Source organism: Podarcis muralis, unplaced genomic scaffold, assembly GCF_964188315.1.
Source record: "Podarcis muralis unplaced genomic scaffold, rPodMur119.hap1.1 HAP1_SCAFFOLD_80, whole genome shotgun sequence".
Lineage (NCBI taxonomy): Eukaryota > Metazoa > Chordata > Lepidosauria > Squamata > Lacertidae > Podarcis > Podarcis muralis.
Genome location: NW_027554709.1, coordinates 1 through 68,000, shown reverse-complemented (window position 1 = coordinate 68,000; position 68,000 = coordinate 1). Strand labels below are relative to the sequence as shown.

Below are 68,000 nucleotides of genomic sequence, written 5' to 3'. Positions count from 1 at the left end.
AAGGACAAGTAGCCTGCAGGACTGGGAAGCAGATTACACCAATTGTTGGAGGAGAACAACAGCATCTCTTACTATTACTCAGCATAGCAATATAGAGCTTCCAGGAACAGAGGCACTCTACCTCTGAAGCCCACAGCTAGAGGAGAAGCAGCAGGAGTGGGCTTGTGAGTTTGGACTAGACGGGCTTTTCCTCTGATCCAGCAAAGCCACTTCCGCCTACAAAGGAGGTGGAGTTGCGGGCGACTGAGGGAATCCCCGGCCGCGTCAGCCCCTGGACAGCCAATCAGCTGGCTCAGGGGGCGTGACCAGCCCTATTTATCGCTGAAGTGGCTGGGGATCTCCCTCTTTTGCCGGACTTGGTTTCTCGCCTGGGGGGGGGGGTAGCCAGTTGATGTGCATCAGCAGGACTCCCCCTACTGGTGGTTAACCCTTCCCGGACCTCAAGCGGACGGGCTGAAGCCGGATAGTCGGTTAGGACCAATGCCTAAGCCAATACCGCTCATCACCTGTAACCAATAAAGTTGTGGCCATATTTAGCCCATTAACCTGAAATAATTGTGTCATGTGTCTTTATTTCCACTTGGGGGGGGGGGCGGGAACTCGCCACACAACAGGGCTCTTTTTGTTTTTTTATGCACCCACAGACCCCAAACGGCTCTCCACAGGAACACAGTGGTGCATCTCATGTATGTGTGTGTGTGTGGGGGGGGGATTCCAACACTCCCCCCACCCCCAGCAAAGCAAAGATAAGGGAAGCATTTCCAGCATTTAAAAGAGCCCTCAGCATAATGCTTTTAGGACAGCAGCCCTGCCTGGAGAGGGAAGGGGGCTGCTAGGAAGGTCGTCAAAGCATCAAGGCATAGATGAGCCAAAGAATGCAATGAAAACTCTCTTAGAGCCAGAGTGACTGACAGGAAGACTGACAGAAGCCCTGTCTGTTGCAGTTGATGGCTGAAGAGTTGAGAAAGGGAGACGGGGTAGAGAGAGGGGGGGTGTATAGTGGCTAGAATTCTGGACTAGGAGGACCTGGGAGATCCGAGTGCAAATCCCCACTCAGTCATGAAGTGCACTGTTTGATGTTGGGTCCAGTCTCTCTCATCCTAGCCTGCCTAACAGGTTTGTTGTGAGGGGGAAAACGGGGGGAAAGGCAAGCCATCAATGCCACCTTGAACTGCTTGGATGAAAAGTGGGCTATGAATGTAATAAAAAGCATCCCCAAATAATGATCCTGGAAGGTACCCTGGGGATCATCTAGTCCAGCCCCCTGCAATGCAGGAATATGCAGCTGTACCTTATGGGAATCGGACCTGCAACCTTGGTGCTATCTGCAGCTCCCTCTAACCAGCTGAGCTGCAATGAGATTTGAGGGAGAATGGGAAGGCGGGTGGGAAGAGAAGTTAAGCTGTTCAGGAAAGGGTTGAATTCCATGGGGATGCTGGCCGTGTGGGGGACCCCAAGCCCTCGCCCCAGAAGATTACAAAAAAGAAGCAGAAGAAATCCTACTTACAGATTCACGATGCTGGCCATCTCTTCATCTGAAATCCCCTCCTGTTTAAACTCAACTGCTTTAAAATGCTCACACAACACTAACTCTGAACCTTGCCTCTAACCCTATTGCTACTCCTCTCTGTCTAAAATATACAGGAAAATATGTGCACAAAATATACAAATGAAAATGAAATGATAAAGTGAAAGCATTTGCTGAAATACAGTAGAGAACTGACGCCTCCCGAGTTGAGGGAGGCCTTGCTTTGCATGCAGGAGATCCCAGGTTCAGTCCAGGATCTCCACCAGACAGGGCTGGGACTGTCCCCTGTTTGAAAACCCTGCAGCGCTGCTGCCAGTCAGTGTAGGCAGTGCTAGGCTAGATTGACTCTGTCAAGTGCAACTTCCTATGAATGCTCCTCTTATACGATTTCTCGAAACACAAGCAAGCTACCTTATCAACGAGTTGTGAGAGTTCATTCATGACTTTTAACAAACAGCAGAAACCCTTTTATTATTTCTATGTGAGTACAGAAATCCTGAATATGAAAGGAAGGAAACTTCCTGCCTCTGCAATAAAGGCAGCTGCACTGCTAGGTGAGCTGTCCCGATGCCAACTGAAACAGACCCTCCAAAGATTCAAAGGTGAAAAGGGAATTTTGAGCATCTGAGCACAACTGGGCCGTCTTCTGCGTTAACGTGAAGTGCAGGAAGTGATTGCCTTGAGCAGGGGTAGGCAACCGAAGGCCCGGGGGCCGGATGCGGCCCAATCGTCTTCTCAATCCGGCCCACGGACAGTCCGGGAATCAATGTGTTTTTCCATGAGCAGAATGTGTCCTTTCATTTAAAATGCATCTCTGGGTTCTTGGTGGGGCATAGGAATTTGTTCATTCTCTCTCTCCAAAATATAGTCCGGCCCCCCACATGCTGTGAGGGACGGTGGACCAGCCCACGGCTGAAAAAGGTTGCTGACCCCTGGCCTTGAGCCTCCTCAGGACTGGCGCAGGGGCCGTGCATTTCAGGGTGCCAGCCAAGGCCCCTGCCCCAGTACTGATTGCTGATTCTACTGAGTCCATCAGTATATTGTTGTGAAGTGACCTGGCATTTTTAATGAAGTGCAATATAGGCTTGTCTTACATCTTTAACAACAACAGCAACAACACAGTAAATTGCACAGAAGAATTCCATGTTGCCTGTGGGAGCGGCTGGGTAGACCTCTTTGCAGCTGCATGATCCATGCATTTGATCTATAAGCAACTGGTCAATCTTCATAATTGGCTCTGGCTTCGTGTAGGAGATCGAACGCATCCTTCTATTTCTCAGCCCTGTATTCCACCCCCACCCCCCTCCTCCTATACTCGGACGGTGCCGACTACTCATCTCTACAGAGTGAAATGTTTATGAGTCCTGCAGATCTAGTCTCAGACGTCAAACCTCTACCCCAAAGACGGGGGAGCCTGTGACCTTCTAGAGCATACATTTCTTTGGACTGCTATATGCTGAAGTGAACAAATGTTTTGTCTGAAACCCTTGAGAGCTTCTGTGGGCCGCCCTAGAGAACACTGGGCTAGAGGGATCATGGGGATGACTTGTTCCACAACAGCAGATGGCATGCAGAAATTTAAACTGTAGCAAAGGGAGGTAAACTGTCTAGCTAGCTAGCTAGCTAGCTATGTCTTGCTGAAAGTGCATGCACTCCTCTTAGCCAAAGCCCCAATAACTGCAAGCGTCGAGCCACACAAACACGCCTGATCTCGACACTGTCTTGGGGGAAACTCCCGATGCTGGAAAATTCATGTGCTCAATTTCTGCACATTGAGACAGGAGCCAAAGAAAGCAGTTAGCTTCAAGCACACGCAGAGTAGGGGGGCTCATAAAAAAGGTTTCTTTGGGAGGGGGTGGGTTGAGGTTTGCTCCGATGTGAAAGCTAAAGAGCAGGCCTTCACAGAGAAAGGAGCAGAGTAAGGCGGAAACTACTGGGACCCGTGCTTTCCAGGCACGCTGACGGGAGGGATGAGTCCAGCATTGCATTGTTGGGTCGTATTTCCAGTGACAACTATTTATGACAGAGGTTTACAGAAAATTGATCTAAAACCTCTGCTTGTAAGAGGCTATGGGCATTTGAAGAAGCCCATCATAATCTTTACATGAAATGTATCTTTAGAACACCGGTGGCGTCATGTCCCCATTTGTTGCCTTAGTTTCTCCATCAATGCACCACCCACAATTTGCCATCATATTGGCATCAGGTGTTTTCCAGGCCAGTGAATGTCAGCAACCCCTTCTTCTAAAGCTGCTTCCCCAGTTTCATCCAAAATAGAAAGAAATGCCATTTGGTAGCCCATTGAGAAGCTTTGGGAAGTAATGAAATACATTTCTGAAAGTTATTTATGGATGCACAAGGTCACCACATCTTTGCTTAAGGTGAATGGAAAGGAACATTTCCCCAGGCGGCACACCACTGTCCCCGAATCTCGTCCGCTGCTTGGTCATTTCAACAGATGGTGTGTCTTAGTAAGATTTTGTACATTTCAGAAAGCTTTCCCTTGCCTACAAATGAAGTGCATGATTTTTCAAAAACTTATTAATGCCCCGTGCTTTTACTTCTGGTGTGGTAAAAAATTGCAGAATCTGGCTATCATTTAAAGCAGTGTAAGATGCTGGTTTACGTTTCCCCTCACATTTGGTGACTAGGTAGGGATATGCAGTTTTGTGTTTTGTTTTTTGAAGAGTTCCTAAGGAGTCCTGCTGCTTCCGAGTTTTATTTTGGGGGTTGCTGTTGTTTTTGTTTACAAAAAGGTAATCCAGTGGTAACCTTTTTCTAGGTACAATTCTGTACATTCTGGTACTACCTGTTCACTCCAAATCCCTTTGTTTCTTTTAGCAATGTGTCCTTGTGTATTTGCTACCTGCTTACAGAATTTCCCCTTAGGGGCGCTTTGAACATGTCCCGTAATACATGTGGATAAAAGGAATCGCCTTCCTTAATTTGAAAAGCCATTTTATTTCTTCCATGATTTTCCTCTGTTGTTAATTTATTTTGTAAAAGCAAGTGGGGTTTAGTCACCAGAGAGGTGGATTCTGTGGTTTTGCTCAATAGGTCATGGTCATTTCAAGAGGCATAGGGCCTGAGATGGTTCCAGCTCTAATTTACGTGTAAGATTAGGAGTCCAAGAATGTGGAATCAGTACTGCAGAAGGTCAGTTCTGACATACTTCCCCCCTAAATAGTGGGTGAAGTCCTTTTGGAAAGGACTCAAAGGTTTCAAAGTGTCAAGTTTTGCTGTACTGAAGGACTGTCCATATCTAATCTATTAGAACATTGAACCCTCCTCCCCACTCCAGGAATTTTGCTATCCAGTTGCTCATCTCATTTCCATGGAGGACATTCCAAGAAAGAAAAGTGGGTTTGAATTTGGATAATAAAACTTTCCAGTCGAGTAGTGAAGGTTTTTTACTGAATTTTAGTGAAGGTAAGCAACTTAAAATGACCACAGACCCAGTAAAACTCATTACAAAGAGAAGAGAAACAACATTTAAAAGCAGATACAAATAATGAGGCATTATTCTTTTCTCCAGAAGCCAGCAAAATTTCATTTTTCCTGTTTTCTTTTAAGCATGCTTTTTATTCAAGTTTTTAACAAACAGCAAGGTGGTAAGCTGCTGACTATAGGCAGACCATCATTTCTCAAGGGCCATTCCAAATGTGTACAATTGATGGCTCCAAAGTAAGCTGCACCCTGTGAGTCCAGAGGGCAACTGGTGCCATTGTCCCTCTTAGCATTTCCTAAGAAAGGGCACCAAGATTTCACCAAGCTGTCTGCCTTGATGAGACTTGCAGTGAGGATCCCTTTGATAAGCCATCGGCAATGCATAAAGGAGGGCAGGTGGTTTGGTGAGCAGGGAAAGTCTTTCAAAGATTTGGACAGCGATGTGCCTTTGCTTCAGGCAAAGGGTGGTGGTGGATGGATCATAGCTACCTAACTCAGCACTGTCTGTACTGATTGGCAGTGGCTCTACAAGGTTCCAGGCAGGTGATGTTTTCAGTTTCACCTGGAGAGGCTGGAGACTGTTCTGGGACCTGCGTCACCAGCGAGCTCTGGTCCTCCCTTAAGGAGTTAGGCGGCTCAATGGTCTGACTCTGTGGAAGGCACCCTGCTATTCCCCTTTAAATTAGCCATTTCGACAGAAAACATGAGAACTGGAATTTTGCTCTTGAATGGATTTTTGGATCGCCTGCATGCCAAGCACATACTTCTCCCACTGGGCCAGCACCCTTCCTCAGTGACTGAGCTCTCATTGCACACAGCCATCCAGCAAGCAAAAAAATGGTCTTGTTAGAAGGGCAGAGTGGGGAGCAAGAGATTCAGGGGCCGGTTTTAGACCCACAGTGCTCGGGTTTATTCTGTTGCCTGCTTGACATTGTGCCTCCTTTCCCCCTACCTTTTATTCCTATGAAAGTTTCACAATGTCGCTGCTTGGGATTCTGGATAATCTATGGTGTGTTTTTTTTCCATTTTTTTTTATTAATTTCCAATTTTTTTATTAATTTCCCCCCAAAAAATTAAGACAAACAAACAAACATACATCCTAATTGTAATTAAACCAATCTTGATAACATTGTTAAGTGACTTCCTCAAATCCCCCTGGTTGAATTTCATTGTATTTCATTTTAACAGTTTTCCAAAATCAATCTTCTTTAAAAAAAAATTAACTTGATCACTTCACATCTTTCATTCTTTCTAATCTAGCTTGAAACATCTTAATTCCAATCCTTACATATTTAAATCCTAAGCCTATCTCATATTTGCAAGCTTTTCCAGTTAGGTTATCTTGACATATTCAGCTAAATAATCTTTGAATTTTGTCCATTCTTCCTGGTACTCCTCCTCCTTCTGGTCGCGGACTCTTCCCGTCAGGTGGGCTAGCCCCGGGATTCTGGAGAATCTATGTGACTAGATGCTTGTAATGTATGCCAGGCAATCTGGCAGAAGTGGGTAGGGTTGCCATCCGCCGGGATTTGGCCGTTGGAAACAAGTGTCCATGCGGGAAACGCTTGAATGTCCAGGAAAATCCAAAGGTATAGCAATTCTACACGTGGGGAGTAGGGACGCAAGCGCAAATCAGAATAAAGCAAAGGCTGGGAAAGTTCAAACAGAAACACACACACACTATTCCTCAAGATTTGTGTTTAAGACACAGGATCATAGAATTGTGGAGTTGGAAGGGACACCGAGGACCATCTAGTTCCGTTATTCCCAATCAGGGGTCCGTGGCCCCATCCCTTGCCTCCCTCCAACTAATTTTCTCTCATTTTTGCGTGGCAATAGCATACATTTTATGGGCGGTCTTGTTGTTTTTAGTATACCTAAAATCCTTTGCTTATTACCCCACATTTTGAACCCGCAGCCCTGAGATTAAGAGTGTCACGCTCTACCAACTGAGCCACCCCACTGTAATTATCCCACACCTCCCCTCTTGACGAAGCTGCCTGCAAAGCTGATCTGCCGAGGAAATGTCCTTCTGCAGGCATGGTTTCAATCCAAACAGCAAATACTAGTGGTCAACTCCAAAAGTGCAGTCAACAAACCCTGCTTGCCAAAGAACAATTGAACACACCCTTGAAGCTCCTTTGCAGCCATGTCTTTACCTTGACACCACGTATGATGCTAGATGTGGGGCCTGCGGGCCTGTCAAGAGTCCCCACCTCTGCTCTATCTAGCCAGGCTGATGTTTTCAAATGGGGGTTAAAGCTGTGAAGCTGTTTGGATGCATGACTGGACTTGACTGTGGGCATTTCATTGTGCTGTGTCCCAGAGCCTTAAGGATGGGGTGGCCTAGGAACCTAAGCCACCAGGTATATAAAAGTGAAGTCCAGGGACTTCCGGGATGGTGCCATCGGCAATGGCGGAATCCCTCTGAACTGGAGGGACAAGCTCCGCGTGAAACGGGTCCTTTCTGCTACGGCGAAGTGGGGACCCCTTAAAAAATCACAGGCGGATGAAGCCTGTGACCATGGGACTCGGCGGGCACCCTTAGCGCCCCCCCATCCGCAAAGGAACCCACTAACGGGCTCTGATGCGAAGAGGGGGAAGCGGCGCGGTGCTGTGAGTCAACTGCTCTTTCCGTGGAGCGAAGCCGCATAGCCGTTGCCGGAGAGCGCTGCCTTCTTTTTGGGACAATTTGGCTTCTAAAAATAATCACCGTGAGTACCTAAACCTTGAAAAATTGGACTTTAAATAAGGATTTGGGAACAGAAAGGAATCGGACTTTAAAATTTATTACAATTTGGTACTGAAACGGGAAGGTCTAAACAGGAAGTCAGCCTTCCGTTTCCCTGTAGACTGAACAAAGCAAAGACAAAGTAAACTAGAGCTTTGAAAATCACCATTAAAGGAGTGGATTTCATCATCTAAAATAGTTGAACCCCCCCTTTGGCAGCAGGAGGAGAAGGGGGAGCTTTCTTTGGACTGTTTAAACCTGCAGAAGTAAGTTTAAAGTAAAGTAATTTTCCACCGTCCTGACCCTGGAGTGGGGTGTCAGGACTGACGTTTGAAGCTCATTGACCAGAGACAGAAGTCTTTTGACAGATAGCTAAAAGAAGAGGAACATTGCGATTCCACTGTTTCCTTTCGCATTTTAAAATAGCAACTATTGACAAAGTATCTAAAAAAGAAAGAAAGAAAGAAAGTAACTTTGGGGTTGGATTTGCAATAGAAGTTTTCCCCCTAGAGGGAGACTGTGAAATTGTAACTAATTCTAGGGAGTTTCCAGCCGCTACAGTATAACCCGTGGGAATTGACTGGTGACCTTGAAGGACAATGCATTCAGAAGTGTTGTTGTGTGTGTTTTACAAAACAAATGCTCTATTGGAAGAATTACATGATAGAATTAATTTGATGACTGACTTGGTTGGAAATCTTAAGCAGACAGCGGGAAATTTTGGACAAGCAGTAGGAAAAGGTATGGAGCCTACCCAGGAATCAAACCAGGAGTGTGCCCTGACAGAACAGATGAAAGAAGAGGATGCTGCTGAATTTTGGGAGTCAGAAATGGAGCCAGAGATGGAGGAAGTTGCGGCCCTGCAGGAACATGAGCCTTTGGATCTGGCAACTGATCTTTGAAAAAATCAGACTTGGAAAGATAAAGTTTGGACTGGTTTGGAAATGGGGGGTTGGATTGACCCCCCTGAGCAGGGATGTATGGACTTTCCGAGTCTGGCAATGGGCCGTGAGAGGTTTGGAGATATGGGGGCTCTAAATTTTGGAGGGATTTTGAAACATGCTTTTAAGTACTACATGGAGCTCAGTCTGGACTGTGGAAAAGGGACTGATTGGTTGAAAAGGGGCAAAAGCATTATTAAGTTGGAGTTCACACGAGTGAAAGGAGAATATGAAGAAAAATCGTGGAAGGGACATGGAAGAGACTTAAGGGCCTCGGATATAAGATTACCAGGTTAATGTGCTAGTTTAATGGGATAAAATGGACTGACAAACCCGGGACCAGGAGGAAGGGACGCTGGATGAAGATGGGATTGTTTTATTTTTTCTTCTTTATTTTGTTACTAGGACTGTCTTACATAACTGATGAATGTTAGAAGGATGTTTGAAATGAAATTGCCTGGCTTTAGTATAAATGCTTAAAGGATTAGGAAAGAATATAATGGTTATGAGAAGTTAGTAAAAATAAGATTTAGGTTTTGGATTATAAGGTTTTTTATAAGATAATGAGGAAAATAGATTAAGGTAATGCAATGAAAGATTAGCATAAATAAAGTGGGGAAGGATTTGCTGAATTAACAAATTGAATTGGAATACAGGAAAGGGAGGGGTGAGGAAGTCCGGGAAATAAGCAAATGAAAGTTAAGTAAAGGAAGATGGAATTGTTTTTAACTATTTTTATTTTTTTATTTTTTGTATTTTTCTTTTTTATTATTTTTTGTATTTTGTAATATTTTGAAAATTTCAATAAATATCTATTGGGGGGGGAGTGAGGTCCACTCCAGCCAAGAGCGAAAGAAAAGGCTGCTTGTGGAAAAGGAGCCAAAACCACCCTGCTCTCCAACAATGTCCCCCAAAGAGGATACGGATCGTCTCGGGAATGCTGGTGTCCAGGCACTCAATTCTCTCCTGCAGCTCGTCCTGCGTGCCCGGGGTCTGGAAGAGGTCCTCCTTGTTGCAAGGATAAGGATCAAGCAGAAGCAGCAATGGAGAATAAGAAGGTGAAGTTTATTGCCAGGCAATAAGGACCCAGTTGGAATCTCTTCCAAAGAACTGGGACCCCGATTGACAGAAACACAGGGGTCTTTATACCTGAGCAAATCACAGCAAATCATAGATCATAAGACAATCATGAAGGACTCATACTTGGTCAGCAAAAATATCAGCCAATCAGCAAGCAGTTGTCACGCTCCTAGCTACTGGTATAGCACTGGTCAAGCGCTGGGTTCCAGTTCCGCTTTCCAATGTTCCCAGTGACGCTCAGTCTAACCTTTCCCCTAGTTATGACAGGACAGGGAGCTTGGAAATTTTGTGGTTTTGCTCTTCCTGTTCTGTGGATTAATTTAGCCTGTATCTGAGGGGAATTTTGTACCAGAATCTCTGATTCATGTCTTTGTCCGGGGTGCACAGATGTTTCTAGGGGAAAGGTCGGTTCCTAACTTGCTGTTTCAAGCAGTTTGCAGCACAGCTTCCCTTTTGATTCAAGTGGATTTATAAAGTACTGTAATCCTTGATTTGTGTAAGCATATATGAATATATATTGATTATTGATAACTGGTTATATGGATAATATAGGGGTAGCCCTTCCTTCCTTGCCTCATTCCCCCCTTTTCAAGCTCAGAGAGAAGATTCATCTGACTCCTGAGCTTGAACACCACTCAGGACATCAGAGTAAACCGTTGCTTCCTGCAATGGGGCCTGTTCCTGCACTGGGACCTGTTCCCCAGGCATTGGGACCTGCTCCCTATGCATTCGCTCATAACCATCGTCTTCCTCTGGCTCATCTGGCACTGGGGGCAAAGCTCTGTATATTGCCATAATGTGAGGGTCAGTGAGATGCTTAACATTGCGGGCTATCATTCCCCTAAGCAAAGACAGACAACAAGGGATTACCGAAAGAAACAACAGAAAAACAACTCCTCCTATGGCTAAGGCGGTCAGAATGCCATGCACCCACCCCTCCCCTGGTATCCACGACCATACCTTTTCCCAGGGATTCTGGGTGGGTGTGTTGTCAGCTACCAGAGACTGCAGTTTTTGCAATTGGTCCTCAATTGTCTTGTTGAGGTCGTGGAATTTAACCTGGCACCGACCTTTTGGGACAATTTTACAAAAACCGCCTGCTCGTGCAAGGAGGTAGTCCAAAACCAATCTATGGGTCATTGTCAGTTGGTTCAAATCCTCAACCTCTGACTGCAAGGAGCGCAAGACATGGGTGGTGGCATTGATAGTTTTCTCCAGCCTGCATGTAAGAGCAAACAGTGCCTTTCTATTTTGCTCAGCAACTACTCCTGGGTAAATCCCCATTGAGAGGAATCCTATAAATCCACCCCCAACGCTCCCTACAGAATTTGCCAGATAAATTTCATCTTCACAGTGGTCGCCCAGGGCCGCCCTTTTCCGTCTGCTTGCAAGATGAGGTACCTTGTGATTGACCTCCACTGCAACCGGAAAGGTAAATGCCCCCACTCCAACACACTGGAAATTTCCTGGGTGGAAATTTGTTGCCAATCCATCATATAGAAACCAGAGGTTAGGATCTTTAATCATCCAACCAGAACAAATGGACCCTTGTCCGGTGAAATTAACCGAATATTGAGGAAAGTATGGGTACAGATCTGAAGGGGTAGTATTGCCCTGGTAGGAGGCATTGTGGGAGCCCCAAAGCCAAAATTTATCCGAGCATTGGGTATAATTTCCCAGCCATCCTTTGTCCATGTGGTACTTAACTTGGGGCCAATACTTCCATTTGGAATTCCATACTCCAGTGGCATGACAACAAAAACATAGACCTTTTGTGGTTCTGGTGTATCTGAGATATCTGTAGGGGATGTCATTCATTTCAATAGGTGGGGCTGCAAAGAGACCACTCTGATTGTAAAGTAGGCCTGCCAGCACGACATCAGGATCCTTGATTAAACCAGGTATAAGGGACATGTCTGCTACCTTCCTTGGGTGTTCATAATATAGGGTAGCATTTTCCCCATATATCTGGAACATGTGTTCAGCATGGTTTATAAAAACATTACCTACTACCATTGGGCCTCTCTGGAGCCACAAGCACATCAAAATCAACAGAAGCTTCATTTTCATTTTCCCCATGTATACCTTCAAGGTTGAATCTTATTAGTTCTGGCTCTAGGTCAATGTTAATACAATGATCCTTCTTATATACACAAAATACAATGATTAGGACCAGAAGGAGTGAAATTGCAACAATTATATAAGGTAGCAGGTACCAGAACATACCCTTTAGTGAGATATAGCCTCCCGCTCGGCCGCACCCAGTGGACTTATTAGTGGTCCCCAGGTTCTGGTCGAACTGGTGAGGTCAACTCACACTGTATACACTCTGCAACTGCTACCTTGAAGGGACCTGTGGGTGGTGGAGGAAAAACAGCTACAGTGACCAGTATGGCACCGGGAAATGCTCCTTGGGGAGGTGGGCAGGAGAAGCTACGTATGGCTCTCCTTGGTTCCCCTGGCATGTACTTTCCCTTGTATGTGAACTATTGTCGTGGACCTGGTTGTGCCCAATCTGGTATGTAGAACTCCCAAAGAAAGAAAGGAAGGTCATTGGAAACAGGAGTGCCCTGAAGCGAGGGAAACAGAGGGAGAAGGTGAATTCAGGGAACAGAGGGAGCGTGGACGTGGATGGGGATCGCAGAGAGGAAGGATGCAAGCTGGAAGATATGTGAGGAACAGAGGAAGTAGCAGAGATTTTGTTGGATTAGCGCAATTGGAGGAATATGAGAATGAGAATGCATAGGACAGACCGGGCTCAACTCTTTCTTTAGGCTCCCAAGAGCCCATGGTCTCGGTTAAACTGGGGAGCCGCTTAGTAAATTTCATGATTGACACTGGAGCGCAATTTTCGGTGCTCACGAAGCCGTTAAAAGCAAAAAGCAACCAAGCAGTGACAATTGTGGGGGCCACAGGCAACAGGGTCCTTACACCGTTTTTGCAACCTCAAGAATGCCAGATTGGGGGAAAAACCCTTACACATCAATTTCTGTATGTCCCTGAATGCCCAATCCCCTTGCTGGGACGTGACTTTCTGTCAAAGGTTCAAGCACAGATCACCTTCACACCAAAAGGGGCAGAAATGAAATTACCCCAGGCTGCATCAGGAATTGTCACAGTAGAGGTGCCTAGGGAACAGGCATGGAAAATGATGGGGGCTCTATCAAAAACAGACTCCCAAAAGGACATTTCACAGATTCCTAAAAATCTGAGAGCCCCACCTGGAGTATGGGCAGAGGACAACCCACCAGGCATGGCAAAGAATATAGCCCCATTCATAATAAACCTAAAGCCAGGGGCAAAGCCAATAGCAACCAGACAATACCCAAGTAATGGACTCAATTTACTCCAGCCGTCCAGATTTGCAGGATGAACCGTTAAAAAACCCAGATATAGAATATTTTACGGACGGGAGCAGCTTTGTGAAGGAGGGGCAAAGGAGGGCTGGATATTCTGTGGTTACTCTAACTGATGTCATTGAAGCACAGCCTCTGCCAATTTCTTCCTCAGCGCAGAAAGCGGAACTTGTGGCTTTAACCAGAGCTCTTCAGCTAGCAGCAGGCTGTAGCGTGAATATCTACACAGACTCAAAGTTTGCTTTTTTAACTCTACATGCCCACGGAGCTTTGTGGAAAGAGAGGGGGCTCATAGGGGCAGAAGGGAAAGCACTGAAATATGGCCCGGAATTGGAAACGCTTTTGGAAGCTGTGTGGGCTCCGAGAAAGGTTGCGGTCATACATTGCCGAGGCCACAGCAAGGGAACCACAAAAGCAGCAAAGGGAAATCAATTGGCGGATCTGGCTGCAAAACGGGCAGCTTTATTGCCACCACCACCTGCCTCTATAACAGCATCTCTTCTTCCTACAGCAGTTGATTTAGAGCAAATAAAGCCCATCTACACGGAGGCAGAACAGGAATGGGCACAGCAGGAAGGGGGATACAGAATGCCACCACAGGATGGATGGTTTATCCTCCCAGACCAGCGAGTATTTGTTCCAGAAGCCTTAGGCAGGAACATAGTGAAGCAATATCATGAGTCCACTCACTATGGGGCCACAGCATTGCGGGAAAGCCTGAATAGGCAATTCTACATAACAAGGATTTCCCAGCTGGCAGAAGCAGTATCACGTGCATGCCTTCTGTGCGCAAAAAACAACCCCAAGCAAGGCCCAGTTCCTCCACCAGGAATACAGCAAACAGGCTTAATGCCAATGGAAAATTTAATAGTGGATTTTACGGAAATGCCAAAGGCAAAGGGTTACAAGGCTCTCTTGGTCTTCACATGTTCTCTTACAGGTTGGCCTGAGGTCTATCCTACTAGGACAGAAAAAGCCCAGGAGGTTATAAAACGCCTCTTAACGGAAATCATTCCAAGGTTTGGTCTACCGAGGTGTATAGGCAGTGACAATGGTCCAGCTTTCATTGCATCAATAGTGGATGGTGTATGCAAAGCCTTGCAAATACAATGGAAGCTACATGCGGCCTATAGACCTCAAAGCTCAGGGAAAACAGAAACGATGAATCGGACTCTTAAAGCGCAGTTAGCAAAATTGTGCCAGGAAACTCATTGTAAATGGGTAGACATGTTGCCTATTGCTTTGTTTAGAATCAGATGTTCACCAACAAAGAGACTGAAACTTTCTCCGTTTGAACTTTTGTATGGGAGACCACCTCCAATAGCAGTGGGGAGAACAGCAGACTTGACTCAAGTGGGGGGGCAAATAACAGCAGAACAAATCCAGGCTCTTTCTCGTATTTTTCTTGATTTAAACAGGTGGTGTCTCCAACGCATTCCCATCTGCCTATCCGAACCAGTACATCCTTTTCGGCCAGGAGACCGAGTTTGGGTTCGAGACTGGAAAGACGAACCGCTGACGGCTCGGTGGAAAGGTCCCTACACGGTTCTGCTGGCCACACCAACTGCGGTGAAAGTTGCGGAAGTAACCCCGTGGATTCATCATTCTCGTCTGAAGCGGTCTGAGGGTCATTGGAACTGTGAGCTGAACCCATCTAACCCTCTGAAGTTGAAGCTCACCAGGAACCCCTGCACCTAGCCCCACCGGAAGCGGGCAGGAGCACGGGCAACGGGACTACAGGTCTGCTCTCACTGCACCCCTGTTCCTCACATATCTTCCAGCTTGCATCCTTCCTCTCTGCGATCCCCATCCACGTCCACGCTCCCTCTGTTCCCTGAATTCACCTTCTCCCTCTGTTTCCCTCGCTTCAGGGCACTCCTGTTTCCAATGACCTTCCTTTCTGCAAATTGCACACTGATTCCTTCCCAATGGCAATCCCCTTCCTCTTCCTCTTCCTCGTGCCCTACTGGAACCTCTCCCTTGGGCACCTGCGTCAAATGCTGAGCCTTGGCTGATGGCTGCAGCCAAAAACACTGCCTTTTGTTTCATTTCCCGAACTCTGTCCTTCTTAACCTCATTTTCTCTGTTCAAATAAACCCTTTGAGCGATTGCTAGGAGCTGATCCATCTGCAATGTTTCAAAAGCGTCTAACTTTTGCAATTTCCTCCTAATGTCCGTAGCACTTTGAGCCACAAATGCCGCATTCACCATTTGCTTACTTTCTGGGGCTTCTGGATCAAAGGGGGTGTAAATTCTATAAGCCTCCATTAAGCGTTCCAAATAATTAGAAGGAGATTCATCTTGGAATTGAAGAACCTCAGCCACCTTAGAAATATTTGTAGGCTTTCTGGCAGCACCCTTTATAGCCTTTATAACTTCCTGCCTATAATTGTCCAAGGCGTCCTTATCCCTTTCTGGGTCCCACCCTGGATCTGTGAGTGGATACCTTGCACGGACCCAAGCATCTGGATTGTTTTCAGAGTTTGGCACCTGAGCCTTAAGATTGTTGTCTGCAGTTGTATCTATCCTTCTCCTTTCCTCAGAGGTGAAAAGTGTCATCAAAAGATGCCTGCAATCTTGCCAGGTAGGCAGATGAGTTACCATAATGGAAGCAACTAAATCCAGCATGGCCTGAGGTTTTTCTGAAAAGGGTACCGTATGCGTTTTCCAATTCAATAAATCCGTGGTTGTAAAAGGGACATATTGAAGTGTAACTGCCCTAGAAGGCCAAGGACCCGTTGGTCTCCCATTTGCATCCACTGGCCGTGGCTCTTGGGGCCCCAAAACAGCCCTTAGGGGAAGCATTGGCGCTGGTGCCCCCTTGTTATTACGTAAGTAATAGCCTCCTTTTGAAAGCTTAGGTGAGGCTGGGCTTTGAGATGTACTAGGCAAATCACTTTCTCTCATTTTAAGGACCAACTTTTGTCCAGAATCTGTAATTGCATCCATCAATTTCCATAATTTTGAACTGTCATGGCTTTCTGGGGTTCTCAATGAATTAGTTTGTTCCCCCCATGCTCCAGACATTTGAAATGCGCTAGCACCTCCTTCCTCTCCCTCCATCTGTGTTTGCGAGGCTGACATGTCCTGGTTGTATTTTTCCTCGGGAGGGGAGGGTAACGTGCTTTGATCTAGAGCAGCTGTTTGTTTTGGCTGGGAAGGCAATTCTGGAAGGCTAGGCACATCCAGTGATGCTCGAGAGGGTGGGGCTGCCTGCGAAGCACCATTTGTGGCTTGCGGGGCTTTATTCATTGCTGGCTGAGATTGGCTGGGCATAAGGATCTGTCCTGCCATTTCATTTTGGTCTGGCCATGCTTGCCTTGAAGGCGGCTGTATTGCTTGATTCCTGCTGCTATAATTGTATGGCGGGGGAGGGATTCCTTCCTCCTCTGAAGGACCCACATAAATTTTCCTGTCAGCTGCAGAAACTGTTAAGGGTTTTCTGGCTTCCTGCCTTACAGCGAAAATCTCGCAGCTGTCACTTCCTCTTTTCATCCAATCTGGATTTTTTAAACAAATAGCAGTCCACTTCGAAATGTAATAGTACTGCTCCCTAAACAAATCCGGATTTTTCATTATTGAGTCCATAACTGCTTGACATCTCTCAATCCTAAAGGAGCCATTTTGTGGCCAGGATTTGACCTGTTGGGGCCATATCTGTTGACAATATTTCTTTAAAACTTCCTTACTTGGTCTGACCTCCCCTTGTTCTTCTGGAAAAACCTTCTTAAAATTTTCTAACATGCATTCTAAGGGTGTACAGGCTTGAGCTGGTTTTGAGCATTTCCCCCCCATAGTTCTGCAGAAACTTTCCCTCTTCACCAGACAAACACTTTCAGCTAGGCAGTTTCAAAAATAGAACAAGGGAAAACCACAGCACACTTCCTTTTTCAACTCAGATCTTACACATTCACCCGGCGTCCCGGGACTTTCACACAGACAAACACAGCCCTTTCTCCCCCCTTCGCCTGCGGCGAACAACTTGGCAGAAATCACACACTTTCATACAGCGTTTTTCTCCCCTTTTTCTCCCCCCCCCCCCCACAGCTGTTTTTCCCCAACTTTTCCCTGCAGAACCTCTTCCCTTCCTTTGGTTGACCCAGCTTCTCCTCCCTCACCTTTTAGGTGATCCTTTCCCTTTAACGGGAGGTTACTGGTGGGTCACCCTGAGTGTTGATCAGCACTCATTTTTATCTCAACTCACCGTGAGTTCCTGTCGTGGCGCGCCTTTCCTGTTGGCTCCCCTTCAGATTCTCCTTGTTCGGTCCTTGCCTCCGTCTTGTTGGGATTCCGCGCCGAAGGCGATTGCCTTCCTCCCTCGGAAATGATGTCCGATAGGCGCCTGGAGAGAAGCCAAAAATCCTCCGGCGGTTCTCCCCCCAAGAACCGGAGGCCGGCTCTTTTTGGGTAAAAAACCCCTACTGGCCTGTGTGATCCGATCACGGCACCAAATGTTGCAAGGATAAGGATCAAGCAGACGCAGCAATGGAGAATAAGAAGGTGAAGTTTATTGCCAGGCAATAAGGACCCAGTTGGAATCTCTTCCAAAGAACTGGGACCCCGATTGACAGAAACACAGGGGTCTTTATACCTGAGCAAATCACAGCAAATCATAGATCATAAGACAATCATGAAGGACTCATACTTGGTCAGCAAAAATATCAGCCAATCAGCAAGCAGTTGTCACGCTCCTAGCTACTGGTATAGCACTGGTCAAGCGCTGGGTTCCAGTTCCGCTTTCCAATGTTCCCAGTGACGCTCAGTCTAACCTTTCCCCTAATTATGACAGGACAGGGAGCTTGGACATTTTGTGGTTTTGCTCTTCCTGTTCTGTGGATTAATTTAGCCTGTATCTGAGGGGAATTTTGTACCAGAATCTCTGATTCATGTCTTTGTCCGGGGTGCACAGATGTTTCTAGGGGAAAGGTCGGTTCCTAACTTGCTGTTTCAAGCAGTTTGCAGCACAGCTTCCCTTTTGATTCAAGTGGATTTATAAAGTACTGTAATCCTTGATTTGTGTAAGCATATATGAATATATATTGATTATTGATAACTGGTTATATGGATAATATAGGGGTAGCCCTTCCTTCCTTGCCTCATCCTGAAGCCGAGTATCACCCATGCGTTCGGAAGGGATGAGGTACATCCTGGATAGCATGAAGAACAATCCAGCCCTGGGGTGCATAATGTGAGGTCGAGGAATGCCACAATGGAGAGAAGCCCATCACCAAGAGAGCTGGCACAAGGGCTGAGAATTGTATCCCGCCTGCTTTCCACAGTAGCATTCCTACTACCCTTCTCCTGATTTGGGGCAATGGGAGAGTGAAATCATTCCCCGCTTCTTCTAGTGGCGAGTCTCAGAGAGCCGCTTTGCTAGGGAGAGACAGACAATGGTTGGGAACACTTGGGTTCTTCTGAGCCGCTCTAAGGAAGACCGTATGCTGGATGTCCCACCCGCTGCCGCTCCACCAAGGTGCCACTATACTCACAGCAGGAGTTTGTAAGAGCGAGTCGGTAGCTAAGATATAAATCAATTGGGACGTTTGGAACCTGCACCCCCCAAAACTGGTACTGGATTCCAGCCCACACCCATCCTTTCAATGGTACCGTCCCCCTCAGCTCACCTGGTGGCAGGCATTCTTGAAGAGGTGGTCCACCAAAAGCCAGATCTCCTTGGCCGCTCAGTGGAGTCATCACCATCCTGGGGTACGATATCCAGAAACTGCTTCTCCTGGAGGTCCAATGACAAGCGGGACTGGCATGAGAGCCTGACAGAATGTGTGCCTGTATGCACTCTTTCCTTGCTCCAGCTGGGTGGACAAGTCTTGCCCTCTGAGGCCACAACTAGGGCTGGGCGATAGCTGGCTTTCAACACGGTGATATATCACTAGCTAAACATTGCAATACACCAATATATCACGATGTCTGAAATAAGATGGAGCTATGTAGAGGCATTGGCTGGCTTCACGGTTTCCCCCGCATTGTGATTTTTGCTGCCCCCTGCAGGAGGGCAGGGGAAAGCTGAACCGGCAGAGTCCACAGGGGCTGCAGGAATCTAGAGAAGCATTGTCTGGCTTCACAGTTTTCCCCCACATGGTGTTTTTTGCATAGTAGACACACACATCATGATTCGCAATATATTGCCAGGTCAGAAATTATGAAACCAGTCTCACTATCTAGACTTCAAGCTGAGTTGAAAATATATCTATATTGACGTATCTCCCGGCCCTAGCCACAGCAAGCATCTCAAGGGGGAAAAGAAAAAACAAATTGCTCGCACCCCAAATCCAAGCTCCCCCTCCCCCTATTAATATGCAGCTCGTAATCCTCCCACTCCGGATGTGCAGTTCACCCAAAAGCTTACTGACTATGCAGCTGTGGACATGAGGTTTGGCTAACATTTTATTTAAATTGCTGGAACCTGCCCTGGGACCTTAGGGTGAAGGGCAGGAAATAAGTAAGAAAAACAGCAACAGAACATGGATGGGCCTTCATAGGTTGATGGGCTGCAGCCCCAGCCAGCATGATGAGATGATGGGGTCACATGTTCACCACCCCTTGTCTAGAGCACGTTGCAGAGGCAGTGGTAGAAACTGAGCAACAGCTGGAGCCCCAGCCCACGACTTTGTCTGGGCAATGCAGCACACAGCAGCTGGTGAACCATGCCTCCGGCCTCCTTCCCATCTTCCTCTCCAGAAATGTTCAGGGTGGTTAGTTCTATCTCAAGCTACCACATTCAAGAGAAAGAGAAAGAGAGGAGGGGGGAGCAAGAGAGCTTTAGGAGCACAGCAGTGGCAAGCAGCCCATCACTAAAAGGAGTTGGCAAGGATGGAGAATTTGATCCCCTCATCCCCAGGGCAGCTGTTGATTAGGACCCACTTCATCCCCCCCCCCGCCAATACTCCCCGCCCCTGTCTTGAGAGAGAGAGAGAATTTGATCCCCTCATCCCCAGGGCAGCTGTTGATTAGGAACCAGTTCATCCCCCCTCCCCCCCCCCCGCCAATACTCCCCACCCCTGGAGAGAGAGAGAGAGCGCATTGGTGTGGGGAATGACACATACTGTATCAGAGTCTTAGTGCAAGAGTAGCTGGTGCATGCTAAAGAACACAGGAGCCTTGCTGGGTTAGATCAGCATTTTGTTCCCACAATGGCCAACCACATGCCCTTGGGAGTCCATAGGGACACGGGGACAAGAGCACTCTGTCCATCATGTTCCCCAGAAACTGGCAATCAAAAGCATGTGGTTTGTGATAATAGTGGCAAGAAATAGCCCTGACCGGTAGCCACTGATAAACATATCCTCCATGACTCTAAATGTCTACAGCTGTCCAAATTGACAGTCACCACTGTCTCCTTGTGGCTAGGATAATACACCCAAGTATATCTGATTTCGAGAGGAGTGACATTTCCCTGAGCCACCCCAAAGCAGCCACTACTGCTTCCCAAATGCCAGTGCTCAGGTGGTAAGAGTAAGCCAGAGTGGCATAGCCTGTGCAGCAGTTGCTGAGCACAGAGACAAGGAGAAAACTGGCTCTTGGGGCCAGAGGGGGCTGGCGCCTGCATCATGAAACTGGGCTTTCTGCCTCCCGTGCTGCCAATCGCAAGCGGACCCAGAGCCGAGCAGCGCAAAATCAGTTACAAGCAGTGATGGCAAATTCTGGTTTCGTCTCCGTTCTCCTCTGCCGAGTTCTACAAGGGCCACGTTGAGACTAGGGAAGAGACCAAAGCAGAGAGCTAGAGCCACCACCTGGACTGGATTTGAGTCAGAAGGCAGGCAGGTGCGGGTTGCCTGAGAGGAAAGTCAGGTTGTTGGGGTAGTGCCTGGTTTGCCCTAAGGGACCAGCTGCCACTGCATGGAGCAGCTGCTGATCGTTGACAAGGGCAACTCCATTTACGTGCCTTCGAGGCACATGCACACTGCCGCAAAGCTGGAAGGGGCACTTGAAGGGGCCAAAATGTCCCCCCCAGAGCACAAAAGCGGCAAAGCGGCATGGAAACAGCATCTCGACTCCCTCCCAGGAGCTTTGGCACCGACCTTTCAGGCCTGCGGAGAGTTGGAGCAAGGAGTTTTGCAGGGAGGCTGCTGGTTTTCAAAAGGCCTTTCAAAAGGGTTTCCGGAAGTTTAGAGGGTGTTTGCAGGCTTTTCCAATGCTGTCCCCAATATACGCAATTTCATTTAAACGCACGGTACCTCGGAACGCAACCCCCGTGTCAACGGGGCGTTGTCTGTACCTACAAGAACATCTAGAGGATATCAAACCAGCTGTTACCTTCTCCCTGAGATCAGAGGAGGAAGGCAAGAGCAAAAGACAACCAAGGGTGTTAATGGCCCAGGCCCTGAGAAGAGAAAGAAACAGCCCGTTGGCTGAACAGTATCTGGGCAGATGGCAGGGAAATGCACACGGTTCAGTGGCCCTGCGAAAGGGCAGGTGGGAGGACCAGAACCTGGGATGACTCAGTCAAGGCAAACAAAGGGCATGAACAGCACACAGGAAGCGGATGCACAGCTACAGAAGCTGAAGCTGAATGCAGCGGAGGACCCCCAGCCCCCACATTTCTGAGTGGAAGAGCAGCTGTTTTTCAAGCAGGCAAGCCGAGTGGGAAGGGTAGACATCCAGCACAAGGCTTCCAAGGAGGTCCCGAAGCAGCTTGATAGATAGCTCCCACTGATGGTGAGGAAATAGTCCTTGCCACGGTCAAGGTGAAGGACAAAGATAGCCTCAATCTTCTCTTCCTTGCTGACGTACACATCCAGGGAAATGTCCACCGTCTCACCTAAAACGGGAGGAGGTCAGGTAGATACACTCTATGGCACAGCCAAGTTGGCTTGTCTGTAAATTAAAAGTGAAGACGGTGAAGAATTGAACAGAAGGACACAATGCGAGCCTGCTGGATTAGGCCAATGGCCCATCTAGTACAGCATCCTGTTCTCACAGGTGTATGGGGGAAACCTTAACTTCAAGAATTAGGAGAAGAAGCGACTCAGTTCCCACCCCCACCCCACTTTCCTCTCTAGTCCTCCAAAGCAGCAGCTGCACAGAAGATGGTGACAGGATACTGGGGGGTGAGAGAAAGTGATCCTAACAAAAGAATATAAAAAGGGAAAGCACTTATTTGTCTCCTAAAGGATTTTTGCGCCCCCAATGTAACTTTCTTTTTGAGTTTACATTTCATTGAGTTTTTCAAAGTTTGGCTAGTTCTATATGTTCCCCAAGATATTTTTGTGCCTCCACAACATAAAAATACGCATTGTTTTAAAAAAGTAATTTTTGGACGGACTGCTCTCACTGGTTCCCTGCGATGCCAAAAGGTGTTTTGGGACCCTCCAGCATTTTTTGGCTTCAATTCATTTGTGTGTGTGTGTGTGTGTGTGTGTGTGTGTGTGTGTGTGTGTGTGTGTTTAAAGCTGGTCACACACACTTTTACACTTTGGGCTCAGCTGCTTTGACGTGTGGCCCTTGGAGGCTTGAGCATGGGGCAATGCAGCCCACAAATGTTAAGCCTCCCCTGCTCTACCAAACTCCCAAGGTTTGAGGGAGGAGGGTTGGGAAGAGGAGGGGAAAAGGGGGGATGAAAAGGAAACCAAGGCCTTCCCTAGATGACCCTTGGGGTCCCTTTCCAACTCTACAGTTCTCTGATTCCAGAGAGAGATGCGCTGGGCTCCAAGTATCCCTCGCAGGGCTCAGCACGAAGCCATGGCTTCCAATACTGGCTGTCACTGAGCTTGGGGATAAAGGAGAAGTGGAGGGTGACCTGCCTGTTGTTTGTGATCTGGAACTTCTCCTTCTGCAGCTGCCGGAACTTCACGTTCTCAAACGGAAACTGCAGAGCAAAAGGGGGGGGGGGGAGGAAAGAGAGTGCTTGCCTTCAGCAGAGGCAAGGAAACGTGCTCCAGGGGGAAGTTTGTCCTTGGCCCCGGGCTCTCATTTAGGGGACTGCACATGCAACAGGTCCACGTGGGGCTCTCCAGATCTTGCTGCACTTGCCACTGGCCATGTTGGCTGGGGATGATGGGAGTTGTAGTCCAGCATCTGGAGGGCACCACGCTGGCTACCCCTGGAGTCTTTGCCTGCGAGGAAGAGGAAGAGGCTGCCACTCAGTGGAAGGGCATCTGCCTTGCATGCAAAGGTCCCAGGTTCTATCCCCAGCATCTCCAGGTAGGGCTGGGAGAGATCCCCCGGAAATCAAGACTGAGCTAGATGGGCCAAGGGCTTCTTTCCCCCCTGGTCTTTTTGCAGCAAACCCTCTTTAAGGGGTTGGAGAGGATCCTATTCGTCTTTACCTCCCTCCAGGGAGGGAAGGAATTCGTTCTCCATCCTGTCCATCAACTGAACAATATCCTCAAACACTTTCCGGTACCGTCGGTCAGCCACAACCTTCACCTATTGGGGGGGGGAGCACATTTGTTGGGGCTATGGACTAAAGGGGGGGTATGAGTTAAGAGCAGAAAGGCCTGATGCCATAGACATAGAGAGCGAGTAATATTCCATAATAAGAGAGAGAGCAGCTCATTGAGACCTCTTCTCCTCTCCGATCACATTTTTTATCCTTTGTTCTGTCCAGCCGCATGGCTGCATTCCAAAGTCTCCTGTTACCTCATCCGGTCAAGCTTGACACTCCCCTCTCCTTGTAAGGTAATCATTGCCCAGAGGAATGTCAGGGGGCACCCTGCAGTATTTACAAGCCTCTGCCTTGGCTTTATGACTCCCACATGCCCTCTTTCTTTATATTTTAATCAGAGCCATATATATGGTCATGTCGAGCGTGATAAGCGACTCTTGTGAGACTGGAGAACCATGCAATACATACAGAAATTAAAGAAGGAATACATTGTATATAGCAACACAAAATAATGCAAATAACTACTATAATAATCACTATAATCAATAAATGTCGAAGCCAACTTCCATCCGGAAGCCAAGAATGTAAGAATTCTGATTCCAAGCTGCATGGTAGGCTTCCTTTCTAGTTTCTTAGCCATGCACTGGTGTCACCCCTATAGCACTGAGATTGGTCACTGTATGTTCCTGTAAGAGAACAAGAGCTATTAAACATGAATTTCAAAGTATATTGACAGTTTGGATATATGCCCCATGATTCTTTCCCCTCTTTAATTTGAAAACAAATGGGGGCAGGCTCATGGAGGGTCAATTGTACTGGAGGCCAAAAGGTTTGCTTAGGGGATATGCTATTAGTAAATTGAAAAGATCCATTGACAGGCACACCATGAAGCATTATGCCTGAATGACTGGCAAAGGGCGGCATGTGCATACATAACCAACATTTAGAAGCATGCAATAAACTAGTAAACTTAATCATATCTTGTACAAAAATATTATTCCTCCATATCTTATGATAATTTTCACCCCTAAAAGTCTTATTCAACAACACTGTTCTTCTAGTTCGAGAGTGGCTGAGTCGTGGATACTGCCAGCCAGAGTAGGATTCAGGCGACAGATGCTTGCCAGCCGATAAGGTGAAATATGGTGGTTTCAACTGGACTGGATCGTCTGCTTCTCTTCCTTGTATAACGGTGCAGCAAAAGATGGCAAGGCAAATGGTTAGGAAGGCACTTCCGCAGTTGAAGGGACTCGCCATGGCCGCACGCATCGAGCTGGAACCCATAAAGGCTTGTCCTCGACGTCCACTGCCGCGTACCCTCGTCCCCACGTGATCAGCGGGACAGGTCCATGCCATGCGGGATCAGGCAAGCGTCGGTACACCACCAAGGGGCGAGGGAGTGCCTCCTCCTTCCTAAAATGCAATTCCGCGGGAGTATGGGTCCTATTATGTGGATATAAAAGATGGTTAAGCACAAAAAGAACTTGGTGAACAGCCGAAGGGATATCCGCTGTTGGTATGCTTCGGCCGCCAAGCTGTTTAAGCAATAGTGTTTTGAACGTCAGGTGTGCTCTTTCCACTATAGCTTGACCTGTGGAGTTAAAGGGTATGCCATGAGTTAATTTCACATTCCACAACATACAAAATTCCGAAAATGTTTTAGAAATATACGCTGGACCATTATCAGTTTTGATACGCGCAGGTTTACCCATGACTGAGAAACAGCGGATAGTGTGCTGAATGACATGCCGAGCTGTTTCCCCCCTCATGGGCGTAGCCCATATGAATCCAGAGTGGGTGTCCACCGTGAGGTGAACCTTGGAGAGTGGAGCCAACACAGGTGTGTGTGTGACATCCATCTGCCAACACGCCAATGCAGACGTGCCCCTAGGATTGACAGCATCAAAAGGAATGGCCAGCTGAGATTTAGAACAGGAAGCACATTGGGACACAATATCCCTAGCTTGAGCCAAAGGAATAGAAAACTGCTTAGCCAATGCTTTCGCAGGGAGATGAAAGGTGTTATGACATAGTATAGGATCAGAAAAGAGAGAAAAGGCAGAAATGTCCCTCAATGCTGCATCTGCTCGTGCATTGCCTTCTGCTAAATACCCTGGGTGCGATGTGTGGGAGCGAAGATGTGCAACATAATAAGGGAACTCTCTGTGCTGAAGTAAGGCCTGCAGGGCAAGAAACAAGGAAAATAAGTCAGAATCCAAGGAAGGAGTTATATAAGAGATTGGTAAAATAGCAAAAAGGCGATATACATACTGAGTATCCACAATAAGATTGAAAGGTTGAGTAGGAAAGGATTGAAAGGCAAGAATCACAGCCACTAGCTCAGCTCGCTGGGCAGAAGACTGTGGAGGGGTAAATAACATTTCCATTTTCCTCCCTCCTCCCATGTCACCACCCCCCTACTTTTCGTTCCATCCGTGAAGAGGGTTAGTGCAGAGGGGAGAGGTGTGAGAGACAAGGGGATAGCCAAAACATAGGTGACCTGTGTCAAAAATGTCAAACGGTCATCCTTTGGGGGGTTAAAAATGATGACACCTATAAAATCAGCCAAAGCAATTTGCACGGCAGCATTTGTGATCAATAAATGCTGCTGTTCAGTCTGTGAAAAAGGCAAATAAATTGATGCAACATCAAAACCGCTCAGAGCTATCGCTCGTGAACGTCCTTTGATAACAATGTCTGATGTGGATTCAATTACTGAATAAATGTTCTTCGGAGGGGTATGAGGTAAATGTAACCATTCTATAATGCAGATAGTCTTCTTCTTGTCCGTTTGAGCATATAAAATTCCTGTTGGCAACAATGGTGTAGCAAATACTGTCAGATGCAGCTGGTGTTCAGCACCTCTAGGTGGCGCCTGCGGAAAGGTTTCAATGCTTCACCCACAAGATGTTGACAAAGTGTAGGGGAGTTCCGCATGCTGTGAGGCAGGACAACCCACTGATATCGCTGTGTGGGCTGCGAATTGTGATATACTGGCAATGTAAAAGCAAACCGTTCCTGTCTGCTGGGGCCAGTGGGATGAAGATGGTTCAATGTGGCCAAAAGTCAATTGTTCAGAAATAAGCTATTCAGAAACAAGCTGGTGCTACGGATTTTTCTTTTGGTGGAGGCCACCGTTCTACCCACACTGAGGTATCGGTGATCTTGGTTTGCCACGCTGGAAACGTTGTATCGGTGGCTACAGGCTGGTTTTTATTTTGCGCTGCCACCAGCAGATGAGCTGCTGTACGTACAGACTGACAAATGCGAAGCATGGCTGCTGTGTCTGTGGCAGGATTGTGTATGATCGGTCTCAATACAACTTTACAATCCTCATTTGCATTCTCAAAGGCCAATTGTTTGATAATTATTTGTTTGGCTTCAGGATTTTCAATTTGTCTACTCACTGCTGTAATCAGCCTGTCCATAAAGGAAGAATATGATTCTCTAGGTTCTTGTCTGATTGAACCCCACCTAGACTGGATACTGGTGGGTTCCGGGATTTTTCTCATTGCTTGTTGAGCAGCAAGAGCAGTATCCCTCAATAATATCTGCAGCAGTGTGGCTTGTACTGAAGCCTGAGCAAAGGGGCCATGCCCCATCATAGCATCCATCACATCTGCGAGGGTAAGATTAGGATTATTCCCTCTTGCTTGTTGCTGTAATGCAGGAGCATAAGAACCACAGGCGATTTCCCATTCATAAGCAAACAATACACCAGCTGATGGGGGCAAAACTGTACGTGCCAAAAGCTTGATGTCATCTGGCACCAACAGCTGGGCTAATGTGGCTTCCAAAAGTGCCTGTGTGAATGGTGCTTGAAGTCCATTCGTCCTCACTGACAATTGGAGCTCTTTCAAGATTTTAAAGTCAAAAGGTTGGTGCTGGGCTTGAGTTCCTGCTGGAGCACCAGCAGGGGGCACAATAACAGGGAATGCCATGGTATCCTGAGATAAGGAACAGGCAAGGACTGCACGTTGAAAAGGGCTAGCTGGTTCTGCTGCTGAAAGAGCAGGGTCATTGCCAGCCATACCACAGTATTTTTGCAGGAGTGGGTCCTCTGGTGAGGAACTGTAGTCCGGAGGTTTGGGATCTGGGGCTGCAGGCAAAGCCAGTATTGGAACAGATGCCAGCACAGCAGGCTGAATTAAAGAAGCTGGAGGTTGTGTTGGCAATGCAGCCATGGAGATATTTTTTGGTGATAAAGAACCCATAGCATATCGAACCTTGCACCAAGCATTTAAAATCCGAGCACTACTGCTGGGGAGCCCATGAAAATGTTCACCAATCTTGTCCCAATGTTTTAATTCACATGTTCCATTCAAAGGAAACCAAGGACAATGTTCATCAATACACAGAATAAGCTGTATCAAATCACCCTCTGGAACTTCCAATTTGTTGGAGGAGAGGAGAAATTTTAAGTCTTTTAAAAATTTCTGTTGCGGAGAAGTCAAAGAGCTGCCCATGTTTCTAAAATCAATATAAAAGAAGGAGAAAAGGGATCGGACTCACCGGGATCTTTTTTTAAAGATGTAAAGCGCTTTGCAATCCTTGCCGGACGTAGTGAGCCGATGATATTCACTGCTTGGATCGAAAATCCTCTCACAGTTTCTTTTAAAATCCTCTTTGTCTGCCTCAGACTGTTTGCTTCAAATCACTTCTTAGCTCTCTTTTAAAAACCTCAGTCGTATCCTTTTATTCAGCCTCACACGGGGCACCACTTGTCGGAGCCAGCCTTACAAGTGGCACTTCTTTAGTATAAAATAAAGACATAGAGAGCGAGTAATATTCCATAATAAGAGAGAGAGGAGCTCATTGAGACCTCTTCTCCTCTCCGATCACATTTTTTATCCTTTGTTCTGTCCAGCTGCATGGCTGCATTCCAAAGTCTCCTGTTACCTCATCCGGTCAAGCTTGACACTCCCCTCTCCTTGTAAGGTAATCATTGCCCAGAGGAATGTCAGGGGGCACCCTGCAGTATTTACAAGCCTCTGCCTTGGCTTTATGACTCCCACACCCCTGTTCCCAGCCCTGAAAGAGGCAAGTACTGTAACTCTGAGAGCTTCCCCAGGATGGCAGCGGCTGTGACTTCCGGAGCCAATGGGCTGATGCCAAATGCTCCAAGCCAAGTACCACAGAAGCTCCATTGGATGAATGGAGCCAACGGTTAAGGTATACAGTTCAGCCCATGTGGTCTGCCATGCCTGCAGGAGCAGCGTTTACTCAGAAGAGTGGAGAATGGAAGCCTAGGGATTTAACAGAGCCAAAACCTGCCCACTCCTTGCACCGGAAGTCATTGGCCAAGGAGGAGCTCTGTGGAAAGGGGCCTGGTTGTTGGTCAGGGCCTGCCCAGATTCGAGGAGGTGCCACATAGCAGGCAACTAAAAACCCTGAATAGACGATAGCCCTGGCCAGGGCAGGTGTTACCCCTGTGAGGAAGAGGGAGCTGACGGGCTTGTGGTCGCTCCTTTTCAATTCCATGTGGCTTCGGTAGCTGAGCTGATTCACGCTGCCTCCTCTCCAGAGGATTGGCTCACACCATGCTGGCACACGGCACTTCCCACTGCAAGGAGACAGGAGAGACACCAGGACTGTTGGACTGGCTGAGGCAACACACAAGGCTCACACAGTCAAACTTTGGCTCCACACACGGCCTGTGATCTTGACCACGGTCAAGAGCTGGAGATGATGGGGGTTTGGGAGTCCAACTTCTGAAGGGGCGGACCTTGCAGGTGTGCAGGCATTTTGCCTCATGGAGAGAGTTGTCAGGAAATCAAAAGCTGCCTTCTACCAGGTCAGAATGAATTTCTGACCTCCCCCAGTTTGGATTCCTACATTGCAGGGGGTTGGACTAGATGACCCTCGTGATCCCTTCCAACCCCACAATTCATTAATTAAGTCTACTCTGGCTGGCAGCAGCTCTCTGTGGCCCAATCCTTTTTCAGGTGGAGGTGCCTTTCAACTTGAGACTCTGCATACAAAGCATATGGCACACCACCAAATGATGATCCTTCCCCAAAGCAAGGGGCCCCGTTATTCTTGTTCAGACACTATTTCTTCAGTGATCCAAAAGACCCTTTCTGGCACCTGAAATGCTGCCCAAAGGAGCCTGCCGTTTTCCGGCTTCGTCACTACATGTTCCGCCTGTCCTTTTGATTTCCCCATTACCACAGCAAGAGCAATGAAACTAGCAGGCCTAGGTGGCTTCTGACAGTTGTCAAGAGCCACAAGAATATGCCAAATCCTGGATGGTGAGGCTCAATGGCTACTAGCCATAATGGCCACAGACCATACTCCACCAAGAGAAGCAGTATGGCTTGGAGGAGGGGAGCGTGCTGTTGCACTCAGGTCCTGTTTGTGGGCTCCTCGAGAGGCATCTCATTGGCCAATGTGAGAACAGGATGCTGGGCCAGATGGACCAATGGCCTGATCCAGCAGGGCTGCTCTCATGCTCTTATGCCCTGGCAGACTCATCTTGAGAGAGCACCAAGTCTCATTCCCAGACTTCCTTGACACAAAGAGGATTCTCTGCTTATACACGCCATGAAACAGAGGATGCTGGTTATCAGGACAAATGTGGGGGAAAGGCTGCTTGTGGAAAAGGAGCCAAAACATTTCCAGAGACTTTGAGCAGGGATGGCTTGAGGAAGACAACATATCACAGCCTTGCATTTCACAACTCGCCTAGCAGCCTTTGGCAACCCGGAATTCCATGCAAGCAAAGTGAGCAGGTGAAGGAGAGCTGGATCTCTCTCTTCCTCCGTGGCTTGGTGTCCATTCTGGCTGCAGAGGAAAGGAAGTCCGCCCAGCCCTCAACTCTAGCCCTCCTCCAACAGCTTGCTTAGCAGAAAGCCATGTTTAAAATATATGTTTTACTAGCCTGCTCAGGAGGATGGAAAGGCAGGACACTACTAGCATCTCAGCAGACTAGGAAAAACAAACAAGCCTTGCAGAAGAATGATTGAGAGGACTTACTTACAAAGGCTCAACTATCAAGCAGGCGCTTACCTAGAGTCCCAGCAATCTGTTTTAGAGTCGAATTTGTACGTCGGGATGAACTTGATCTCTCCCTCTGTGAAATCAGCAAAAGCTGTCTTTTGGGTACGCTGAATGTTTAGCTAAAGCCAAAAAGAAATCGCTTATAAGCAGAGAAGCAAAAGACCCCCTGTTGCCTGACAATGGAGTCTATTAACAGCCACTGTTGTGCTGGAAGACCAAGGTGAAGTACTAGTAGGTTAAAGGTAAAGGTAAAGGTAAAGGGACCCCTGGTTGGACAGTGTTCTCGAAGCTACAAACATGAGTCTGACCAAACTGCGGGAGGCAGTGGAAGACAGGAGTGCCTGGCGTGCTCTGGTCCATGGGGTCACGAAGAGGCGGACACGACTAAACGACTAAACAACAACAACAAAGGGACCCCTGACCATTAGGTCCAGTTGTGACCGACTCTGGGGTTGCGGCGCTCATCTTGCTTTATTGGCCAAGGGAGCCGGCGTACAGCTTCCGGGTCATGTAGCCAGCATGACTAAGCTGCTTCTGGTGAAGCAGAGCAGCACACAGAAACGGCGTTTACCTTCCCGCCGGAGCGGTACCTATTGATCTACTTGCACTTAGACGTGCTTTCGAACTGCTAGGTTGGCAGGAGCAGGGACCGAGCAAGGGAAGCTCACCCCGTCGCGGGGATTCGAACCGCCGACCTTCTGATCGTCAAGCCCTAGGCTCTGTGGTTTAACCCACAGCACCACCCGCTTCCCTACTTTGGCTTTTGGATAGCTATTGGACCGGGTCCAGTAGGCTTCCTCGCGCCTCACTGCTCTTCGCGAATAGCTCTCCGTCAGCTACTTGTAGCAGAGTCGACACAGCGGTTGAGAAACTGTTGCGATGTGTGTGTAATAAATCAAGCTGCACGCAAGCGTTCTTGCTTATCTCCAAAAGTCTTTAATCGTGTAGAAAAACATCATAGATCACCCGGTGAGAGAGCACACATCTTGCTTCCTCACCGCAGAAACACGGAAGAACAAAGCACACAGAGAAACACTCCCTTCTGTGAACAAAGCCACGCCTCAGAATGTGAGACGTCACTCAGAACTGCTTAACCCTGTAAGTTCTGATTCTCTCCACACCTACTAGTAGGTTAGCCAGGTGTAAAAAAAGGGGTATACCTGCTGAAATCCTATCTTATACACATTTATTAAAGGTACAGGATGCTTGTGCAGTTTTGCCCCATGTCATCTTAAATTACTTTGCTGCATCACACGGCAGGAAAATCCTCTAACTCAGGAGCAGCAGACACGTGGGCCTCACAATGCTGCAGAACTACAATTCCCTTCATCCCTGATTACTGGCCATGATGGCTGGAGCCAACAGGAACTGCAGCTCAGTAACATCTGGCAGACCACAGGTTAGCCATACCTACAATATGCAATGTTGTATGTACCAATAATCCATACAAACTGTTAACAACCACCAGAATACACCCCCGACACTATGAGCAACTGCAAAACCATCCTTTTGCATCCTACATTGGCTCCCAGGACGTTTCTGAGCACAATTCTCAGTGTTGGCGCCAACCTTTAAAGCCCTAAATGGCCTCAGCCCTGAAAGAGTGTCTCCAGCCCCATTGTTCAGCCCAGGCATCAGGGTCCAGCACCGAGGGCCTTCTGGCGGTTTCCTCACTGTGAGAAGCGAAGTTACAGGGAACCAGGCAGAGGGCCTTCTGAGTAGTGGCACCTGCCCTGTGGGACACCCTCCCGTCAGATGTCAAGGAGATAAGTAACTATACAGCCTTTAGGGAAGTTTTTAATGTTTTATGATGGTTTTGCATATGTTGGAAGTCTGAGGCTGCCCCCCCCTTGCCTTCCTTGCAGCATCCTTCTCAAAGGGCTAAGGCATGACTACGCTCACAGAGTTGAAATCCACCGTAAGGTGCAGCAATCAGGCCTCTGTTTCAACACAAAATACCGATGATCCTTATGCCAAGTGGGAGAAAGGTCGTCAACATGATGAACACACAAACCTTGGAGAGAAAAATGTAAAACAAAAAGCACCAGCAATTTAATTGGACTTAATGGAAGTCTCTGCTGCTAAGAACATGTGAGCAACGCAGATTTTCCAGACAGATGCAAAACCTAGAGCAGGAAACCTTAGACCTTTAGATATTGCTGGACAGCAGCTATGCTGGGGCTGATGGGAGTCCAACAACACCTGGAGCGTGTGCTGAGCTAGGAAAGCCCTCTAACTGGGAAATTGCAGAGCAGTCCTACTTATTCCAAGGCAACCCTCCAACTTAATTGGGACTTGCTTCTAATTCAGGTTGCACAAACCTGCAACCTTAAAAAGCATTTGTAGAAGTCACAGTCATCCTATGTTCTTTGCTCCTAACTGCCTGAAAGTGGTTTCTCTAGCCTAGGCTGGGGTATCCCAGACAAAGGAAATAAACAGGGCAATATCCTAAACCACCACATATAACACAAAGATGTCTCTCACCTGGTCGTAGGTCAGAAGTCTCTGAAGCTCATTTTTAGTGATCAGATGACAGTGCTGGAAAAAAGCAAAGAAACCACAGCTACAGGCTAGCTCACGGGGTCGGGGGTCGGGGGGCAGCCTGCTGCCACTTCCTGCAATATGTAGTAAGACTGATAACTAGGATTGGGCAGTATGATCATATTAGGCTAGTGCTCTGTGAACTAGACTGGCTCTTGAACTGCTTCCAGGCCCAATTTAGAGCATCCCATTTGGCCTTTCAAGTGTTTCAAGGTTTGGGAAAAGGGTACCAGAAGAAGGCCCACTTATTTTTGCACTCCCTCTCCACTGACTGGAATCCCTTTCCCAGGGAACTCCTGCTCTTTCAAGCATGGCAGGGCCTTTTCAGTCATGGCACCCGACCTTTCAGAATAATCTCCCAAAGAGGTTCACCTGGCCCCTGCTTTGATGTCCTTTCAGCAAAGACTTTTAGAATTTCCCCTGGTTCTTTAATTCATGGGCAGGGCGCTTGTGGCCCTCCAAACCCTGCTGTAGTACACAGGAACATAGGAAGCTACCTTATACTGAGGCACACCATTGACCCATCAAGCTCAGGACGGACTACATGGACTGGCAGCAGCTTTCAGGCAGAGATCATGCCCAGCCCGATCTGCACACACTGGTGACTGAGCCTGGAACCTTCTCCGTGCAAAATGGCCGCTCTGCTTTCGCGTTACTGCCCTTAACAAACTGCAACTCCCACCCCGATCACTGGAGAAGTTGCCCACATTTGCTATAATCTAATCTAATACATCTCTGCCACTCGGTTTATGTTGCTCTCTACTGGCTGCTCTAGTAGAAACCTTAGTGGAGCAGCTGCAGCAGCAGGGATCGCCGACACTGCACCCTCCTGGTGTTGCTGAAGTGGAACTCTCATGAGCCCCAGTCAGCAAGGCCAATTCTTAGCGATTATGGGAATTTTGGTCTATCAACATTTGGAGAGCACTATGCTGCCTGCCATAAAGAAGGCTGATCACTGAAGAATTGATGTTTGAGACTCTTGAGAGTCCCATGGACTGCAAGAAGATCAAACCTATCCATTCTGAAGGAAATCAGCCCTGAGTGCTCAATGGAAGGACAGATCGTGAAGCTGAGGCTCCAATACTTTGGCCACCTCATGAGAAGAGAAGACTCCCTGGAAAAGACTCTGATGTTGGGAAAGATGGAGGGCACAAGGAGAAGGGGACGACAGAGGACGAGATGGTGGGACAGTGTTCTCGAAGCTACCAGCATGAGTTTGACCAAACTGCGGGAGGCAGTGGAAGACAGGAGTGCCTGGCGTGCTCTGGTCCAGGGGGTCACGAAGAGGCGGACACGACTAAACGACTAAGCAACAACAAATGCTGCCTACCCTGAGCTACACACAGGCAGGAAAGTTACAGAAACATGACTCAATTTGCTTATCCAGATAGCAGAGACCAACAAGTTACATCTTTGTAATCCTGGTTTCGGCGCTCAAAGTCTTCCACGTGGGCAGCAAGGTGGGAATTGACCATGCAGAAGCTGGTATTGTTGAAGACAAACCTCACGGCCACACACCCCTTGTTACCCTGCAAGGGGGGAGCAAAGATGGCTCTTAGTGAGCAAGCAGGAAAGAGGGGGAAACTGGTTGGCAGAGATTATAAAAACAGATAGAAAGACAGAAAGATAGACGTAGGGAATTCCGCTGTCAGGGTCTACTCCCCATCTTCCCCATGATGCCTGTGCCCACTGTCTCCCTCATCACTTCCTTGATGCGGCTGAGCTGGTCCTTCCTGACAAAGATGAGCAACATTATTCCGACTAGACGCACCAGCTGCACCTAGAAGATGCAAGGTACTGGGATGTCTACCAGCTCTGTTCATTGCTTGCTGTCCTGGGCCGGCTGGATGCAGATAGGAGTGGCAGGGGGAACCAACTGCGGATCCCTCAAGGGAAGAAGGCTCAGAGCCAGGGAACTGGGGGGGGGGGGGATGACAACGCTGAGTCGTCCGAGGGAGAAGAGGGAGCAGACTGTGAGCAAGAGGAGGTGTTGGAAACTGAAGAGGCAGGAGGGCAGGAAGATTCTGTGGCAAACAGCAGCCCAGAATCCCAGGCAGAAGTGGAGGCTGGAGGCGGGGGTCAAGAGGCAGAGCTCAGGCAGGCTGCTGAAGAAGCCAGGGGGTCTCCCCATCCTGCTGCGATCAGCTCCCCTCCCTGCTGGTCTCCCAGAACACAGAGAAATTAAGAGGAGGGAGCAAAGACAGGCAAGGTGTCAGAGTCTCAGGTTGCTTGGGAAGGACCAGGGGGAGGAGGAGACTTCAGAGAGTGGTGGGAGGGTAGCAACCTTCAGCCTTCACAACTACCTCACTGGGGCAAGACCTGTTGGGAAAGGTTTCTGTGATCACGAGGCCTGCACGGTTTGGGTTTCTTTGAATAAAGAATGTTGGCTTCTTTTGAATAAAACACCACTGACACCAGGTGTTTTTTCTTGCTGACCTCCTCCTCCTCACTCCAGCTCCTGACAGCTGTCTGGCTGCTGAAGAAATGGGTGGGGTTGGACTTACTTTCTTGTACTTGGATTTGGAACGCAAAGCCTTTTCCACAGCTGTCAGCCACTCTTGCTCCTTTGTCGAGTCCAAGTAGAAGAAAGCCTCTGCGCTCAGGTCCAGCTCCTGGAACCGAATGCCCAAGTGCCAAAGAGAAGGATGTGGAACTGCAGGAATAGGACTCCAATCGGAACAGACGTGCTGGTTAAATATGCAAAGACAACAGGAGTGTGCAAGGGCAGGCAAGATCAAAACCAAGAACAAACAAGTAATACCAGCCACTTCTTCCTCAGCTTAGCTATTCGGGGCCCCAAAGGAGCTTTGCTAATGAAAGAAAAAAAGCTTTTTCCTTGTATTTTTTAAGATGTGTCAGCCAGCCTGATATCTAAGCACTATCCCAGTAGCCACAGGCAACCAGAAATTCTTTGAAGGCAAGTGAGTCGGTTGATCTCTCCATTCTTCCTTCACCTGGCAACCTGGTTTCCAGGCTGGCTTTCCGGGAGCAGAAAACCACCTCTCAGATCTGCTGTGCCAAGCTTGTTTGCTAGAAGATTACCCCGTAACACCCTTGTCCTCTTTGCAAACCTCCTAAATGGCTAGCCTTCTGTGTTTCCATGCTGGCCATGAAGGAATGGGCATTCCCCACTCTGAAAACAGCACAGAAATACAGCCTGTCTAGTAAAGGGGTAAAAAGAGCAAGCTAAACAGCCTCTGTAAAACAGATTTTTCTATTCATGACAGTAGGAGGGCAGTTATATGCAAGACTGTATTCAGTACTGTTCGTGCCTGCAAAGCTTTCGGGACAGACATACTCCGACCCTTCCAACCAGTGCCCCCTAACTTCCAGCTGAAACCAGGTACCTTTTTCATACCACAAATGTTCTTCAGTGGTGAACCATGGCATCTCAAATTCCAGGGGAGCCCTGTACCATGCCAAAATTCAGTGCCCCACGCCTCTCAACGTCTATTCAACATCATAGTTGCAGTGTCCCCTGTGGGGCCCACAAGGCTTCACGCCAGGGTGACCAAACCAGTTGCACTCCCCTAAATAAATCTAAATGTTATGGGGGGGGGATTTGTCCCACTTAAGTTGCACTTTATAGCTCAAGAGGGCCCCTCTGGCTGATAATAATATAGTAGCACAGGGGACGCATCACAGAACAAAATGACATGTAGTTGGTCCACCACAATTGCAAGATTATTGCATCCTTCAGGAATGGTGTGTCCAGCTCCATCTGAGTCATCATCCAGGCACGCTGTGGAGCTGCATGGATGAGAGATGGGCATCTTTGGCCAGTCAGGGGTGAAGAGCTGGCAAGATCCCCTGTACTGAGCAGAAAAGCAAACTCTTTGGCCTCCGAGATCTCTCCCAAGTCTCAGCAGCCCTCACTGTGAGCCATACTAGAGGAATTTTGTCCTGCTTTTGCTGAGCTACAACACAGGAGCGCACCCCCAGGGGGCCATGATGTGGTAACCCTGGCAAAGCATTGCAGAGCAACTGAGAAAGCAGAATGATGTTTGCGTGGACAGTCCATTAGAAAGCTGCACTATTCTTGCATCGATAGCACATTGCAGAATACGGCCCCCCTCCAGGCAACAACATCCGCCTGGAGGCACAGTAGCTTTCATTTCGAAGGTTGTGGTTTTACATCTTCCTATTTATTTATTTATTTATTCAAAATTATTGATTTATTTCATAAAATTTATACACTACCAGATGGTAAGAAACATCAAAGCCGTTTACAGAAAGATAAAACCATAAAATCAGGAAAAACCTACAGTACATTAAACGCTGAAGAAGTGAATACCAGAATAGATCAGAACTCACTCCCAAGGTAAGGGGAAGAGACATGGCTAAGATGGCAGGACAGCTTACTCTATGGTGTTAACCCCTTCATGCACTAATTAGACGGAAGCATGTTGGTTATATGAGACTGGTTATCCCGCACAACATGCTCTCACGCAACCCATGCCCTCCAACTGAAAACCCATTTCCTGGACAATATCAACATTGTGTTTTGTGCCTGTGAACTGCACAGTGAATATTTTGATTAGAAAAGAAAACAGCCCGGTGTTTCAGCTTCTCAGAGTTGTTTTATTCAGTGCGCTGCTACAGCTTGTCACACCCAAATCCTCCAAAGGAATCTGCCAAAGTGCTTTTCCAGGCAAAAGGGGGCAGAGGGAGAGAAACCAAGAACCTCAAATTCACTAGACCAGGGATGGGGAATTGTGTGGCCCTCTAGATGTTGTTGGATTCCATCACCCCTGACCGTCGGCCATGCTGGCTGAGGCAGAAGGCCATTGGATCTGGCAATATCTGGGAGCCCACAAGATTCCCAGCCTCCGCCCTACACAAACAACCAGGCACTCAGCTGTGTGGCACACCTCTTACCGGAGGGAGGATCACTCCAGAGGCAGCTGTGGCATGAGGGTGCTGGATCATGCCTTTGTGGGCACACCTGAGGATTAAAGAGGACCTCCTAGGAAGTGTGCTTGGAGATCTTCCTTACCACGTGGCTCTCTGGCAAAAACACAACAGTACTAACGGCCATATGGAACCACACCTCAAAGCTGGATCAGACTTCCCAGATCCTGTAGCCTACATCAGGAGGAAGACTGGGGCAGAGGGGCCTAGAGTGGGAGTCAGAGCTGCTCTTAGGGCTGCATGTCTGAAGCATGGGCAGAAATCTTTGGGTGTGAGGTTGCATGGGGCTGTCTCTTTGTGTTTTGCTGGTGCCAAGCCGCCAGCCAGCCAGAGGCAGGCAACCAACTGGCTTCAGGGGCAAGCTCCTTTGCAAAGCCAGTCTGACTTCACCAAATGCAATGGCAGAGTGACCATTCGGCCCGTGTTCTGCTTCGCTGTGAAATGGCGTGTGTTCCTCAACCCAGAGAACCTCTTTTTCAACCTCAAGCTGGTCTAAGGAAGAAAAGCATAAGAGTTAGTCTTGAATCCCCACACACATGTGCTGGGAGATGCCTGCACACCGCACACGTAAAGCACATCTCCTCCCACCCACACCCAAAAAGTCCTGGGAACAATGGTTTGTTAAGGCTGCTGGGAATCGTAGCACTGTGAAAGGAAAACTAAGGTTCTTAGGATGCTTTGGAGGGGGTGGAATGTTGAATACACAGCGGCCACATGGACGGACGGACACACCCACACACACCAGCATAGCTTCAACTTTTAGCACAAAAAGTCTTCAGCCAGATGTCATGCAACCCTTGGGCAGGGGCAACTTATCATTTTATTGATTTTCCATAACAGCAATTAAAAAGGCGGACAATCTTGCAAAGGAGTATTGCCATTTAAACTGCTGGTGTGACGTAGGAACCTGAACAAAGAGAAGGAACCAACTACCCAGAGTCTGCTTCCGATTGCCCTTGTTCTCCACCTCCCTCTATGCTAATCAGCCGCAAACAAGAGTTCAGATTTGAAAGCCTTGTTATCACCTCATTCCCTTCAATTAGCCAGCTGCTCTGGCAGATGACATCAGTTCCTTCCCGCTCCCAATATTCCTGCTCCTAACCTGGTTAGCCATAGCCCAGAAGCTGAATCTCAGGGGAACGTCTTTGGGCTGGGAAGGGCTCATCTTTTCTGGGCCTCTTCTCCCCCTCAGGAAGGGGTGCTTGGCTCCTGGCCTGTGAAATGCGCTCAAAATGTAAAGATGCCTTCTTTCCAGGGAGCCAAGGAAGAAGGGGGGAATCTGAAATACCTCCAAACCTTCCCATGTCAGAGATGCAGGAGTTGCGTCACCTCCAACTTCCTCAGGGATGAAGCAGCTACGAAAAACGAAACATCTCACCTGGGCACGGTTTCTGAGAGAGCAACAGCAGAAGACCCAGACTCTGGCAAGATGAGCATTTGCCCAGTGGATTCTGGCCGGTCCATGAGGGCAGACAGGGGATGGCTGCGGTGGCCACCAGCCCCTTCCCACTCCATCTCAGATACAGAACGCATTGGCTCTGCCTTTCCTTGGCTCTGGCGCCACCTACTGTTGGCCTCCTTGCCTTTCACCCTCCCAGTCCCAATGAGCACCATCCACCCCTGGTCCAGAGGCGCAGAGCAGTAGTTAGGTGATCTTGAGCCCCGGCAGAACCATCCAGATTGCGCCCCCCAGCCACGGACAAGTTAGCTCTTCTTTCTGCCTCTCCTCCACCCCCCCACCCATTCAATTCACCCTGGAAGTACAAGTATCGAAAAGTAAAATGTTAGAGGTTTCCCCTCCCCCCCCCCATAGCAATATAATTGGATTCAGCTAGCTGGTCAGTCTACTTTCGGTTTCACTCCTGGCTCCTTGTTAAATTAATACTGCATCAGAAACCTCCCAAGCAGATATCCAAAGTTCTTTGGCATTAATGAGATGTCTCTTCTAGTCCAGGGGAGTCTTTTGATCTTCTTCCAGGAAAGCAAGAGTCGAAAGCCTTGATTTTCCTTTTTTTCTTTTTGCAGTCATTTCCACAGAGTTAGTCATTATTAGAGTTATTAAAACCTTATTTTATTAACAAATGCAATTTTTTTAGTCTCCCTTGCTTTCCTGCTGACCTTCAGCTTAAACACAAACTGCTCTGGAGTGAGAAAAACCCATCACACTCAAAAAGCCCAGCTGGAGGGACCTGGAAGTGTGAGGGAAAGAGCAATTTTGTAGTGGGTTTGTTGCACTGGAGCACCAAGTTCACTAACTGGCTGATTCAGATTGAATCCCATTCAAAAAGAGTGCAATGGTGTGTGTTTCAGCCAGCCATCCGGCTGCTGCAACTATTCCCTGGGTGCCACCACACTGTCCTGTCTGTGTGTTTGGAAGGGAATGGGAGCTATGCTCCCCCCGGAGACACTCCACTCCTTCTTCCTTAGCTGTGCTGCTCAACAGTTGAGGCAACCTTCACAGTTCTGGGATGCCGAGGAAGCGAACCAATAGTCACGTTCATCTGTACTGGCTCAGTATGACCTATTCTGACAGATGCTGCCTTTCATATTCACGCCCAAGAGCCTTTCTGCTCCAGAGATCTGGGGCTGAACCCGGGATCTGCACACCAAGGCTGGAGTAAGAAAGAGCCCCAGTTGACACGCCGGGCATCCCTGGTTCCCCCTCGGCAGTGGCAGCAGTAGCGGCAGTCTCAACAGCCCGGAGCCAGCCTGGTAGTGCACTTGGCTCTGGCTGGCTTCAGGAGCTGCTCATTGCCCTGGCACCCGCCATTTTGCCTCGCCGGAAGTCCCCATATGATGTGTCTTGGGCCGTTGAACCAATCACGCAACATTCCTTCCCTACTAATAAATCTACAACACTTAAAATATAAATCTGGGGACCTTATATGAAATCCGGGGACATTCCGGGGACGGATTTTGTTGGGGACAGATTTGTAAATCCGGGGACTGTCCCCGGGAGACGGGGACATCTGGTAATCATTCCGTCATAGGGCTTCTCCTGCCTTTGCCAGTATGTCAGCCTTCTCAGCCTTCAGATGCACTTGTACGTCTGGCCATATGGGATTGTGAGTGGAGAAGGTGGCGCAGTCTGGATGAGTCCCTCTGTCTTGCTCTTTGGTCACTGTTACCGAGCACCATTTTGGGCCGATCAGGATCTATGGGGAAGGGGATCCACCCAGAAGTTGTGGAGGGAACGGGAAGAGAAGCTTGGTCAAGAGACTGACTCATGTCAGAAGGAGGCCTGACTGCATCCTTGGCGAAGCCCAGGGCAGGGCAGGAAGGCAGACTTGCCCAGAGGGAAGGCATTCGGAGGCAAATCATCAGCAAGGAGCAGAAAATCCCCTCCCCTTCCCTCAAGAAGACTGAAGAATCTCTAGTCGGCCTTCAGGTGAGTTCAGCATCCCAGGTCTCTGGGGTGTTCCTGTCCATTACAAAGCTGACTCAAGGCTCCGTCAACTGAGCCCCTACACTCCTTGCGTACATGAAAGGGGCACAGAAAGGATGGGAGGCAGCCTTTTCCTGGAGCCGTCTTACCTGCAGCAGTTCAGTCGCTGGCTGCTGACCCTTTTCCTCCATCACCTGGATGATCCTCTCAAGAGAGGAGAGTTTCCTGCAGAGTCTGGCCAGCTGCTCATCCCTTCTCCCTGCAATCTCCTTCTCCACCTCTTCCACATGATTCAGCAGACGCTTTTCTTCTTCTTCTTCTTCCAGGAACTGGCGCAGTTGTCTCAACTTCTCCACAGTCTTCAGCCTCTCCGGTTCTGAGGACATCTGAGTGAGGAAGAGGGTCAGCCTTCAAAATATCAACAAGAGAATTAGGATTTGAATTGAACTGCTTCCACCCTCTCAGCTCACAAGTCCTCAGGCTTCTCCTTGACTGCTTTTCACATAATAAACAACAATGGGAAATAAACTCCATTTAGCTGCATTCAAAGGTGAACTTACCTAATTCGCAATTCTTGGAAAAATATGGAGACCAAAACAGCAATCTTTTGAAATTCACACCTCTGACTTTTTCAGGGTTGACCCAGCCAGGTATTGTTCACAAAAAATGTATTTATGAGGGTGTCAGGGGCTCAGGAGCAGAGGCACAGGGGAGAGAGGAAATGGAGAGCGAGGGGGAGGAATCTGAGGGCAGCGGAGGGCAGAATGACAGTGACCCGAGAGATTCCATGAGCCTCTCCAGTGAATCAGAAGATTCCCAGAAGGGGGCGCCGATGGCCAGGGCAAGGGGGGTCCCAGGGGGGACACACCAGAAGCAGGGGGCCAGCGGAGACTCCCAGAGCAGTAGCTGGAAATCAGGGCCAGCTTCCCCACCAGAGCGTAGTGGGGGGGGAAGAGTCCCATAGGTCAGAGTCAGCGTCTCCTCCGGCAAGGAGGGAGGAGGAGTCAGGCCCAGCTAGCGTCCCCGAAGAGGGGAGCAGCGACAGGAGCAGTATAACGGTCAGAAGGAAGGTGGCAGGCTGGACGCGCGCGCCAAGTTCAAATGTACAGGCGCGCGGGACAGCAGGAAGCCCGGATTGGGAACCAGGTCCTAAAGCCCGCCGGAGGGAGGGGGAAGACTCGGGGGAGTCAGCGTCAGAAGAGTCTAGAAAGGGGAAAACCCCGGCGGACAGGCGGACCCAGAGGAAGAGGGAGCAGAGAAAGAGGTGGAGCAAAGCTAGGGTCTTAAACTGGTGTCTGGGGGGAGGAGACTCAGATGGAGCTTCAGCGGTCTAGGGTTTAAGACGTAGAGCTGCGCGCCGTGGCTGTAAATGAGAAACTGAACTTCAATAAAGACTATTTAATATAACAACGGACTGGCGTTGGTCCTCTGTGAGCTGGGACCTGAGGCAGCTCTGACAGTAAGCTCCGTCTCACTAATTTAACCCTCGCAGCGTGAGTTGGCGCAGCGAGGGGCAAAACTTGGTGTTTTGCGAGCTCACGAAGCGAGGGAAAAATGACTACGGAGGAGAAGGTGAAAGAGCTGGAACAAGCAGTTCAGACACTTTACCCACAAGTGGAGCTTTCCAGGAAGAGAGAGGAAGAAGCAGCAGCGTTCTGCGAGGATCTGCGGACCAGGTGGGAAAAATTGGGCAAGGAGGGACTGCCAGGACCCAAACCGGAGGGAGTTGGCCTCGGGAAGAGGGGGGGCAGCATCGTAGCCCATTTTGACGGGAACCTGCAGCAGTATCCTAACTTCAGAGCAGACATAGTTTTCGCGCTCAAATTGCTTCGGAAAGACTTTAGAGATGAGGAGGAGAAAGTGGGCTTCATAATAACTCATCTGCATGGGGAAGCTAAATCGTGGCTGCGCACTTTATGGCGCGAAAATGACCCCGCCCTCAATGATTCAGACGCATTTCTCAAAGCTATGGACGCTTGTTTTAAATCGACGGTAGATGTGGATGTCGCCAGGAGGGAAATGCATGGGTTGAAACAGGGCAAAAGCACTGTAAGACAATATCACTCCCACTTTTTTGGATTGGTAAATGTGCTCGGATGGGAGAAGAATTCCGCTGCCGTGAGAGATCTGTTCTGGGAAGGACTAAATGGGGCTGTGAAAGACGAGCTGGCAAGGGGGGAGAGACCCACCACCACCACGGAGGTCATACAAAGAGCCCTAGCGGTAGGCGTGCGCCTGGAAGAACGCCCTTGGAACAGGAATGAGGGAGGTTTAGGGCGCACACAAGCCAGGACAACTCCTTTCCTACACAGAGAGACGGGACGCACGGAAACCACGCCTCCAGTGGGGAGGGGAGAAGAACCAATGGAGATAGGTGGTGCTGGGGCTCAGACAGCAACCAGAGCCCAAACACCAGGAGCAGTCAAGGCGAAGACTCCTAGAGGGAACAGGAAGTGCTACATCTGCGACAGTGCGCAGCACATGGCCAAAGAGTGTCCCCAGAGGATCCAGAAGCACACTGCAGCCTCAGCAACAGTAAGGGGGGCAGATCGACAGGAGGAACAGCTACAGGGAAACGACGAAGCCTGGTTGGAGGGAGAGGCGCTGGGGCCCAGCCAGGCAAGTCAGTGAAGCAGTCCCCAGAGATTTTACAGCCCACAGATCCCCTCCCACCCAAACCAGTGGTGCAACTCACCGCATCGCTCCAACTGCCAAATGGACTCACCCTGGAAGTTCCTATTACCATTGACTCTGGCAGTAATGCAGATTTTATAGGAGTGGACTTTATCCGGCAACATCGCATAGCGCTCTTACCAGCCACAATGCCCCTGAACGTAGTCACGGTCGATGGCAGGGAGCTACTGGGAGGACAGGTGGCACAACAAACGCCCCCTATGGTGATGCAAATTGGAAATCACCGCGAAGTCATAAGCTTCAACGTCACCCACCTGTCGGACACACCCATAGTGTTGGGCATGAGTTGGCTGGATAGGCACAGCCCGGCATTGGCATGGTACCAGCGTCAATTGACCTTCGGCTCCTCCTACTGCGCGGAACATTGCATCCAGCCCAGCCAGGAAGGGGAGGGGCAGGAGGATGAACCACAGCTACACCTAGGCATGGTGCAAGCAGTACCGAACAAGTACAAGGCGTTTTTGGAGGTCTTCTGCGAGAAGGAAGCGGACAAGCTGCCGCCCCACAGGCCCTACGACTGCAAGATTGACCTCCTGCCGGGGGCGACGCTGCCTACTGGGAAACTGTATTCCATGTCTGAAGACGAACTACAAGAACTCAGGGAGTTCATAGATCACAACCTGAAGCGGGGATTCATCCAAGAATCCAAAGCAGTGGGGGGCAGTCCCGTGTTTTTCGTCAAGAAAAAGGACACGCCCCAAAAAAGGCTGATAGTTGATTACAGAATCATAAATTCCAAGACAAAGCCCACAGCTTTCCCCATGCCCAAGATAGACGACCTGCTCGCTACGGTGAGGAACGGACGGATCTTCACCAAGTTGGATTTACGAGGAGCGTACAACCTTATACGTATGGGGGAAGGCGATGAGTGGAAGACGGCCATGTTTACACCTTTGGGCACCTATGAATATCGAGTTATGCCATTTGGTCTCCAAAACGGCTCTCACTGCTTCCAAGCTTTTATGCGCCACGTGTTAGCGGGACTCCTCTACAAGAAGTGCGCCTGCTTCCTGGACGACATCCTGATCTTCTCGGAATCGCAGGAAGCTCACGAGGGAGACGTCAAGGAGGTCCTGCAGAGACTACGGGAGCACAGACTTTACGCCAAGCTGGAGAAGTGCCAGTTTGACATGACGGAGGTGGATTTCCTGGGCTACAAGCTATCCGACAAGGGACTCGCCATGGACAGCGCCAAGGTCCGTTTGGTGTTGGACTGGAAGAGCCCGCGCAATAGGAAGGAGGTCCAGAAGTTCGTCGGCTTCGCCAACTTCTATCGCAAGTTCATCAAAGGGTTCGCGATGGAAACGGCGGCCATCACGGACACCCTCAGCTCCAAGAAGAAGAAGTTCACCTGGACGGACCAGGCAGAGCAGTCCTTTCGGAAACTCAAGCAGCTCTTCGCGTCCGAAGAACAGCTGCTGCACGTAAACCCCAGCAAACCAATGCGGGTTGAAACGGACGCCTCGGACAGAGCGGTGGGGGCGGTCCTGTTGCAGCAAGACCCGCAGGGGGATTGGAGGCCGTGCGCATTCTACTCCAGGAAACTCAGCAAGTCGGAACAGAACTACACCATCTGGGACAGGGAGTTGCTGGCCATTCAAGCAGCCTTCAAAGCGTGGCGGCACTTCCTCATCGGAGCCAGACACACAGTGCAGGTCCGCATGGACCATAAGAACCTGGAGTACTGGCGCACGGCACGGTTCCTGAACCAGAGACACATACGCTGGGCGGAGTTCTTTGCGGATTTCAACTTCCGGATAGAATACATCCCGGGAGACAGCAACATCATGGCGGATGAACTATCCAGGAAGCTGCAGTATCTCGAGGAAGCGGCACCGGTGGCGGCCAAGCACATTTTCGCACCGAAAGCGTGTGCGTGTGCTTCAGGCACAGTGGACCTGGACGCGGTGCGTCGCGCGCTGCAGACGGACTCATTCGCACGATCCAAGATGGAGGAGGTGCAAACAGGCACAGCGAAGGACGGAGAGTTCCAGATACGCGACGGACTACTCCTCCGGAGAGGGGCGCTCTACGTGCCGGGGGACGACCTCCGCGCGAAAGTCCTGCAGCAGTTACACGACGCGCCCAGCGCTGGGCACTTCGGCAAGGACAAGACAGCGGAATTAGTAGCCAGAGACTTTTGGTGGCCCAAGATGAGGGGTGAAGTTGAGGATTACGTCGCTCGGTGTGACACATGCCAAAGGGCCAAACCAGTACACAGGGCGCCGGCGGGACTGCTGGAACCGCTTCAGACGCCGTTTGAACCGTGGGAGAGAGTGGCCCCGGACTTTGTCACAGATCTGCCCAGCTCGAGAGGCAAAACAGCGGTGCTCGTGGTCGTAGACCTGTTCACCAAGATGGCGCACTTCATTCCTTGCGCGAAGGTGGCCACGGCGGAACAAACCGCCAAGCTGTTCATAGACCACGTGTTCAGAGTTCACGGCTTGCCGAGGTCCATCCTATCCGACCGGGGGCGCCAGTTCGTCTCAAGTTTCTGGCAGAAGCTGCTGGGCATCCTGAACGTCAAGATCAACTTAGCATCGGCACGACACCCGCAGACCAACGGACAAGCGGAGAGGGTCAACGCCATCATGCAGCAGTACCTGCGATGCTACGCGAACCAACAACCCTCGACCTGGGTGGACTACCTACCGCTGGCCGAGTTTGCCTACAACAACACGAAGCACGCGTCTACAGGGGTGACGCCGTTCTTCGCCAACAATGGGCGGCATCCCAGAACCTTCCCGGGGTTAGAGACGAAGGGGGAGGGGGAGCCACAGGGGGCAGAGCACTTGGCAGCAGAGTTGCAGGAGGTCCACGAGCAACTCCGAAGGCACTTGGAACTAGCAAAACACGCCTACAAAGTGCAGGCAGACAGGCACAGGAGAGTCGGGGAAGACATCCAGGTGGGGGACTGGGTATGGTTAGCAGCCCAGGCAGTGCCAGCCAGAACGTTAGCTAAGAAGAAGCTTGGACACAAGCAGCTAGGGCCTTACCAAGTCGAGGCGCAGATCAATCCAGTGGCCTTCCGGTTGACGCTCCCGGAGGGTTCCAGAATGCACCCGGTCTTTCACAGGTCGGTGCTCACACCCTACAAGGAACCCCACAGGTTTCAGACCCCAAGGGCCGCACCAGACCCACTCAGCAAATCACCAACAGGGAAGGGGTCACCGAGGGCGGCACCACTCAACGAGGTCACGGAGATTTTGGACTCGAGATGGGGGGAAGAGGGAGTTGAATATCTCCTCGCCGAGGAAGGTACCCCGGCCAGCGCCAACAGGTGGGTACCGGACTATGCCTTGGCGGAGCGATACCTCAAAGACGAGTTCCATGCACTCTTCCCTCACAGACCTATGCCGGCAGATTTTTTCGACGACTGGCTTTTCACACCCACACTCTCCGCCAGCACGTTCCAGGGGTTCTCATCAGCGGAGGAACCGGCGCCAGACACAAGCTCCCCAGAGGGATCGCTCTCGGGGTTTGGCACGGACCGCTCTTATTGGTGGGACAATCAACCGGAAGTTGGGTGGAGCAGGGGACTCTTACACGCAACCTCGCCCGAGGTGCCAGGGGGAGAGACGGACATGGATGGGTTGGGGGAGGATCCTGCATTCGAGCACAGCTGCAGAGAGATGGAAGCAGAGGAGATCGACGTCGACGAGCCTATTACGAGCTGGCCGGATCCAGATGACCGGCTGCGCACCAGGGGGAGAGAACGGTATCCCGCATTCACCCCAGCAGCACTGGAGCACCCAGAACCCGCCCCCGAAGAGAGGGAGGGGGGAAGGGGGGCTTCGAGGGGGGGATGGATGTCAGGGGCTCAGGAGCAGAGGCACAGGGGAGAGAGGAAATGGAGAGCGAGGGGGAGGAATCTGAGGGCAGCGGAGGGCAGAATGACAGTGACCCGAGAGATTCCATGAGCCTCTCCAGTGAATCAGAAGATTCCCAGAAGGGGGCGCCGATGGCCAGGGCAAGGGGGGTCCCAGGGGGGGCACACCAGAAGCAGGGGGCCAGCGGAGACTCCCAGAGCAGTAGCTGGAAATCAGGGCCAGCTTCCCCACCAGAGCGTAGTGGGGGGGAAGAGTCCCATAGGTCAGAGTCAGTGTCTCCTCCGGCAAGGAGGGAGGAGGAGTCAGGCCCAGCTGGCATCCCCGAAGAGGGGAGCAGCGACAGGAGCAGTATAACGGTCAGAAGGAAGGTGGCAGGCTGGGCGCGCGCGCCAAGTTCAAATGTACAGGCGCGCGGGACAACAGGAAGCCCGGATTGGGAACCAGGTCCTAAAGCCCGCCGGAGGGAGGGGGAAGACTCGGGGGACTCAGCGTCAGAAGAGTCTAGAAAGGGGAAAACCCTGGCGGACAGGCGGACCCAGAGGAGGAAAGAACAAAGGAGGAGGTGGAGCAAGGCTAGGTTCTTAAACTGGTGTCTAGGGGGAGGAGACTCAGACGGAGCTTCGGCGGTCTAGGGTTTAAGACGTAGAGCTGCGCGCCGTGGCTGTAAATGAGAAACTGAACTTCAATAAAGACTATTTAATATAACAACGGACTGGCGTTGGTCCTCTGTGAGCTGGGACCTGAGGCAGCTCTGACAGAGGGTAAAGTACGTATCTACATATTTATACGAGAAGGTAGCCACCCTAGCATTTGATTCATTTTCAGAATAATAAATAAATAGCAAACCGATATGGAGAAAGGAGAAATGGGGAGAAGTTGAAATGGGCAGTTTTCCCCATCCCTCCTCAGTCCGGACTTGCTTCTTGAAGTGCTTGTTCCCTCACTAGTAACAATAGTAACACTTCCAAGGAGGTCTTTCTGAAGGAGATTTATTGCTCAGATAAAGCCTGGCGTCCAGCCCGCTTCGGCTGCGCAGCTACCGGCCAGGTCTCCGGACTTCACAGGCCACATTCCAAAGGCTCTGAGCAGCACGCAGAGATAAGCAGCGGCCAGAAAAAGCTGCAAACTCAAATGCTTTCCTTCAGTGTGCTTAAATAAAGTCCACTCAGGATATTAGCAGCTAGAAGCAGTTTTTATTCACAGCAGACTATCCATTGTCGAACAGCATCGTGAAAACACGTCCACTCTCCTCAAAAGCAAAAGTAGAGAGAGAAAATAAAGGCTGGAGACTCTCGGAAATGACAAATCTCCCCCCTCCCAATAGTAGGCAGGGCGTACACTCTGAGCTGTTTAACCCTGTAAGCTCAGGTTGTCCTCACACCCCCTCTCGCCCTGCGCTACTGTGGGGAAAGTATGTACAGAACTTACCCCCAACTCCAAACCACCACAAAACTCCCCATGACGCTGGAAGCTTAAAGGTTTGGTAAATTCATCGGCCAAGTTAATGTGACTGGCACAGTACTTCAGCCGTATCAAACCTGACTGAACACTCTGACACACATTTTGGAAACGTATGTCCAGATGCTTGGTTCTGGCCTTAAATTGCGCAGATTCAGCCAATTTCAAACAAGGTTGATTGTCCTCCCAAACCGTGATGGGCAAGCTACAATCCCCATAGATCTCTTGCACCAAGCATCTATAGAACTCTAGTTCCCGGCACAAATCTGACAGTGCACTGAATTCAGCCTCAGTAGAAGACAGCGCAATGAGACTTTGCTTCCGGGACTTCCACCCAATTAGTGACTTCCCAAACTTTACCACCAACCCAGAAACAGACTTGCGGTCCTGCGAATTCGCCCAGTCACTGTCCGCATAGCATGTGAGCTTCGCCTCACCTTCAGCTGGCAGCTTAAGACAGAAGTCTTTGGTATGCTGCAGGTAGCGCAGTACCCGCTTGATACCGTGCCAAGCACTCACACTGGGCTTTGATGCTTCCCTACTTAGCAGGTTGGTGGCAAAGGCAATGTCTGGTCTGCTCCATTGGGACAGATACAACAGACTACCTAGAGCTGACTGAAAGAGCTCAGCATTCTCAAACTCGGCACTTTCTGCTTGCTGGCTCTCTATCACGAAGTTCGTCTCCATGGGTGTCCGAACTCCTGCACAATCGGACATTCTGAACTTCTCAAGCAACTGCTCAATCTTGCCTTTCTGACTGAGCAAGAAGCTACCATCCTCAGTTCTCGCTATCTGGACGCCTAGGTAGATCTTTACTGCACCCAGGTTCTTGAGCTGAAACCGTTTCCCAAGCTCTTTGGCAAACTTCTGCACCTGTTTGTCTGCCTTTCCAACATGGATGATGTCATCAACGTAAAATAACACCAGTTCCTGTGCGTCTCCTGATCCTCTAAGGAACAGGCAACTGTCAGCAAGACTCTTCCTGAAACCTAGCTTCTCCAAAGCTTCATTCAGGCACAAGTTCCAATTCCTGGCCGACTGCTTCAGGCCGTAAATTGACTTGTGAAGTTTCCACACAGTACCTTGCTCATTGCCCTCAACCCCTGGAGGAGGAAGCATGTACAAATTCTCCTGGAGGTCCGAGTTCAAGTAAGCAACGTCCACATCAAAATGATGCACCAGCAACCCTCTTTGTGCAGCAATGGCCAAGAGCAAACGTAGAGATTCACTCCTACAGGTGGGAGCATAAACTTCCGTATAATGCAACCCCCTGCGCTGCGTGAATCCTCTCGCCACTAATCTGGCCTTATACTGCGGTTCTCCTGTCGTTGTGGGCTTAAGACGGTAAACCCAGCGGCTACCCACGGCCTGGTTTCTCACCGACAACTTTGTGAGGGAGAACACACCTAGAGACTCCATTGAGTTCATTTCCTTCTGCATCGCCTCATGCCATTTCCTGGCTTCTTCCTGAGGCAGTTTCTGAACGTCCTCAAAACTCTCGGGTTCACACTGTGCCATTCCAACCCACACACTAGTGACGGCAAACCTTTCAGGAGGTTTCCCCTTGGTCGTCCGAGCTGAACGGCGCAGCACTACTTCAGGAACCCCCTCTGACCCACTGGGAGCAGGTGTTCCCGCCCCGCCGCCCGGCTTCGGATCATCGTTCCGAAGCTGGGCGGCGGGGGCAGGTGTTCCCGCCCCACCGCCCGGCTTCGGAGGAGCCTTCCGAAGCCCGGTGGCGGCGGGAGGAGGTGTTCCCGCCCCGCCGCCAGGCTTCGGAGGAGGTCCGAGGACAGTGGGGAAGACGCGCTGCGCTTCCCCGCTGTCCCGGATATTTCCCTATGGGCTGTCGTCTTGCGAAGCAAGCCCATAGGGAAATTCGTCTTGCGAAGCGCCTCCAAAACGGAAAACCCTTTCTTCTAGCGGGTTTTCCGTCTTGCGAGGCGTTTGTCTTGCGAGGTACCACTGTATAGAACACATACATAAATACCGTAAGTAGTTCTCATCACAAAAGAATATCCAGGTTAATCCATGAACAGCCAGGTAAACCCATCAACAGGTTTCCTGCCAGACAGGAGTCTGTTGTAGGCCGCCCCTTCTGTGATGCATGTATGATGTATGGAGGGGTGGTCTTGGGCTCCAGGGTGGGCAATTTCAGATGTCTATATAAGGACTTGGTTCGGGGTCTCCTCCTCCCTCCTGCGTGGGGGGGGGGTGAGCACCCTCTTGCAACAGTTAATAAAGATCTGGCTTACTAGCTGCTTTGCTTCTCAATATTCTCTGGTTGGCCTGTGTTATTTTCTCCTACGGATAGAGAAGCTACCAAAGGACTCTATATGGGCTCTGAGGTACCCCAGAAGGGAAAAGGAGCCCCCAGTCCCCACCCCCTTGCAGCTGACCCCTTGCTGCTCTCTGCTTGGCAGAGTATTGAGGAGGCATCCTGCTAGCCAAAGGAGACATGGACTTAGTTGTGTATGTGCAATTCACATTTGTAGTGTTCTAAATATGTACAAAGCAACCTTGCTGGGGGATGTGGATGAGGTTAACCCTTTCTCTCCCTGCCATGGTCCCATGAAGCTGCTGTATTTCCAGGGAAGATCCCTTGCCCCCCCCCCCCCGGCAGAGAGAAAGACTTTGACTCCCTCCTCCCAGCCATCCCAGCAGCCCTCAGGCTTCCCCTTGGCTGCTTCTAAGGTAATAAACAACCACCAATGAATACCATGCCTACTTTGGATCTGAGAATTAAGAAGATCACCTGCCAAGAAGAATACACAGCTATTTCTCCCCCTCAAGGTACCTTGTATTCCTCGACAGCCTCTTCCAAAGGAATCACCTCGTGGTGTTGGTGCTTCTTGGATCTGCCCCAAACCACACAGATGGGGGCTTCATCCTCCTTGCAAAAGAGTTTCAGGGGCTCCTGGTGCTTCTCACAGACTCCTCCTTTCCCTCTGGAAGACTGAGAGTCTTGGCTACTTCGACAAAGGTAGCCAATTGCCGATTGCGGACGAGGCTCCTTCTCTGGACTCCAACTCGGCCTTGAGGACAGGAAGCCAGCCTCCTTTTTGCCCCGCTGCACTGGATCAGGCCGGACCGGCAGAAGTTGTGCCCACACTCTGGGATGGTCCCTGTGTCGTAAGAGAGTCAGGGTCAGAGAGGGGAATGAAGGAGAAGGACCCTACCAATATCAAATAGATCGCATTCTGCCTTCACACCCTACAAGAAGGTCAACGGTGCCTTGGGGAATGGATCCTTTTTCGCTGTATCTTTCTCATTGACTTTAAAAATGGATCTGAATGTATTTTTCGACTCAAATGAATTTTTCCTCAAAATGCTGTACTTTTCTAAATGTATCCAAATGTATCCGAATGGGTTTTTGTATTTTCCCCCAATCTCATCGCCTAGAGCAGTGTTTCCCAACCTTGGGCCTCCAGCTGTTTTTAGACTACAACTCCCATCATCCCTAGCTAGCAAGACCAGTGGTCAGGGATGATGGGAATTGTAGTTCAAAAACAGCTGGAGGCCCAAGGTTGGGAAACACTGGCCTAGAGAATGTTCCTTAAATGTAACAATCACTTGTTCCAAATGTATTTGATACAAATGTATTCGAGTAATAATAATAATAATAATAATTTATTATTTGTACCCCGCCCATCTGGCTGGGTTTCCCCAGCCACTCTGGGCGGCTTCCGTAAAAACCAAAGGTACAGTAAAATATCACAGATTAAAAACTTCCCTGAACAGGGCTGCCTTAAGATGTCTTCTGAATGTCAGGTAGTTATTTATCGCTTTGACATCTGATGGGAGGGCGTTCCACAGGGCGGGCGCCACTACCGAGAAGGCCCTCTGCCTGGTTCCTTGTAGCTTTGCTTCTCGCAATGAGGGAACCGCCAGAAGGCCCTCGGTGCTGGACCTCAGCGTCCGGGGAGAACGATGGGGGTGAAGACGCTCCTTCAGGTATACTGGGCCGAGGCCGTTTAGGGCTTTAAAGGTCAACACCAGCACTTTGAATTGTGCTCGGAAACGTACTGGGAGCCAATGTAGGTCAAGACCAGTGTTATGTGCTCTCGGCGGCCGCCCCCAGTCACCAGTCTAGCTGCCGCATTCTGGATTAGCTGTAGTTTCCGAGTCACCTTCAAAGGTAGCCCCACGTAGAGCGCATTGCAGTAGTCCAAGCGGGAGATAACTAGAGCATGCACCACTCTGGCGAGACAGTCCGCGGGCAGGTAGGGTCTCAGCCTGCGTACCAGGTGGAGTTGGTAGACAGCTGCCCTGGATACAGAATTGACCTGCGCCTCCATGGACAGCTGTGAGTCCAAAATGACTCCCAGGCTGCGCACCTGGTCCTTCAGGGGCACAGTTACCCTATTCTGGACCAGGGAGTCCTCCACACGAGCCCGCCCCCTGTCCCCCAAAAACAGTACTTCTGTCTTGTCAGGATTCAACTTCAATCCATTAACCGCCATCCATCCTCCAACCGCCTCCAGGCACTTTTATGGGAAAACGTAGCTAGGACAATGTGGATATATATATATATATATATATATATATATATATATATATATATATATATATATATATATATTTGCTTTCGTAGATTTTCACGGGTACAGGAATGCAGGTTTTGGTGTCCTCGGGTGTCTTCCCGTGTAAAAGTTGGGGTGTCTAGGCGACGTTTCGACGAGGTCTCACTCGTCATCTTCAGGCTGGTGCTTTCGGCTTCTTGTTACTGGAACAGAGCAGGATCTCAGTGTTTGAGTTCCTATAAATACTGTTGAGGAGGTGTGGCCTCTAATGTTCTGGGCAGAGAGGAAGTTCCCAGGCTAGTGTGCCTTTTCTTCTTTTGTTTCTTAATTACTTGAGGGATATCTTGAGTGATTTCTTGAGTTGTATCCTGAGTACCACTTAGGTGGGTCATTAGGTGTGGATTAGTTGCTAAAGCCTTTGTGTCTTGACCTCTTGAACTTTGTGAAGAGTTTTTCTGAGAAGATGGTTGTACTGCATTTTGTTGTGCTCTGGCTTGGCTTCGTGTATAGGGGCGAGCTGTGGTTTTGTGGTCTGTGCCAGCCAGATCTGTGTAGGGATTGCAGGGGGGTGCAGCATCCGGAGGTGCCACCATGGTTTGGCTACTGGATGGTATCTGTAATTCATCTGTGGAGAGGGTCTGGGTTTGGGTCTGGTGTGGTTGATTGGTGATGGCGTTCTGTGTGCCTCTGGCTCTGGTGTCAGTTTTTGTGGGGAGGGCTAATTTCCAGATGTCTGGCAAGCGGGATGTGTCGTCACGCTTGTTCATGTTGTGAGGGTGTTTCTCTATCTCGATGGCTTCCATGATTATTCTCTTGTGGTGATGTTCCATGTTAAAGAGCAATTTGGAATCTGCAAAATTAATTTCGTGTCCTGTTTCTTTCATGTGTTGGAAAAGAGAGGAAGTTTTTTCTTCTTTTTTGACGGCATTCTTGTGTTCTGCGATACGTGCATTTATTCGTCTGTTAGTTTGTCCAATGTACGTGGCTGGGCAGAACCAAACGCCTGGCTGACAAAAACCACTTGACAACTGAGTTACAGAATCTCTCAAATGTGTTAATTGCCAATGGATACCAGCAAAACAGGGTTACGAAGCTAATCCAAAAAGAAACACCCCCCAAAAACCAAGACACAGAAGAAAACAATGGCATGGCCCTCCTTCCTTATATCAAGGGCACTACAAATAAAATTAGCAAAATCCTCCATAAACACAATATCAAAACAGCCTTTTGCACCAACCAAAAAATAGCCAATATCCTCAGAAACCCCAAGGATAAAATCCAGTTGGAAAACCAAGGGGTCTATGAAATACCCTGCAAAGTCTGCCCAGCCACGTACATTGGACAAACTAACAGACGAATAAATGCACGTATCGCAGAACACAAGAATGCCGTCAAAAAAGAAGAAAAAACTTCCTCTCTTTTCCAACACATGAAAGAAACAGGACACGAAATTAATTTTGCAGATTCCAAATTGCTCTTTAACATGGAACATCACCACAAGAGAATAATCATGGAAGCCATCGAGATAGAGAAACACCCTCACAACATGAACAAGCGTGACGACACATCCCGCTTGCCAGACATCTGGAAATTAGCCCTCCCCACAAAAACTGACACCAGAGCCAGAGGCACACAGAACGCCATCACCAATCAACCACACCAGACCCAAACCCAGACCCTCTCCACAGATGAATTACAGATACCATCCAGTAGCCAAACCATGGTGGCACCTCCGGATGCTGCACCCCCCTGCAATCCCTACACAGATCTGGCTGGCACAGACCACAAAACCACAGCTCGCCCCTATCTTCACTCAAGATATCCCTCAAGTAATTAAGGAACAAAAGAAGAAAAGGCACACTAGCCTGGGAACTTCCTCTCTGCCCAGAACATTGGAGGCTATACACCACACCTCCTCTACAGTATTTATAGGAACTCAAACACTGAGATCCTGCTCTGTTCCAGTAACAAGAAGCCGAAAGCACCAGCCTGAAGATGACGAGTGAGACCTCGTCGAAACGTCGCCTAGACACCCCAACTTTTACACGGGAAGACACCCGAGGACACCAAAACCTGCATATATATATATATATATATATATATATATATATATATATATATTGCTTATAGTGCCTTTGAACGGTCAACGTTCCACCCTCTATCCTTTCACGAGCTGCCAAAAACACTCTCCACACCACACTGCCATCTACTGGGTCTACAAATAATACCATGAATACACACAAATACAAGCTCTAAAATAAATTAGTTTTATTTTCCCATAAGTATGCAAACATAAGACTATCACACCCGAATTGATAGCTATGCAGAACAGGATTCCCCCCCCCTCCCTCCATCGGATAGCTGCCTGCGCGGCTGTCTTTGAGGGGGGTGGAGGGAGGAACGGGTGGGATCGACATCAGATAGCTGCCTGCCTGCCTGCCTGCCTGAACATGCCGTGCCCCCGGGGGGCGCTGCGACCGGCGCCCATTGGGAAAGAACAAGACAGGAAAAGGAAGGAAATGGGAGAGGTTTTTGTAAGGCCCCACTTTTCACATGGTGTCCTGTTGTGTGTTCGGAAAGTACTCTTTATTGTTTGATTTGGGTTAATGTCAGAATAAAAGCGAGTTCCTTCAAAATAACACATTCCTTTTTATCTTACCAATTTCTCATATTGTAAGAAGCGGAAGAAGAAACCATAGAGAGCCTTCATATTTTCCTTCTGATCAATGAAGTCAAACGTTACAATTATCCATTTTAGAGTGAGCACCTATAGGGAGAAGACAGATTTCAGTAAGCCAAAGCAAGGCCAAGACAACCAAGCCCTTCTGGAATATGGTCAGCGTGTAGAACATCTAGCTGAATCATCACCAGGATAACTAAGTCAGACTGGGGGAAATATCATTCTTCAGAACCAAGACATCATTACCATGCTTTCCAAGTTACCTGAAAGTCACTACAACACTTGCGAGCACAGAGCCAAGACACAGCTGAAAGAAGAGAATCCTACAAACTTCGGGGTTTGTAGATGGTTGTAAAGTTTGCTGCAAGGTTTCTAGTTCACTAGTTGGAAACAGCTTCCAGGCTAGGCAGGACCAAGGTTGCTTTGTAACTGTTCCTGTCTGCCTGCTTGCCATCGTGCATATTTGTAAACCATTTCTGCCAAAATATCTACATCTGCAATAGTAGCTTCTGGAAGCAGACCCTGCGAGAGTGCACACTCCATGAAGTCCATATGAAGAGTGTTACGGAATGGAGGGGGGGCATATGAACGAAGTCTTACTCCCGAGTAAGAGACGTAGAGCCCGAGGCGATGACCTCAAGGGAACCCTGCCACACTAGGACGCCCCTCGCCCCGTCACAACGTTGCACCAAGCACCGCACAAAAGTCCAAAACCCCGAGAAGAAAGCGACATTTCTGACCCCGTATGCTATGCACGATCGATGTATTTTATGAATGAGCAATGTATTTGCATGAGGATGCGCTCTAGCCAATCAGATGGCGTTGAATGTAGCCCTTCAGCCAATCGCAGCAATGCCATGGCTCTGCAGAGGCAGCTCAGCTCCAGCTGTTTTGCACGCTACACTGAGCGCTGACAAGGTGATGACAGCTCCCGCTGCGAGAACAACGGACTGAGTCAATCGAAACTTTGTTACCCTGTTAATCCAATAAAAATAGATGTTGTTTAGTCGTTTAGTCGTGTCCGACTCTGTGTGACCCCCTGGACCAGAGCACGCCAGGCCCTCCTGTCTTCCGCTGCCTCCCGCAGTTTGGCCAAACTCATGCTGGTAGCTTCGAGAACACTGTCCCACCATCTCGTCCTCTGTCGTCCCCTTCTCCTTGCGCCGTCCATCTTTCCCAACATCAGGGTCTTTTCCAGGGAGTCTTCTCTTCTCATGAGGTGGCCAAAGTCTTGGAGCCTCAGCTTCAGGATCTGTCCTTCCAGTGAGCACTCAGGGCTGATTTCCTTCAGAATGGAGAGGTTTGATCTGCTTGCAGTCCATGGGACTCTCAAGAGTCTCCTCCAGCACCAGAATTCAAAAGCATCAATTCTTCGGCGATCAGCCTTCTTTATGGTCCAGCTAGATACAATGTAGGAATGTCAGGCCAGGCCACTTCCGAAAAGAACCGTCTGTATTTAAAAAAGCCTAAAAACACTTGGAAATTCATAGAAAACCACTGGTTTCACCGATTCTCTTCAATCCACCGCCAGTCTGCGTCATTGGCCAAGGACTTGGGAACCCCTCGGTCCCCGCCAGAATTCCCCAAGCGGGAGGTCACCTACTCACAGGAAGGTACTTTACCCGTAGGTGACAATCGCTGGGCAAAAGCTCTCCTCCGGACTTACCCAGGCGGCAGACTATGCAAACCAAAGTTCTATTGTCCTCTTGCAGTAGGTGCTTAGAATGTACTTGGGTGTTGAGACCCCGCAGCCACCCCCTCGTTGGAAATGACTCACACAAGGACACGGATATTAGGTTTATGTTACTGGGCAAATTTTGGCCACAACTTTATTGAAATTAAAGAATGTGAGCGGTATTGGCCAAGGCATTGATTGGACCTGACTATATCTGACTCCTGCCCATTGTGCAGGAAGTCCCAGTAAGGGTAAGTGAGCCAAAGAGGAAGTTCTCTGGGGGTTTGCTGGCCGGGCTCTGACGTGGCCGAGATCCCATAGGCAACGGGGGACAGAGTCCCCCGCCCCTGGTGGGGAGTGGGTGGCCAGGTGGTCCACCGCAACTCCTCCCCACTGGGAAGTGGAGCGGATTTCCCAAGACATATCCTGTATTTGCATGTTACCCCAACACATTCCTCCTATGTTAATCATGTATAACCCTCCCCTATTCTGATGGAGTGGTGATGTTTAGCGAACTGTCTGCTGGGATAAGATAGGAACTTTAAAAAGTCCTTGTCACCCCGTTCTCGGGGTTCAATTCCTCTCTGAACCTGTTGCGCAATCAACTTTGGTCTCCGCTATTTGCTCCGGTTGGTGGCTGGACTCCTTCTTTGTTCCGCAGGGACCCACGGGCTCTGAGCAGCCTCCCACCTGGATTTTTCCATAACAACAGAAACTCGACTAACCCTCTTGAGAGAAGAAAGGTGGCTTTTGCTCCCACCGCAATGTTGTAATCTAAATAAGCACATCTTCCTACAAGTGAATAGTAGCCACCTATCTGGGGGGAAATAAAGTGGTATGCTGAGAGACATGGTTACGGTGGAGAGCAAATCTGTGTTCCACAATCCGAACATCCCGAGAGAAACCAGATGGCAGCTTTGTTTTACTGTGTCCACAGAACTCAATGAGAGCCAACCAATGGTTTGCGTCAGGTGAAGTAGAAGCATGTTGAAATCTGCAGATGGCACAAAGTTCAGCGGCAGTAAATCAGAAAGAGGGGCAGTCCTTAAACAGCTGAAGAGAAGGGGATAAACCTCAACTGAGCATCCAAGTATTAACATCCTGACAGTAAGGACCCTACCCAACCCTAGTCACATGTAAACACCATTTTAAAGTATGGCTTGATGAGCTAAAAGATGAAGAGGAATACCCATTCAGAAGCACATCATATTGGAAACAATGCAGTTCAGTACTAACACTCCGATATGCACCAGCTTTATTCCCAGTTCGTGATCCAGCAAGAGACAAACGTACTGGAGCTGATTTACATGTCTTGTTCTTCTCTGCTGGATTGGGGCATAAGCACTGAGCCCTATCTTTGTTCTTACCTTTATTCAAACGGGTCAAGGCTTCTTCAATGGAAAGTCGGTCATCTTCTGTCTCTTCTGGTTTGTTCACTACCAGTAGCCAGCAAAGCTTGTTCTGGCACCTTAGAATTCTCATGTCTCTTCATTTTTTTCTTATTCCAGGAAAGAAACACAAGACAAGGTCAGCTTTTTTCCCCTTTTCTTTTGCTAGTATTTTCCTGTCCTAAAGGGAAGTTTTCCTTCTGCCCATACCTGCTGCATTTTGGGGAAGCCTTGCTCCTCTTCTCTTGCATTCTGGGAAGTCTTGCTTATAGTCTGCTTCTGCACACACTGTACAAACCTGTCCCAAACACTAAGACATTCCCTCCTTGTTCAATCATCCTAAGCCCATGGAAAACAACATGACCTGCTCTTTATGCCTAGCTGACCACATCTACAGAACTTGATTGTTATATTCTTCCATGCTATGATCAATCATTAGTAATTGTTTGTGCCATATTAATCTCTAGTTACAATTTAATTAGGAGGTTTCATGCCTGTCTGGTTCCAACCTCGTTTCCCAGCCTTTAATCTATCGATGATAAATGTTCACATGTAATTCCCACCTCTCACATGTAATTCCCGCCTTATGCTTATGTTAACCAATCAGCAACAAGTTTCTTTGTGTATGTATCAACCAAACAGCCACAAGCACACCTGTGGCAATGTTTGTAATATTCAATAAAGGAGGGTCCCCAGGGCTCGCCCTGGCCAGACGCCTCATGTTACACCTGCCTCTCGCTTGCCGTGGATTCATTCCAACATCTGGTGACCCCGACGTTTGCCAGATCCCTTTACGCAGCCTCATACTTCACTCGACTGGAAAAGTCTCAGCGCGCTATTTCGTGAGTATGGGAGAGGAATTGACTAAACTTCAAAGACAACATGCTAAAGAATTATTTTGTCTAGTTAGGCAGCGAGCGGTGGGTGTTCATATTTCTTTAAAAGAGATTGAACAATTGCTTTGTGAGATCGCATTTCAATGTCCTTCATATCCTGAAATTGGTTCTCTGGAAGTAGAGACTTGGCAAAAGATCGGAAAAACCCTTTTTGCAGAACCAAGGGCTCCGATTCGTTGTCTGCTAACTTGGCAGAAATGTGCAGATGCCGTGGCTAAATTAGGACCTCAGGCGTCCCAGGCGTCTCCCTCGGCCCCTGCATTTCTGTCTGTTGGAGACAACCCCCCTCCTTATCCTAAGCTTCTGCCTCCCTCACAACCCTGCCTGTCCCCCCCCTCTTGCCTGCGTCTGCTCCTCCAGGAGCTGTGTCTCAGCCCACATCCACCACCCCTATCCCCCCTTCCCCCCCTCTTTCCTCCCTCCCTCCTTCCACCCCTCCTTCACCTGCTTCAGCTCCTGCATGTTTCACAGGAGCTGTACGCGCTGCACTTTCTCAGGCTAGGCAGAAGGGTCTCCTTTCCTTAGAGGAGGAATCTGAGTGGGCTGGTGAAATGCCATCAGCTTTCCCTATCTCCTGCACAACCCCATCAGCTTTCCCCATTTCCTACACAAACCCAGGCACTGCGCAACAACAGGTGTTGCATGAAACCCTTCCTTATTCTGTAATGAGGGAATTGAGAAGAGCCATTGCTGATTCCGGTTTAAAATCCTCCTATGTGATAGGCATGTTGGAAGGAATAGCAAATGGTTATACAATGCTACCTCAAGACTGGAAGGACCTGATGCACATGCTCCTGTCCCCGGCACAGTATGTGGTTTTTGACAGTGAATTTAAACATAATGCCTCAGCCCTGTCTGACCCACAGCATACAGCCAATGAACTTTATGGTGCTGGTCCGTTTGACAATATAACAGCCCAGGCGACGCTGACACCTGCACATTTTAGTCGCACCGCGACCTGTGTACAGCGTGCCTTTCGGAAAGTCCCTGTCTCAGGGCAACCACTGAGCTCCTTTGTCAATATTAAGCAACAGCATTCAGAGCCTTACCATCAATTTATAGATAGATTAAAAGAAGCAGTTACTCGGCAGATTGATAACACCACAGCTCAGAATGAGTTGATGAAAAAAATTGGCTTTTGAGAATGCTAATACAGATTGCAAAAAGGCTTTACAGTCCGTCATCCAACGCGTTAAATATGACCTGGCGGATATGATAAAAGCATGTGCGGATGTTGGAAGCCAGAGTCATGCAATGTCTTTGCTCGCTGGCGCGATCCAAGCTTCCAATAGGCCTACAGGTAATTGCTTTAACTGCAAGCGCCCTGGCCATTTTGCAAAGCAATGCAGGGCCCCTGGCAGGGGGGCCAACAGGAATGGGGCTGCCAACCAGGCTAGACCTTCCAAGAAATGCCCTAAATGCAATAAAGGCTATCATTGGGCAAATCAATGCAGGGGTCCGGGAAACTCCATTCCGGCCCCACTCTTGGGCCCGGACAATTAGAGAGTTTTCCACCTTTGGTTTCCGCTGCTGAAATTTTTTTTAAAAATAAACCCTCTGAATTTGCCATTGATTTGATCAATCAAGAGACCAAAGACACTGTTTTACCTGGTGAAATTGTGCTCATGCCTTCCCAATTGGCAGGACCACTACCTCCTAAAGTCGCAGGTTTAATTTTACCCAAATTTTCTGCGGCGAAAGAAGGGATCCAGGTTATTCCTGGTGTCCTGGATCCTGACTATGTGGGCACAATAATGGTTCAATTTTGGAGCCATATGCCCATGCAGTTAAAAAAGGGTGAGTCTTGGGCGCATTTGGTGGTGCTCCCTTCTCATCCTACTGCTTCTATTATGGATAGTAATTTGCACGAGCTCTCTTCTTTTCCTCCACAGCTGTTAGCCGTGGTCCAGAGGATTGGAGGAAAGAAACCTCTTTGTAAGTATAAAATAAAAGGCAAAGTTTTGGAAGGTTTGATTGACACAGGCGCAGACATTTCTGTAATTTCCAGTAATTGCTGGGACCCCACGTTGCCCCTTGAGTCTGCCTCTGCAGTCTGGGGTATGGGTGGCCCCCAAAATTCTTCCAAAAGCGTACAGTGGCTGCCTGTTTCTCTGCCTGATAGCTCTGAAACCATTGCATACATCCAGCCCTGTGTGCTGAAAATCCACCTCAATTTGTGGGGACGAGATTTATTGCAACAATTACAAGCTACCATTCAATTTGATGAGTAAGCTTGCGCTCCCCCTCAGCTGGAAATCTACTAGTCCTGTATGGGTTGAGCAGTGGCCCATTACAGGAGAAAAGCTGCTCGCTTTAAAACAATTGGTGAATGAACAATTATTGGCTGACCATATAGAACCTTCCGTTAGCCCCTATAATACCCCTGTTTTTGTCATAAGAAAGAAAAGTGGGAAATGGAGATTTCTCCAAGACTTGCGGAAAATAAACCAGATCCTTGAACCCATGGGGCCTTTACAGTGTGGTCTGCCTAATCCAAATATGATTCCACATTCTTATCTGTCAGGGCTGCCTCAGGTCCCAGCTCACAAGAGACCAACGCCAAGTCCAGTTTATATACAAAGATGTTTATTGAAGTGCATTGTACGTTCCACAGCCGAGGCGCGCAGCCCCACGTCTGTTACGCTTAGACCGCTGAAGTCCCCTCTGAGTCAGTCCCGCCTCTGCACCACTTTAAGAGGCTTGTGCTGCTCCACCTCTTCCTTTCTTTCCTTTTCCGCAGGGTCTTCCTGCCCCCTGGGGTTTCACCCCTCCTGGATTCCCCTGACGCGGAATCCCCAGACAGCTCTTCCCCCCTCCTGCGTGCTTTGGGACCTGGCTCCTCCTCCGGGCTCCCTGCACTTCCGTGCGCCTCCACATTTCAACTTGGCGCGCGTTCGCAACCTCTAACCTTCCTCTTGACAGTTACACTACTCCCTGCACTACTCTCCTCCCCTTCCGGGAGGATGTCTTGCTCCGATCTCCCCTCCCTCTCTGCTTTCTGACCTGCTTCCCCTGTCACTCTGGAATCTCCACCCCCTTCACTGCGCTCTGGCGGAGAAGCCGGTCCCGACTCCCAGCTCCCACTCTGGGTTCCCCCGCTGGTCCCCTGCTCCTGACGAGTCCCCCCTGTGACTCCCCTTGGCCTGACCACAGGCGCCCCCTTCTGGGAATCCTCCGACTCACTTGAAAGACTCATGGAATCCCTCAAGTCATTGTCATCCTCTTCCTCGCTGCCCTGGGATTCTTCCCCCTCGCTCTCTGCCTCCTCCCTCACCTGTGTCTCTGTCCCTGAACCCCTGACATCCATCCCCCCCTCGAAGCCCCCCTTCCCCCCTCCCGCCGCTCGGGCGCAGGTTCTGGGAGCTCCGTCGTTGCGGGGGTAGATGCTGGACACAGGTCGTCGACGTCGATCTCCTCTGCTTCCAGTTCAGTGTATGTGTGCTCGAACTCGGGTTCGTCCCCCAACTTGTCCGCGTCCTCCTCTCCCCCTGTTACTTCGGGCGGTGCTGCTTGCCAAGGACCCCTCAGCCACCTCCTGCGCCAGTCCTCCTCTGGTTGATTGTCCTACCAGTAAGAGGGGTCCGTGTCCACCCCCGAACACGATCCCCTTGGAGGGCTCGATTCTGGCGTCGTCTCCTCTGCGGAGGAGAACCCCCGGAAAGTGCTGGCTGAAAGTGTGGGCGTAAAAAGCCAGTCGTCGAAATACTCGGCTGGCATGGGCCTGTGCGGGAAAAGGGCATGGAACTCGTCTTTGAGAAGAGGTTCCTCCAGAGCGTAGTCCGGCACCCAACTGTTGGCGCTGGCCGGGGTACCTTCTCTGGCGAGGAGATATTCTACTCCCTCTTCCCCCCATCTCGAGTCCAGAATTTCTGTGACCTCGTTGAGTGGCGTGGCCCTCGGTTACTTCCCCCCTCTTGGTGACTCTCTGCGTGGGTTTGGTGCCGTCCCTGACTCCTGAAATCTGTGTGGGGCCTTGTAGGGTGTGAGCACCGACCTATGAAAGACCGGGTGCATTCTGGAACCTTCCGGGAGGGCCAACCGAAAGGCTACGGGATTGATCCTGGCCTCAACTTGGTACGGCCCTAGCTGCCTGTGCCCTAGCTTCTTCTTAGCTAACGACTTGGGAAGCTAACCCCGGGAAGGTCCTGGGATGTCGCCCATTGTTGGCGAAGAACGGTGTCACCCCCGTTGACGCGTGCTTCGTGTTGTTGTAGGCAAACTCGGCCATCGGCAAGTAGTCCACCCAAGCTGCAGGTCGTTGATTGGCGTAACATCGCAGGTACTGCTGCATGATGGCGTTGACCCTTTCCGCTTGGCCGTTGGTCTGTGGATGTCTTGCCGACGCTAAGTTGATCTTGACGTTCAGGATACCTAGGAGCTTCTGCCAGAAACTGGAAATGAATTGGCGCCCCCGGTCGGACAGGATGGACCGTGGCAAGCCGTGCACCCTGAATACGTGGTCGATGAAGAGTTTGGCGGTTTGTTCCGCTGTCGCCACCTTCGCGCAAGGAATGAAATGCGCCATCTTGGTGAACAGGTCTACAACCACAAGTACCGCCGTCTTGCCTCGGGAGCTGGGCAGATCAGTAACAAAGTCCAGCGCTACCCGCTCCCACGGCTGTAGTGGCGTCTCCAGCGGTTCCAGAAGTCCCGCTGGCTTCTTGTGCACTGGCTTGGACCTCTGACAGGTGTCACACCTGGCGACGTACTCCGCGACCTCTCCTCGCATTTGGGGCCACCAAAAGTCTCTGGCTACCAAGTCCGCTGTCTTCTCCTTGCCGAAATGACCCGCGCTGGGTGCGTCGTGCAACTGCTGCAGCACCTTCGCGCGGAGATCGTCCCCCGGCACGTAGAGGGCACCCTTGCGAGTTAGCAGACCGTCGCGTAGCTGGAACTCGTCGTCCCTTGCTGTACCTCTGCGCAGCTCTTCCATCTTGGATTGTGCAAACTGATCCGTTTGCAGCGCGCGACGCACCGCGTCCAGGTCCACGACGGCTGAAGCGCACGCCCACGCCTGCGGTGCGAAAATGTGCTGGGCTGCCACTGTTGCCGCTTCCTCGAGATATTGCGGTTTCCTGGAGAGCGCATCTGCTATGACATTGGAGTCTCCCGGGATGTACTCTATTCGGAAGTCGAAATCCGCGAAGAATTCCGCCCAGCGTATGTGCCTCTGGCTCTGGAGCTTCGCCGTGCGCCAATACTCTAGGTTCTTGTGGTCCGTGCGGACCTGCACGGTGTGCTTGGCTCCTATGAGGAAGTGCCGCCACGCTTTGAAAGCCGCGTGAATGGCCAACAACTCCCTGTCCCAGATGGTGTAGTTCTGTTCCGACTTGCTGAGCTTCCGGGAATAGAAGGCACAGGGCCTCCAGTTCCCTTGCGGATCTTCCTGCAAGAGGACGGCCCCCACCGCTCTGTCGGATGCGTCAGTCTCGACACGCATGGGCCTGCCAGGATTCACGTGTAGCAGCTGTTCCTCGGATGCGAAGAGGCTCTTAAGTTTCCGAAAGGACTGCTCTGCCTGGTCCGTCCAGGTGAACTTCTTCTTCTTGGAACTGAGAGTGTCCGTGATTGCTGCCGTTTCTTTCACGAAACCCCTGATGAATTTGCGGTAAAAGTTGGCGAAACCGACGAACCTCTGGACCTCCTTCCGATTGCGCGGGCTCTTCCAGTCCAACACCGCGCGGACCTTTACGCTGTTCATGGCTAGTCCCTTGTCGGATAGCCTGTAGCCCAGGAAATCCACCTCCGTTACGTCGAACTGGCACTTCTCCAGTTTGGCGTAGAGCCTGTGTTCCCGTAGTCTCTGCAGGACCTCCTTTACGTCCCTCTCGTGAGCTTCCTGCGATTCCGAAAAGATCAGGATGTCATCGAGGAAGCATACGCACTTCTTGTAGAGGAGTCCCGCTAGTACATGGTGCATAAATGCTTGGAAACAGTGGGAGCCATTCTGGAGACCAAAAGGCATAACTCTGTATTCATAGGTGCCCAACGGCGTGAACATGGCCGTCTTCCACTCATCGCCCTCCCGCATGCGTATGAGATTGTATGCTCCGCGTAGATCCAACTTGGTGAAGATCTTCCCCTTTCTCACCGTCACTAGCAGGTCGTCAATCTTGGGCATGGGGAAAGCCTTGGGCTTTGTCATCGAGTTTATGGCCCGATAGTCCACGATGAGTCTCTTTTGGGGCGTGTCCTTCTTCTTCACGAAAAACACAGGACTGCCCCCCACTGCTTTGGATTCCCGGATGAATCCCCGCTTCAAATTGTGCTCTATGAACTCCCTGAGTTCTTGCATCTCATCCTCAGACATGGAATACAGCTTTGCAGTCGGCAGCGTCGCCCCTGGTAACAAGTCAATCGCACAGTCGTAGGGCCGGTGGGGTGGCAACTGGTCAGCTTCCTTTTCGCAGAAGACCTCCAAAAACCCCTTGTACTTGTGGGGGACTGCCTGCACCATGCCGAGGTGTAACTGCCGCCCTTCCTCCTGGCCCTCCTCCTCCTGGCCTGTCTGGATGCAATGTTGGGCGCAGTAAGATGAGCCAAAGGTGAGCTGCCGCTGGTACCACGCTAATGTTGGACTGTGTCTATCCAGCCAGCTCATGCCTAACACTATAGGCGTGTCTGACAGGCGGGTGACATTGAAGCTAATGACTTCGCGATGATTCCCAATCTGCATCACCATGGGTGGCGTCTGTTGTACAACTTGCCCGCCCAGCAACTTCCTGCCATCGACCGTGACGACGTTCAGGGGCAGTGTGGCTGGTAGAAGCGCTATGCGATGCTGCTTGATGAACTGCACCCCCACAAAGTCCGCGTTGCTCCCGGAGTCGATTGTGATGGGGACTTCCAGGGTGGTTCCATTAGGCAGCTGGAGCGTTGCAGTGAGCTGCACCACTGGCTTGGGTGGTAAGGGGTCTGTATGCTGCAAAATTGCTGGGGACTGCTTTACTGACTCGCCTGGCTGAACCCCAGCATTTCTGCTTCCAGCCAGGCACTGGCGTTTCCCTGAAACTGCTCTCCGTGAGGCACCTGTTCTGTTACTGTTGCTAATGCTGCAGTGTGCTTCTGGAGCCTCTGGGGACACTCTTTGGCCATGTGCTGCGCACTGTCACAGATGTAACACTTCCTGGTCCCTCTAGGAGGCTTCGCCTTGACTGCACCGGACGCTGGGGCTCCGGCCGCTGTTTGAGCCTTAGCACCACCAAGCTCCATCGGTTCCTCCCCCTGCCTCAGCAGGGGCGAGGGATGCGCACGGCCCAGATCCCTGGGAATAAAGGGAGGCGCTTTAGCTGGTGCGCGCACCTGGCGACCCTCCTCACTGTGCCAAGGACGTTCTTCGTGCCTCACTCCAATCGTGAGTGCCCTCTGCACGACGTTTGCTAGGGTCTGAGGTCTGTCTCCCCTGGCCAACTCATCCTTTATGGAGCCATGGAGCCCTTCCCAGAACAAATCTCTCACTGCTTTGGAGTCCTTCTCCCAATCCAGTACATTCAGCAATGCAAAAAAGCGAGAATGGTACTGACGCACTGTAGCTTTGCCCTGCCGCAATCCATGCATCTCCCGACGCGCCACATCAACGTCCACGGTGGATTGGA

The 68,000-nt window shown here is 49.7% G+C and overlaps 2 protein-coding genes across 2 annotated transcripts; both read right to left on the bottom strand.

Annotated features, from left to right (window-relative positions):
• Positions 1 to 9,549: 9,549 nt before the first annotated feature.
• On the bottom strand, positions 9,550 to 11,641 carry LOC144326498 (uncharacterized; the record flags this gene model as incomplete). Its single annotated transcript, XM_077923023.1, has 3 exons — positions 10,662 to 11,641; positions 10,415 to 10,568; positions 9,550 to 9,655 (listed from the first exon to the last, which is right to left on the bottom strand). Coding segments are annotated over exons 1-3 (1,240 nt in total), but the record flags the coding sequence as incomplete, so codon positions are not given.
• A 9,726-nt stretch (positions 11,642 to 21,367) lies between these two features.
• Positions 21,368 to 66,526, bottom strand: LOC144326499 (inositol polyphosphate 5-phosphatase OCRL-like). The gene is made up of 7 exons (XM_077923024.1): positions 66,497 to 66,526; positions 32,909 to 32,962; positions 30,434 to 30,543; positions 28,853 to 28,988; positions 23,358 to 23,466; positions 22,741 to 22,908; positions 21,368 to 21,859 (listed from the first exon to the last, which is right to left on the bottom strand). The coding sequence occupies exons 1-7, from the start codon at positions 66,524 to 66,526 to the stop codon at positions 21,540 to 21,542; spliced, it is 927 nt and encodes a 308-aa protein (XP_077779150.1). The 3' UTR covers positions 21,368 to 21,539.
• Positions 66,527 to 68,000: the final 1,474 nt, after the last annotated feature.

Excerpts from the sequence above, each read along its gene's own strand:
- LOC144326499 (XM_077923024.1), bottom strand. The coding sequence starts at position 66,526 with ATGCCCAAGATTGACGACCTGCTAGTGACG. Across the intron at positions 30,544-32,908 it reads GACTTCTGACCTACGACCAG|CTAAACATTCAGCGTACCCA; the intron begins GTGAGAGACATC and ends TTTTGGCTTTAG. Across the intron at positions 21,860-22,740 it reads CGAGGGATACTTGGAGCCCA|GTGAGACGGTGGACATTTCC; the intron begins GCGCATCTCTCT and ends CTCCCGTTTTAG.